The 70,984-nt window shown below is 47.2% G+C and overlaps 1 protein-coding gene and 1 non-coding gene across 2 annotated transcripts; both read right to left on the bottom strand.

Annotated features, from left to right (window-relative positions):
- Positions 1 to 26,273: 26,273 nt before the first annotated feature.
- On the bottom strand, positions 26,274 to 26,345 carry TRNAR-GCG. Its single transcript has one exon. It is a non-coding gene; the product is annotated as a tRNA-Arg (tRNA).
- An 18,284-nt stretch (positions 26,346 to 44,629) lies between these two features.
- On the bottom strand, positions 44,630 to 65,869 carry SLC47A1 (solute carrier family 47 member 1). Its single transcript, XM_040245861.1, has 16 exons — positions 65,520 to 65,869; positions 63,901 to 63,969; positions 62,263 to 62,411; positions 61,009 to 61,051; positions 59,360 to 59,404; positions 56,390 to 56,487; positions 56,088 to 56,185; positions 55,868 to 55,981; positions 55,718 to 55,785; positions 54,794 to 54,902; positions 54,625 to 54,700; positions 50,928 to 50,997; positions 50,568 to 50,700; positions 47,219 to 47,313; positions 46,146 to 46,224; positions 44,630 to 45,204 (listed from the first exon to the last, which is right to left on the bottom strand). The coding sequence occupies exons 1-16, from the start codon at positions 65,664 to 65,666 to the stop codon at positions 44,978 to 44,980; spliced, it is 1,620 nt and encodes a 539-aa protein (XP_040101795.1). The 5' UTR covers positions 65,667 to 65,869; the 3' UTR covers positions 44,630 to 44,977.
- Between the last annotated feature and the right edge of the window lie 5,115 nt (positions 65,870 to 70,984).

The raw sequence follows: 70,984 nt of genomic DNA, 5'->3' as shown, positions 1-70,984 counted from the left end.
GAAATACCATCTCACCAACCCCCAGAGCCTCTGCCTGTACTCAGCTTTACTTTAAAAAAGCAAAAAACATAAAACCTCTCCTCTGTTAGACTCCGAGCTGCTTTAGAGTAAGAGCATGTCAGATTTTCCTCTTTGCATCATAAAAGTGCTTCTTGCTATTGTCCTTATTTAGCAGCTACTCAGATTTGCTAAATATGTTACAACCATTAAAGCTATAATTAACAATATGGATATTTTGTGAAAATACATAAAAATATAACAATGAAAATTAAAATTATCTATAGATCACTCCTTAAATGTAAAGCCTGAGGCATTTCAATATATTTTATCCCAGCATTTAAAGATTATTTTTATCCCAGTATTTTTTCACTATTTACAAATGTGTTGTTGTTCAGTCACTCAGTTGAAGTACTGATTATGTAATTTCCCCTGACCACGTGTTAAACACATGGTTTTTAGTAATTCTCTATTATTTCTTGGTATCATTTATTTCAGTTCAGTTCAGTCACTCAGTCGTATCCAACTCTTTGCCACCCCATGGATCGTTTATTTAATGCTTCCCTAATAATGGACATTTAAATTGCTCTTTTTTGAAATTTTTAAAGTAAACTATAGTTGATTTAGTGTTATGTTAATTTTGCTGTACAGTTATGCACATATATATTGAGTTGACCAGAAAGTTCATTCAGGTTTTTCCACAACATCTTACAGGAAAACCCGAACTAACTTTTGAGCCAACCCAATACATTCTTTTTAGCGTTCTTTTCCATGATGGTTTCTCCCAGGATATTGAATACAGATCCCCATGCTATGCAGTAGGACCTCGTTGTTTATCCATCCTGTACGTAATAGTTTACCTCTGCTAATCCCAAGCTCCCAGTCTGTCCCTCCCTCACCTGCCTTGTCAACCACTGATGTATTCGCTACATCTGTGCTGCTTATTCACAGATAAGTTCATGTCATATTTTAGATTCCACACACAAGTGATATCATTTGCTCTTTGCCTTTCTCTTTCTGGCTTACTTCACTTAGCGTGTTCATCTTTAGCTGCATCCATGTTGCTGCAAATGGCATTGTTTCGTTCTTTTTAAAGGCTGAGTCATATTCCATTGTATATGTGTACCACACCTTCTTTATCCGTTCCTCTGCTGATGGGCCTTTAGGTTGCTTCAGTAGCGTGGCTGTTTTGAATAGTGCTGCTATGGACATGGGGTGCATGTGTCTTTTTGAATTAGAATTTTGCCCAGGAATGGGATTGCTGGATCATATGGCAACTCTAGTTTTTTGAAGAATCTCCTTAGATTCTTCTGCAGTGACTGCACTCATTTACATGCCCACCCACAGTGTTGGAGGGTTCCCTTCTCTCCACACCCTCTCCAGCATTTGTTATTTGTAGACTTTTTAATGATGGCCATCCTGATCGGTGTGAGGTGGTACCTCAGTGTCATTTTGATTTGCTTTTCTCTAATAATTAGTGATGTTGTAAGTTGCCCCTTTCTTAAATAGCATTGTGATGAGCATCCAAGGTATATGAATTACTAATGACATTTCTGAATCTCTCCTTAGGATGTACTCCTAGGAATAGACTTAGTCCATCGAAGGATATAAACTGTCCATCTGCTTCTGAACTCAAGAGGTTATTCCAGTGAAATGGCCAGGGGTCCAGGGATGCCTGGCCTTGGGGGACTCCTGGCTAGTGTGGGGCCTGGACATGTAGTGAATGAGCTAGCAGGCTAATCCCCAGTTTATACCACGTTTCAGCTCAGATCTCAGCAGCTGGCTTTGTAGTGTGGTTACTAATACAAATTTTATTAATATATCCTCTTTGATATATAGCAATATTTAAGTGGCTTAGTTTCTCCTCACAAGGAGATAGGCATTGTTTGTATTGTTTCTCAGCAACCTCTTGCACACACAGAAGTTAGACAGTTTTCATCCTGGGTTTTAGAAGCATCAGGTCTCTCACATGTACATGCACACACCTGTCTAAAGCCTTCCATTGGGTCCTGCTCAACTTGGAATCAAACCTGGACCTTTGGGGCCTGGAACGCTTGGCTTCCCTGACGTTCTCGTCTCCTCCCCACCCTTGCCACCCTGGCCTCTCTGAACCTGGGATGTGTAGGCTGGGTCCCTCTGGGCCTGGACCTGCTCTCCCCTCTGCCTGGAGCCAGTACAGCTGGCCCCACCCCCTGGTCTCCCCTCAGAGCCCCCCAACCATCTTCTCGACTCTGGGCTTCAGGTCACTGTTCCGTTCTCTGCCCAGGTCCTTGCAGGCTCTTCTCACTCATAATATTGTCCTGTTCCCTTGTTTACTGCTTGTCTGCCCTCCACATGGGTATGGGTCTTCAAACGCCACCTGACATAAACAAAGCCAGGAAATACTTGTTAAATCCACACGTAAAGCAGCCAACAGTTTTGGGGGTGTTTATTGATGGATTGATTGCCAATGATGGTGGTAAGCTTGAGTCAGATCCTGGTCCATAATTATCTAAAACTTTACGGAAGTTATATTAACTGTCGTTTCCATCGTGGATACAGTGGTTATAGAAGGATGTCGATGGTGGTAGGAGCAGAAGTGCAGAACACCTAAATGGGCTGCTTGCTGCCCACCCGCAGGTCTCTGGTCCGGGCTGATGGTCTTCCAAACCCTCTTCTACCTGGTGTACGTCTGGAGGATCGACTGGAACCGTGCATCAGAGCAGGTACCAGCGCGGGGGCCCCTGGAGGAGGGGAGTGTGCGTGTGCGTGCATGCTGTGATTCCAGGGCAGGTGAGGACTCTTCCAGGGTGAGGATGGTAAGAAGCCCACGGGCAGCAGGACGCACTGTGACTCGTGAAGAGGCATCGGACGTGAGAGTGAGGGCCAAAGGAAACCTGTGTCCTCAATACGGAGTTAATTTCTCCTCTGCTAAGCAGGCACAGCCAGAGAGTTAGCTTAGAAACTAATGTGTGAGGTCGTCTTGGGAGAACAGTAGTGCTTCCCCGTTTTCCTGATCTGTTGTCTAGTTCTAGCATCTCAAGGATCTTTGGTCCATGGTTTCCTGAGAAGCAGATGCCAAGTGTCTGTAGTCAGGGAGGTCCATAGGGGCAGAGCCTGTCCTGTGGGTGGAGGACCGGGATCCTGACACTCGGGGCGTCTCTGGGTTGAAGGGTGAGCCCTGCCAACTGTGTCAGGCTCAGGGTGAGATGGTGGGAGGTCGGCTGAGGGGAGATGTCATGCATACAGGGACATAAGGAGTAGCCGAAGGGCGCAGACCACCTCTGTCCACGCCCTGACCACCTCGAGGCTCCAGGGCCCTCATGACTGCTCATGGGGACAGGTCACGTGCTCCCTCCCTTCAGTGTGGTCCATAGAGACAGGATGTTAAATTGGACCATAACTACCCCTTAGGTGACTGTACCATTTATCTTCAGACTTTAATCCTTTTATCTGGACTTAGGAACAGTAAAGGGTGCAGTGCAAAAAATACATTAAGTTTGCAAATATGACAGGTAATTTTCCATTATGGAATCACTTTAAGCTGTTGATGTACTTTTAACATAAATTTTAGTAAGAGTTTTCAAAGACTGTAACTAAAATAGAAGACTTGTGACCAGGCTATAAACTGGAAATGATAATCTTATACCATTTTATGAAGCATGTTAACTAACCTTGTCATGATTTTCTGTCAACTGCAGGTGGATAAATATTAGTAATGTTTTCTAAGTTATTTGAAAGGTCTATAGTATCCTATTGGTGATCAAGAAAGGAGCTACAGTTTTAAGTAAAAATTTCTCCAGGATGATACTCCATCATGGGTTGTAAATGTATAAATCTGATCATCCCTTTCATGGGTGCTCTTACCTTCTTATATTGAATATTCCTTCTTCCATGGCAGTAGGTCATTTTCCTATGAAATATTTATTGCTGATCTAGTTTGGTTTATATGGGCTATTTCCCTGTCAGTAATCTTACCATTGAGTGTATTTGAAGGGCCTTTTCAAGCTCTAATGCCATACCAGCTTTTCTGTTTCTCAATTTCTATGGTGGGAAAACATGCACAACTTGAGAACACCGCTCATCGCCATTCTCACGTGCAGTTCAGTGGATTAAGTATGTTCATAATGTGCCACACCCCACCGTCTACCCCCACCACACTGTCTACACTTGTGTCTGAAGCTCTGTCCCCAGCAAACATTCTCTCATTCCCCTTCCTTCCAGCCCCTGGAAGTCTGCTTTCCCTGCTTATGGTTTTTACTGCTCTAAGCACCTCATACAAGTGGAGTCATACAGTATCTGTGTTTTTGTGACCAGATTATTTTACTTAGTGTAATATCCTCAAGGTTTATCCACGTAGCATGTGTCAGGGTGTCCTTCCTGTTTTAAGGCTGAATAATATTCCACTGTAAATATGTGCCACATCTTGCTTTTCTGTTCATCTGTTGGCGGAAACTTGGGCGGCTTTCAGATTTTAGCTGTTTTGACTAATGCTGCTGTGAACATGAGTTCTACAGATACAGAGTCCATGCTTTTAATTCTTTTCAGTACATGCCCAGAATTGGAACTGGTAGGTCATCTGGTAATCTGGTTTTAATTTTTTGAGGAACCACTATACTATTTCCCATAGTGGGTGTACCATTTTACATTCTAACCAGCCTTGCACAGGAGACCAATTTTTCTACATCCTCATCAGCACTTGTTATTGTCTGGGTTTTGTTTTGTTTAATTGTAGCCTACCTAATTAATGGGTGTGAGGTAATTTCTCAGTGTAGTTTTGATTTGCATTTTCTTAATGGTCAGTTGTGTTTAGTATCTTTTCATGTGCTTGACCGTTTGTGTGTATCCCTTGGAGATGTGTCTATTGAAGTCCTGTTTTCATTTTTTTAAACACTGGTCTTTGGTTCTGTTTTTAGTATTTATTTATTTGTCTGCACCGGGTCTTAGTTGCAGTGTGTGGTCTCTAGTTCCCTGACCAGGGATTGAACCCTGGCCCCCTGCACTGGGAGCTTTCATCTTAGCCACTGGACCACCAGGGAAGTCCCCCTTGTACATTTTTTAATCAGGTTGTTGTTGTTGTTAAGTTTTTGGAATTCTTTATATAGTCTGGGCATTAATCCCTTATCAGAAAAATGATTTAGAAATATTTTCTCTCATTCTGTGAGTTGCCTTTTTACTCTTGGATATTATCTTTTAATAAACAAAAGTTTTTAATTTTCTTGAAGTCTAATTTATCTATTTTTTTTCTTTTATTGCTTGTGCCTTTGGTGTCGCATCCAAAAAGTCATTCCCAAATCCAGTGTTATGGAGATTTTGCCTAATGTTTTCTTCTAAGAGATTTATAGTTTTATGTCTTACTTTTAGGCTTGATCTACTTGGAGTTAATTTTTGTATGTGGTGTTAGGTAAGGATCCAGCTTCATTCTTTGGCATGCAAATATCCATTTTTTTCCAGAACCATTTGTTTAAAAGATGGTCCTCTCCCCACTGAATAATCCTGGATCCTTATCAAAAATCATTTGGCCACATATGCAAGGGTTTATTTATTCAGGAGACTTCTGTTATATTCCATTTGTCTATATTTCTGTCTTTACATCTGTTATGATTAGCTCTGCAGTAAGTTTTAAAATCATAAAGTATGATTCTCTAGGTTTGTTTTTCTTTTCCACCGTTGTTTTGGCTGTACCAGGCCCGTTGAGATTCTGTGTGAATTGTAAGATGGATTTTTCTATCTCTGCAAATAATGTCATTGAGATTTTTATAAGGATTGGCATTGAGTCTGTGGGTTGTTTTAGGTAGTGTTGCCATCTTAACAGTAAAAAGGCATCCAGTCCTTGAACATGAGATGTAATTCCATTTATTTATGTCTTTAATTTTTCTCTGCAGTATTTTGAAGTTTCCACTGTACTAGTTTTTTACCTCCTTGGCTAAATAAGTTAATTTCTAAATATTTATTCCTTTAGATGCTATTGTAAATGGGATTGTTTCATAATTTCCTTTTCAGATTGTTCATTGTTACTGCATAGAATAGAAATACAGCTTTTTGATGTGTAGACATTCTATCCTGCTACAGTACTGAATTCCTTTATTAGCTCTAACAGTTTCTTTGTGGGATTGTTAGGGTCTACTATACATAAGATATATTGTCTTTGAACAGAGATAATTCTTCATGTCCAATTTTATACCTTTTATTTTTCTTTTTCTTCCCTAACTGCTCTGGCTAGAACTCCCAGTACTATGTTAAATAGAAGTAGTTAAACTGAGCATCCTTGCCTTGCTCCTGAACTTAGAGGAAAAGCTTTCAGTCCTTCACCATTGAGTATTATGTTAGCTGTAGGTTTCTCATATATGGGCTCTTATCACATGGTGTACTTTCTTTCTGTTTTTATTTTGTTAAGTGTTTTTGTCATGAAAGGGTGTTGCATTTTGTCAGATGCTTTTTTTGCATCAGTTGAGATGATCATGAGGTTTTTTTCCCCTTTATTTGTAATGTTGTCAATGTCAATTACATTGACCTGTTTTCCTATGTTGAACCATCCTTGCACTTCAGTAAATCCCACTTGGTCATAGTGTATAAACTTTTTGTATGCTGCTGAGTGGAGAAGGCAATGGCACACCACTCCAGTACTCTTGCCTGGAAAATCCCATGGACAGAGGAGCCTGGTGGGCTGCAGTCCGTGGGGTCACTAAGAATCGGACACGACTGAGCGACTTCACTTTCACTTTTCACTTTCATGCATTGGAGACGGAAATGGCAACCCACTCCAGTGTTCTTGCCTGGAGAATCCCAGGGACGGGGGAGCCTGGTGGGCTGCCTTCGATGGGGTTGCACAGAGTCGACACGACTGAGGCAACTTAGCAGCAGCAGCAGAGTACTTTTTTTAAGATTTCTTTATTTAACTTCTTGCTGCACTGGGTCCTTGTTGCTGTGCCTGGGCTTTTTCTGGTTGCAGCGAGCAGGGCCTGCTCCTGGTCGCAGTGCACAGGCTCTGGGGTGCGTGCTCTTCAGTTGTTGCAGCACGTGGGCTCAGTAGTGGTGGTGGATGAGCTCAGCTGTCCCGCAGCATGTGGCATCTTCCCAGACTGGGGATCAGAACTATGGTGCCTGCGTGGATGTCTAAGCACTGGACCACCAGGGATGTCCTGTGCTGGTGAGTTTGATTTGCTAGCATTTTGATGGAGATTTTATCATCAGTGTTCACTGGGGATATCAGTCTGTAGTTTTGTTTGCTCCCAGTGTCTTTGTCTAGCTTTGGTGTCAGGTTCGTACTGGTTCCATAGAATAAATTAGGAAGTCCTCCTTCCTCAATTTTTGGGAGAAGTTTATAAAGGTTTGTTCCTCTTTAAGTATGTGCTATATTGAGTTGCTGCACAAAAGGTTTTTGATGAAATCCACCTTATCTGTTTTTGTTACTGCTGGGCTTTTGATGTTATCTGAGAACCCATTCTCAAACTGTGAAAAAAAAAAGTGGTATTCGAATATAAAAGTGCTATGGAAGGACTAATAATAAAAAACTAAATAGAGGACTTGAGTTTTCAATCTGAAAACTGTAAGCAGCCCAGGAGTTATCATACCTGTAGGGGGAGGCAGAATTTTACCTTTCCCCTCTTAGGGTTTTTCAGCTGGACCTAATACAGGTTCACAGGTGAAAGCATACAAACTTAATGTAAGGTCTGTGTGACATCAGAGCCCTCATAAGGAAATGAAGATGCAAAAATGTGGCAAAATCTACATGCTTTTCTACTAGTTTGAACAAAGAGACAGTTGTAGAAAAGTAACTAAGCTCTGTGGAGAGACTGAAGGAAGATGAGAGTTATTTTAACCAGGTCTGTGTAGATTCACTTAGCTTTGACTCCTTTCCTGGAACAGGGATGGCGTCTTTCACATGTAAATTTTTATGTCCTCTTTTCAAAAAGAGGAGCAGAGATTAAACTGCTCTTCAGTGCCTTTCTGACAAAAACATCTGCTGTTTTTTCAAGTACCTTTAGTTCAGAATGATTCCTATGCCAAAGTCACATATCCAGGGGTGGCATGTTCCACCACTCTTCATTGCCCTTCAGCCCACTTGGAAACTCCCCCAGCAGGTTTCACAGTCCTGAGCTGAGTTGGTGGGTTGTTTCACAGCTCGCTGAACTAGTCTCCTAGTCTTGAGTCAGTGCAGTTAAACTCTTGTGTCTGTTTTAGGAGGCAGTGGTGCGGGTGGGAATCCCTGTCCTAAGTTAGGTCTGTGTGTGGTGTGAGCAATCAGGCATTTATGAAAGGAGTGTCTGTGGAAACAAAAGAAAAAGATTCAGAGTTGGAAACCTAGTTCTGAGTTCAGAGGGGATCCAGTCAAGATTTCTGGATTTGAACTTGGAAGCAGCTTCAGATGGTGGAGTGAGGATGGCAGTTGTCATTTGGCTAATTTCCTGGTTTGCAGTTTGACTAGCTCTGCTTGTGAAACTGAATATCCCATGAATTTCCTTAGCAGGCTGGAGAAGAGCAGGTGAGAAGGTTGTCCACACATGATCTGATGTGGCAGTTCCTCTGAGATTGACAGCATGTCATGCAGCTTAGCTTATGGTACTTCAGGGAGAGGATAGTTCTCATTCGCAGTGATTCCAAGCTAAAATGGTGGGACAGAAATTGCTGTTGTTAGTTTTAGCAGCTGTAGCTAGATATTGGAGGAAACTAAAATAATCAGGATCCAGTCTAGTTTACAGATAGGTAGCCTTGTTCATTTTCTTTGCAGTTTTGTTTTCTTACAATAACCGGGGCGGCGGGGGGCGGGGGTGGGGTGGGTAGGCGGGCGGTGTGTGGTCGTTTGCCACTGAAATCTAATTTTCTCTCTGTATTTACCCTGTTTTTCTCAAATGTCATTATTAGTAAGACTAATTTGTTTATAAAATAAGGTTAGTCTTATCCTCATCTGATTGTTTATATAAATGCAGCAAGAATAGTGATTTTTCATTGGAATTATGACTGATTTATATGGAGTAAAAGTCGCTCAGTCATGTCTGACTGTTTGTGACCCCATGGACTATACAGTCCACAGAATTCTCCAGGCCAGAGTACTGGAGTGGGTAGCCTTTCCCTTCTCCTGGGGATCTTCCCAATCCAGAGATCGAACCCAAGTCTCTCGCATTGCAGGTGGATTCTTTACCAACTGAGCCACAAGGGAAGCCCAAGGACATTGCCAAATTGATAACTGAACTTCATTAAAAATTAAAAACTTCTGCTCTGCAATAAAAACACTGTTAATAGAATGAAAAGATAGAATAGGGACTGGAGGGGCTTCCCTGGCTGTCCAGTGGCTAAGACTCAGAGCTGGCAATGGAGGGAGTGTGGGTTTGATCCCTGGCCAGGGAACTAAGATCCCACATGCTTCACGAAGTGTGGCCAAAAAAAAATGAATAAGGACTAGGAAAAAAAATCTTTGTAAAAACATATCTGAAAGAGGACTGGTCTCCAAAGTGTACAGTAGAAAGAACAGTTTAAATTCAATAATAGGAAAATAACCCAGCTTAAAAACTGGGCAAAAGATCTAAGTAGACCTTATCAAAGTATATCCAGATGGCAAAGAAGCATATGAAGAGATGCTCAACACCATGAGTCATCAGGGAATTGTGAATTAAAACAACGAGTTCCCACTACACACCTATTAGAATGGCCAAAATCTGGAATGCTAACAACACCCAGTGTTAGCAAAGATGTGGAACAACAGGAATGTTCATACATTGTTGTTAGGAACCCCAAGTAGTAGAGCCACTTGGGGGAGTTTGACAGTTTCTTACAAAGCTAAGCATAGGCTTGCTTCCTTGGTGGCTCAGACAGTAAAGAATCCACCTGTAGCGAAGGAGACCTGGGTTTGATCCCTGGGTTGGGAAGATCCCCTGGAGGAGGACATAGCAACGCACTCCAGTATTCTTGCCTGGAGAATCCCATGGACAGAGGAGCCTGGTGGGCCACAGTCCATGGGGTCGCAACGAGTCAGACATGACTGAGTGACTAAGCACACACCCGCAAGGATAGGCTTACCATATTGTGCAGTGTTCATGGTGCAGTTATTTACCCAAATGAGTTGAAGACTTACACCTACACAGAAAACTGGAACACATGTGTTAATGGCAGCTCTGTTCTTTTTCTTTCGGCTATTGCTTTTGGCCGCGTCGGGTCTTCATTGTGGAGTACAGGCTACACAGTGTCGGCCCAGTGCTCGTGGCACACAGGCTTCCCACAGCATGTGGGATCTTCCCAGACCAGGGATCAAACCAGCGTCCCCTGTGTTGGAAGACAGTTTCTTAACCACTGGACCAGCAGGGAAGTCCAGCAGCTTTAACTGCCCAAACTTGGAAGTAGCCAAGAAAGATGTCCTTTTCAGTGAGTAGATAAACAATCCCTTCCACATCCATACAGTGGAATTTTACTAGGTGGTAAAAAGAAGACATAGAAGAGCCTTAGTGCATATGGCTAAGAGAGAGCAGCCCTTCTGAAGAGACTGCGTAGTGTACGATTCCAACTTTATGACAGGCTGGAGTTGGCTAAACTGTGGAAGGTTTATACAGATCAATGGCTGCCAGGATCTTGGGGGTGGGGAGAGCTTAGTTCCTGAAGCAGAAGGCGTTTTTTGGCAGTGAAGCCAACTCTGTGTGGTACTGTCATGATAGGTTCATGAGATACGTTTGTCAGAGGAACCCATGGCTGACTGGGTGACAGCAAGAGTCAACCCCAGTGTGAACTATGGACTTTGGTTAATAATAATGTAGCAGTGTTTATTCATCAGTTGTAACAAATTTATTAGTGCACAGTGTTAATAACCAGAGAAATTGTGTGGGTGTGTAAGGAGAAGCATTTATGAGAACTCTATACTTTCTGTGAAATTTTTCTCGAAACCCAAAACTGCTCTAAAACTTAAGTCAATTGTTTTAAATGGACAAAGAGTCTATTATACAGTGGCGTGCCTCTAAAAATATCATAAAAATGGACAGTAAGCACTTAAGCTCATATATTGCCCCTTAGACTCATACACGTGAAAACACAGGCGATGCCCCATGCACTTGGCGGCAGTGATAAAAAGCAGACGACAGCTGTTGGCACGGGTTTGGAGAGGCATGCAGCCACCGTGGAAAACACTGTCACAGTTCCTCAGTGAGACCGAGTTACCACATGACACAGCGGTTGTACTTTGAGAATGTACCCAAGAGAACTGAAAACACACGTCCACACAGAAATGTAGACGCGAATACTCCTAAAAGCACTATTCAGAGTAGCCGAAAACTGCTTATTTCTGTCAGATCACTAGGTGACCACTCAATGTCCATACACAATAAAGAGTACTGTTTTAACAACAATTAAAAAAAAAAGTCTTAAAAAGTAAACAAACAACAGCAAAAACCCAGTAATCTTTATCAAGCAGAGGGAGTAGAACGTATCTGACTCCAGAATTGCTGGACTGTAATAGTCAAAATTCCCAATTTTCAATACAACATTAATAGGCATGTAAGAATCAAAAATGTATGGCCCCCTCACAAGAAGAAAAGACAGTGAGCTTCCCTGAGAAACACTTTATTACATTTTAGAATGTCTGTGTATGTATTTATTTGATTGCACCAGGACTTAGTGTGGCAGGATCTTCTAACTTCAGTGAACATGTGGGTCCTAGTTCCCTAATCAAGTCTTGAACCCAGGGGCCCCAGTGTTGGGAGCGTGGAGTCTTAGCCACTGGATCACCAAGGAAGTCCCCTCTGAGAAGTACTTTACATTAACAGATTCAAATATGCACAGAGAGCTAAAGGAAACCAAGAGCCTGATGTCTCAACAAGTAAAGAATTCTAGCAAAGAAATGGGAAGAATAGGAACCAAGTAGAACTCCTAGGGGAGCTGACACTAGCTGGGTGTCCACAATTCAGTTCTCCAGTTCTAATACCAGCTAACAGGAATCAGCATCAGATGCCACCTGCTGGAGAGCAGTGTCCTCCACAGGCTGTACTTCCTTCAGATGCCAGCCCACGTAGGGGTCCCCAGGACACCCACACTTCCCTGCCCAGGAGACTAGAAATTCATTTCCTGCAGTCTCCTCCCTTCTGTACTTGGCTGGAATGCATCACAGGATGCACTGAAAATGCTACATTTATGACTGTAAATTTATAAAAGACACAACCCAGGAACTGCCAGATAGAGGACATACTTAAGGCAGGGTCTGGGGGCCAGAGAGGATACAGAATTTCCTGGCCATCTCCTCTCAGAATCTGGGCCCATCACCCTCCCAGCATATCAAGTGCTCACCAACCAGGAAGCTCCCTTGGGTTTTATAGTCGAGTTTTACATGGAGTTTTACATAGATATTATGATTGATTACACCATGAGCCACACAATTGACTGTGGTCTCTAGCCTCTCCCAGGGGGATCAGAGAGGTAAGGTTGAAATTTCCAACCCTTTCCGTATGTGGTAGGTTTTTATAGTGATGGGCTCTTGTGCTGTAGCTGTCTACAGGCCCCTCCATGTGTCACCTCAGGGTAAAAACACGCTTATCACTCAGGCAAGTCCAAGGGTTTTTAAAGTTCTGTGCCAGAAACTGGGGGCCAAAGTCCAGGTTTACTCTCTTTATTCTGTCAGAACAGGTCAGTTGAGATTATCCAGCATGAGGAGCAGAAAGGAAAAAAGGATTGAGGATAAATAAGCAGAGACTAGAAGACCTGTAAGACAGAATCAAGCAGAGCAACATATTCATAGTGGGAGATATGGAGAGAGTAAAATGGAAACCTACTACCATATGTATAATACATAGCCAATGGGAATTTGCTGTATGACTCACGGAACTCAAATCAGGGGCTTGGTAACAACCTAGAGGGGTGAGATGGGGAGGGAGGTAGAAGGGACGTTCAAGTGGGAAGGGACGGAGGTAAACCTATGGCTGATTCATGTTGGTATTTGGTAGAAACCAACACAATACTGTAAAGCAATTATCCATCAATTAAAAATAATTTTAAAAAATCAATTAAAAAGAACTTGGAAAGCTTAGGAAATGCCTGGAAACCCATCCTTGAAATGACCTTTCCAAGGTTGTCGTTTAGAGATTAAGAACCACTAAGTAGAGGGAGAGGGTCTCTGAAAATATGTATATATATAAATTATATAACAAATATACACATACACCCCCCCATTAGTAGAATGAAGAGGTAAAAAGCCACACAAGCATCTCCACTGATGCAGAAAAGGAATTTGACAAAGTTCAATATCTTTTAATGATAAAAACATTCAAGAAGGGCTTCCTTGGTGGCTCAGTGGTAAAGAATCCGCTGGGTTTGATCTCTGGTACAGAGGATCCCACATGCTGTGGGGCAACTAAGGTCGTGTGCCACAGCTGCTACGCCTGTGCTCTAGAGCCCATGGGTGCAGCAGCTGAAGCGCACGTGTCCTAGAGCCTGTGCTCCCAACGAAAGAAGCTACCCTGCCGGGGTCCTGCCCCGGTGGGTCCAGGGTGATTCGAAGGGGAGACGCATAGGCAAGGAAAATTTTATTTAATTAGAAATATAAGATTAGATTAGGAAAAAATAGTGTAGTAGGAAAATGAGTGGAGAAAAGAGGCTGATTAACTTGGTTTACGTGGAAAACCAATAAAGTTCCAGACAAGGAACTTGCACCGTCTACATTGGGCCACAGGCGCCCACTTGAATAGCGGAGGGTGCCCCGCCTTGGGCTCCCTCTCGCATGGGTCTCAGAAGCTCGGGCAAGTAAGTAGACTCAGTGAGCCTCCACGTTCCAAGGGATCAGCCTGAAAAGGAGAGCGAGGGAGAGGGAGCAAGAGGGAACAAGAGAAGGAATCAACACGGGGGAGGCCAGGCTTGTGCAAAAACCCCTCTCATAACTTTATTTTTAAAAGGTGTTTATATACCCTAAATTTTACATAATGGAAGATATACAGAGTTACGCAGGGGCAGCAGTCCTGACCCTTTCTGTATATCTTTTTGTATGCAAAAGGTCTCAGGTGATTTAGAGGCTTGCTAACATTTTTTGGCTCGCTTCCTTAATGAATGTTAATCTCGTTCCCCTGAAGTGTTTTTCTTTAGTCTGCATCTCCTTAAAGCACTAAAGTTACATCTCTATAGAACAAAGGTGCAGTGGGTTATAGCAAAGAAGGTACTTGACTCAAAGATCTAATGTAGCTACTTGTTTTTTCTATATACCAACTATATCAACAAATAAAAGATATGAAAATTTGGCAACAAGTATTGGCTCAACAATGAAACGCTTAATCAGTTTTATTCTAATGATCTTGACACCTCGGAAGCCCCCTGCATTCCTAGGATGTTTTAAGCTTCTTGTGCCTCTTGCAGTTGAGGTCTCAACTGCAATTCACAAGCTGTAAAAAGTCCGGGGGAACCTGTTAGGCAAGCTAGAGAGTTATCAGAGGGGGTTTGAACTGAAACATCCCTTTCAAATGCAGAAGACTAAAGCCCTGAGTTGACTTTTTCCAGAGTGTGTCAGAAGAGTGGAAAAGCACAGTACAGTAAGGCAGGCAGATTCTGGTTTTTGCGGTACATGCTCAGGAAATTCCAGGGGGAAACCCTGAGGCCTGATTCGCCTTGCCCATCAGACCTCTCCGCATGACCTTGTCATGGGTGGGATTCCTCACGCTGGCTCCCGGCACCACCCCAATGAGAAACCTGCACACCGCAACTAGAGTAGCCCCCACTTGCCACTATTGGAGGAGACCCGTGCACAACCATAGATAAGTAAATAAATCTTAAAAGCAACAGCAAACAAGGAGCAGAAGGAAACGTCTGGATACGTTTCCCACCCTTGGGAATTCCCCCTGCTTTGTTGTTGTTCAGTCTCTGTGACTCCGTGGACTGCAGCCCGCCAGGCTCCTCTGTCCTTGGGATTTCCCAGGCAAGAATCCTGGAGTGGGTTGCCATTTCCTTCTACATGGAGCTTCCTGACCCAGGGATCGAACCCGCATCTCCTGCATTGGCAGGTGGAGTCTTTACTGCTGAGCCACCAGGGAATGCATTTTGTATATTCAGTCTTTGAAATCTTAGAGCACACGTCTTGAGTTAACCAAATTTGCTGACATATTGAAGGCAGCACTTTAACAGCTTCATCTTTTAGGATTTTAAATAGCTCAGCTGGAATTCCATCACCTCCACCAGTTTTGTTTGTAGGAATGCTTTCTAAGGCCCACTTGACTTCCCACTCCTGGGTATCTGGCTCTTTGCTCTCCTATAGGACTAGTGATCACAGACAGCTGCCCAAGCTCTGGGGGTGTGGGTGTGCATTTTGCCCTTTCTGCCCCAGGGACACCAGACTTCAAACATTTCTCCATTTAAAAAAAAAAAAACATTTAATAAAGAATGACCAAAATAATCATTGCTAACATTGATTTCTGCTTTGTGGTAAATAAGCCTTTTGCTAAAGAGCTTTCTATGACCGTCTCATGTAATAGAGGCAGGGAATATGTTGTCCATATGTCACAGTTGGGCAAACTGAGGGCAGTGATGACCTTGTTTAAAGACGCAGAGTTAGATGGAGTCAGTATTCTGAACCTTACTCTGTGCAAGTTCCTAGTTCTGGATAAATCTTACTGTTTACTAAGTGACTATACTAGCTGAGATAAAATAGAATGGTGGGTGAGAGGAAGCTAACACTTCAGGTAATTCTGCACAGGCTATGAAAATAGAATATCAATATTTCTAATTCTGGAACAGCTGCTAAGACTAAGGGAGACAAAAATTTTCAGTAATTTTTCAAAAATCTATTTCTGGCTCTTATCAGGATCAGCTGTTTTCCCCAAGAGCTTGCTTCAGCCCCAGTGGTGGGATTCAGTGTCTTCTGTGACATTTGCATCAGTCAGGGTTCAGGCAGAGCAAAACAGCAGCAGATCATTTACCCTGGGGGGCTGGCTGGCACAGCTTGGCCACACAGCCCATGAGATGTGACTGCACCTGCCGGGGAGCCCAGGTGTGCAGGGCAGCTGTCAGAGAAGGAGAGAGAAGGCAGGCTGGGGAGGAACCGGAACACGTTTCACCCTGGGACAGAGAGCTGAGCACACAGGCCTGGCTGTGGAGTCAAGGCCCCAGAGGAGGAGCCAAGGAAAGGTGGGCAGCCGCCCCCTCCCGGGAGAGGAGGGCACAGCATCCACAAACATGTCTTCTCGTGGATTTTACCTGCTTCTCGCCAGGCCTTATTGGAGTGTAGATTTTCTGTGGGTGTGTTTGTCTTCGCTGTTTTGAATGGGATCTTTAACCAGTTTCTACTTGGTAATTGATGACATACAGGAAAGCTAATGGTTTTTGAAAGCTGACCTTGTCTCTTAGGAGTTTTCTGAAACCTCTGATCTGCTCTAGTAATTTCTCAGCTTTTCTGTATTTTCTGGGTTGGTGATATTGCCACCTGTAAACCATGGGGCTCTTGTCTCTTTTAACACGTGCACCTCACATTTCTTGCTTGTCTGACTGCACTGGGGAGGCTGGCAACTTTGGCTCCTGCTCCGTTCACGCTATTACTCACTTAAATACTTTTTTTTTCCATTTGTTTATTTTCTGAAGAACAACGGTATATATATTAGCGTTAATTTTTCTGCCTTTCATATTTTCTATGTACTACAATATATATAGCATAAAATGTCATTTTAGTGATTTTTAGTAGATTTCACTGGCATTAAGTATGTTCAAAATGTTGTCCAGTTATCACCACTACCCATTTCCACATCTTTTTCATCCCAAACAGAAACCCTGTACCCATTAAATAACAACTCACATTTCTCCCTCCCCCAGCCCTGATAGCTTTTATTCTATATCCTGTCTATGAATTTTCCTATTCCAGGAACCTCTTGAAAGTATAACCCTACAAATTTTGTCCTCTTGTATCTGGGTTGTTTCACTTAGCATAATGTTCTGAAGATCCATCCATGTTGTAGCAGGTGTCAGAATTTCATTCCTTTTTATAGCTAAATAATATTCCTTTGTATGACTATAAATCCATTTTTCTCTGATGGACACTTGGGTTATTTCAGTCACCAACGGTGAGTAATGCTGTGATGAACACGGATGTACAAGCATTTGTTTTTTAAGTTTCTGCTTTTAATTCTTCAGGGTATATTCTAGTGGAATTGCTAAATAATGTGGTATTTCTACATTTCAGTTTTTGAGGAACTGCCAAACTTTTCCACTGTAGCTGCACCACTTTACCTTCTTGGCAGCAGTGCGCTGGAGTTGCAGATATCTCCGCGTCCTCACCAACACTTACTTTGAAAACATTTATTTCTGATTACAGCCATGGTGACAGGTGTGAGGTGGTATCTCATTGCGGTGTGTGTGTGCATTTCCTAAATGTCTGCTCACATTGGGCATCTGAAGGGTCTTCTTGGAGACGTGGTTCTCACCTGTGGGGTGAGATGTTGACTCCCGTCAGCGTCAGACAGCTGCACTGAGCTGTGAATACCCAGGTGGCTTCAGGTCCGCTGGCTTCCTCCTGCTGCTCCAGTCTGCTGCAGTGACGCTTCCATTTCAGGTATCGTGCTGTTCGGCACCAGGCTTCCTGCTTGGTTCCTGTACTTTGTTGACATTTTCTCTCTTTGTTGAGACATCATGCCCCTCAGTCCCTTTACTTCTCTGGCCCTTCTCTGGGCACATTCGGGGGTAATTTCTGTTATCTTTTCTTCCTGGTATACGGCCATACAGTCTCAGGTCTTTGCATGGATAATTTTGTATTGAAAACTGGAGCATTTTGAATATTATAGTTCGCTCCTACAGTTTTTGGCTATTCTGAACGTTCACGTAGAAGCTTCTGTGTGGACATGTGTGTCCAGTTCTCTGGGCACACACCAAGGAGTGCAGTTGCTGAGTCATGTGGTAACTGTCTCACCTTCAGTGGTGGCTGCCCTGTTGAGGTTCCTCCCGCTAATGTCAGAGGGTCCAGTTTCTCCCTGTCTGCAGCAGTGCTCGTGTCTGTGTTTATTACAGCCGCCAAGCACATGCATACTCGTATCTCTAGGGTTTTCTTCTCCATTTGTCTAATGGCTGAAACAAGTGGAGAAGTAGACTGTACTTTAAAGCAGTTTGGGTAGGGTTTATGCTAATACAGCGACTCTTGGGGGTAGCTACCCTAGGTGGCTTTAGGAGGGTGGTTGGTCATCAGAAAGACCACCAGAGCACCATCACCTCTGTACCTTCCCTATGCACTGCTTCCATGGGGCATATGGAAGCCCCTGTAAGCTGTTCCAGCCAACTGAGGGCGGGGGTCATGAGGGAGTGGTCACAGAAACCCCCTATTTATAGATGGTCTGTCAAAAGTACGGGTGGCCTGGACCTGCAGTGGCTTCTAAGTGGAGGCAGTCTTGTGGGCCTGAGCCCTTAACCTGTGGGGCCTGAGACAAACCCCATATAGTGTCAGAGTCGAGTGGAGTGACTGGACGCCCCACTGGTGCAGGAAGGTCTGGAGCATCAGTTGCGGTGTGTGTGAGCCCCGCACATTTGGCGCCAGAGGAGACATGAATCCTGCTGCTCTTGTTTGAGGACAAGGTGATGACTGCCAAGCTCCTTAAATGTCAAACTAGAAACACATAGTCTCTTACTTACTTTTAAATTTCTTCTATAATATTCTATATTCCAACAGCACTTAAATCTTTTTCTGACAACATGGCAATGGATTTTTAGATATGACAGCAAAAGTGGAAGCAAGAAAAAAATGGGCTTCATCAAAATTAAAAACTTTTGTGCAAAGAGTGGACACTGTCAAGAAAGTGCATAGACAGCTGGCAGAATTGGGAGGTGAGGAGAATACTGCAAACCGTAGGTCTGATGGGGGCCCAGCACCCAGAGGGTATGTCCCACAGCAGAAAGACAAGCCCATAGATGAATGGGCACGTGTCTCCAAACCATCACAGAGCTGGGCAGTAACCCTACGAGAAGCTGAGGGATGTCGTTAGTGACGTGCACTGAAACTGTAATAAAGTGTCAGTGAGACACTGCATGCTATACAGGGCGGCATAATGATAAAGACCCCTGATGCACTGGCTAATGTCGCTGAATTACACACTTGGAGGTTACTTTCCTGTTTATGTGAATTTTACCTCAGAACTTTGTCTGTCCTGCTGGATCGTAGTCTCCAGCCTGCAGGTGACAGTATTGGGGTTCTCCTGCCTGCTCTCCTCTGGTCGGGTGAGCGGGGCAGGTGTGTGGCCCTGGGGAGGACTGCCCTCCAGGTCATCGGTGGGCTTCATGCTGGGGAAGCGCCAGTGTCCGTCGTTTTTAGGATTTTGTTTGGTTGGTTATATTCCCTATTAAAGGCTCTAAAAACCTCCAGCAGGCGCTGGGGCCATACCTGCCAGCACCTGGGAGCTGAGCAGCAGGACAGAACACAAGAGTCATCTTTTAATTAATACAAAAGTTTAACAAATTTCTTAAAAGGCAGTAAGCTACAAGTTACCACTTAGTCTGAGCATGTATTTTTAAATGTTTATTTTTTAAAAGCTTGCTTGGCACTGCCCGAGACAGGACTTCATGCACACTCACACATGAGACTGGACACACAAGAGTGCCACACACACACCGTGGCCAGCAGTTACTGCTGGAGGACCTGCTCTCCTGGAAGACAGAAGGTATTAAAATGTAAGGTGCGATAAAGAACACAGCCAGCCAGGGACACCAAACATGCAGACTTAAAAACCACGATAAGAGTTAACGTTTGGGAGAAAAGTTCACTTAAAATTGTAACGCTTTTCCTGATGTCTAGGACGATAATGTGAATCTTCAGAATAAGAACATGAAGCTGGCATCCCTTTCCTGCTTGGCTGGGACCAAAGCCACGGTCCAGGTGAGGAGCTCACCTCCCATGCTGCACGTGTGGCATATCGTTCTCACGGATAGTTTGGGGCTGGGATGATTCCATTTCAGCCACGGTCAGTGAAGAGTCTTATTAAAATTCCCACTGCGAGGACAGCAACAGCCAAACTGCAGCCGCCCCACCCTAACACAATCAGCTGAGTCCCCGTCAGGACATCATGGCAGGGGCCGCCCTGATCAGCTGCGCAGTCTGGCTTGGGTCAGATGAGGTCCAGCAGGATGGCCCCAGCCGGTGCTTCTTTCTCCAGGATGGACAGATCTGTTTGTACAGAACAGGGAGATGATATTTACTTACGTGGGAGTCTGAGTGAAGGCGTTCCTGGGTGTGACATGAGCCCACGTGGTCTTCAGTCACTGGCTGTTAACACACGGGCCACAGTAGCCACACCCCAACGGGGGCCTGGAGCCCATCTCCTGGCCGGAGGGCAGGACTAGCCACATGGGCAGGCAGCAGGGGCTCCTGCACCAGCGACTCTGAGCTCCAGGTAGGAAAGACAGAAGTGAGAATACTAGAGGACACCCCCTCATCTATGGAGCTGGATATGGCCTCTTTGTCCCCTCCCATACTGGCTCAAACCTGTGTCAGAGGTACACAAAGTACAGCCATGCTGGCCAGTTCCGTGGTCAGACTGGTTATGCTTCTGCGGGAGCTATGCTAGAAGTTTCCACTCCGAGCACAGTCTTGCTCAGTCCTGACGGTGACAGTGAACACAACACTGGAGACCACTGTCGCCCCCCCAGCCTCAGCTCGTGAAAATAACAACGCCCTGTACACGCTTTGCCTCCGTGGACCACTCTGAAGGGGGGGAGCACGTGACCTGTCCCCACGAGCAGTCATGAGGGCCCGGGAGCCTTGAGGCAGTCAGGGCGTGGACAGTGGTGGTCTCTCGGCTACTCCTCATGTCCCCGTATGCGTGACATCTCCCCTTGGCTGACTCCCACCATCTCACCCTGAGCCTGACACAGTTGGCAGGGCTCACCCTTCAACCCAGAGACGCCCCGAGTGTCAGGATCCCGGTCCTCCACCCACAGGACAGGCTCTGCCCCTATGGACCTCCCTGACTACAGACACTTGGCATCTGCTTCTCAGGAAACCATGGACCAAAGATCCTTGAGACTCTAGAACTAGACAACAGATCAGGAAAAACAGGGAAGCACTACTGTTCTCCCAAGACGACCTCACACGTTAGTTTCTAAGCTAACTCTCTGGCTGTGCCTGCTTAGCAGAGGAGAAATTAGCTCCGTACTGAGGACACAGGTTTCCTTTGGCCCTCACTCTCAGGTCCGATGCCTCTTCACGAGTCACAGTGCGTCCTGCTGCCCGTGGGCTTCTTACCATCCTCACCCTGGAAGAGTCCTCGCCTGCCCTGGAATCGCAGCACGCACGCACACGCACGCACACTCCCCTCCTCCAGGGGCCCCCGCACTGGTACCTGCTCTACCGCACGGTTCCAGTCGATTCTCCAGACATACAGCAGGTAGAAGAGGGTTTGGAAGACCGTCAGCCCGGACCAGAGACCTGAGGGTGGGCAGCAAGCAGCCCATTTAGGTGTTCTGCACTTCTGCTCCTACCACCATCGACATCCTTCTGTATCCACGATGGAAACTGCAGTTAATATAACTTCCCTAAAGTGAAAGTCACTCAGTTGTGTCCGACTCTGTGACCCCATGGACTATACAGTCCATGGAATTCTCCAGGCCAGAATACTGGAGTGGGTAGCCTATCCCTTCTCCAGCAGATCTTCCCGACCCAGGAATCAAACCGGGGTCTCCTGCATTGCTGGTGGAATTCTTTACCAACTGAGCTACCAGGGAAGCCCTTATAACTTCCCTAAACTTTTAGATAATTATGGACCAGGATCAGACTCAGGCTTCCCACTGACCTCTCAATGGAATTCAGTCCATCAATAAATACCCCCAAAACTGTGGGCTGCTTTATTTTGGAATTTAACCAGTATTTCCTGGCTTTGTTTGCATCAGGTAGTGTATGAAGTGCTAGAAACAAGGAACTGAACACTGACATAAAGCTTAGCAATTTTTTTGGTCCATCTCCTAAAACAAAAGAAAAGCAAAAATAAACAAATAGGGCCTAATGAAACTTAAGAGCTTTCACACAGCCAAGGAAATTATCAACAAAATGTAAAGGAAAACCCTACTGAATGGGAGACAATATTTACAAATGATGTGACTGATACAGGGTTAACATCCAACATATAAATAGTTCATACAATTCAGCATCAAAAAATGGGCAGAACTGAATAGAAGTTTTTCCAGAGCCGATCTGCAGATGGCCCTCAGGCACAGAAAATAGGCACAACATCGTTAACCATCCGGGAAACGCAAATCAAAACCACAATGAGAGATCACCCATACCTATCAGAATGGCCATCATCAAAAAGAATTTAAGTGTTGGCGAGGACATGGAGAAAGGGAGCCCTCGGGCACTGTTGGGAATGTAAGTGAGTGCAGCTACTGTGGAAAGCAGTACAGAGGTTCCTCAGAAAAACTAAAAATAAGATTGCCAAGTGATCCAGCAATTCCACTGCTGGGTATGTATTTGAACAAAACAAAAACTTTATTTCAGTAGGATCCATGCACACCAGTGTTCACAGCAGCATTATTTACAACTGCCAAGATAAGGAAGCACCTAAGTATTTATCAAAAGATGAATAAAAGTGTGTGTGTGTGTATATACACATAGAATATTCCTCAGTGATAAGAAATGAAGAAATTCTGCCATTTGCAGCAAAATGGACAGACTTAGAGGGCATTATGCTAAGTGAATAAAGCATTCAAAGACATACATACTATGTGATATTACTTATATGTTGAATCTAGGAAATATAAGCAGTGAATATAACAAAAAAGAAACTGACTTACAGATAGAACAAACTAGTAGTTAACCCGTGGGGAGAGAGAAGCAGGGAGGGGCAAGATAGGAGTAGGGGATTAAGAGGTACAAACTATTACATATAAAATAAGCTACAAGGATATACTGTACAACACAGAGAATATAGTAAATACTTAGTATTCCATTTATAGCTATTATAATCTTTAAATAAAAGTTGTGAACTACTATATTATACACCTGTACATCATGTATATACATTATACATCATCTAACTTAAGTAAAAACTTTTAAATAAAAAAGTACTACTAGAGGAGAATATAGAAAAAAATGTTAAAATCCTATAGTAGACATTCTTGCCAGAGAAATAAGGCATAAAAATTAGGAAGAAGTAAAACTATTTCTATTTACATGACATGTAATACACTTTACAAAATGCTCAACGATTTTTGTTGGAAACTTTCAATAAAGCAGACTCCATAAATATTCTTGAGCATCATTAAGATGGCATGCATTCATGGATTTATTATGTGTCTAATAGTGTGTGTGTGTGTTGTTGTTTAGTTGCTAACTCGTGTCCAACTCTTTGCAACCCATGGACTGTAGCCTGCCAGGCTCCTCTGTCCATGGGAGTTCCCAGGCAAGAATACTGGAGTGGGTTGCCATTTCTCCTCCAGGGGATCTTCCCATGTATATGTGTGTGTCAGGCCAAAATCCAGCACGCTGCTTAGAACTAGGGCTTCTGATATTTCTCTACTAAAGTCCTGAACAAGACAAGCATTTCCACTAACACCACAACAATTTATTCTACTACAGGCATTAGGCAAGAAAAGAAATGTGTGGTATAACCTTTGATAAGGGGAATATAAAAGTATTATATGATTGTTTGCCTCAGTGGGGCTTCCCTGGCAGTTCAGTGGTAAGAATCCGCCTGTCAACACAGGAGACACAGGTTCTATCCCTGGGTCTTTGACCCCTGGAAAAGGAAATGGCAACCCACTCCAGTGGGAAATCCCATGGACAGAGGAGCCTGGCAGGCTGTAATCCATGGAGTCACAAAGAGTCAGACATGATTTAGCAACTAAACAATGCCTGTAATATCCAGGAGTCAACTAAAAACTACTTGAGGAATTCAGAGTTTTAACAAGCTACATTCACATACAGTAGTTAACAGGCCTCATACATACAAACAACCACCACTTAGATTATATAAGGGAAGGGAAGGCCTCCATCTGCAATGACAACAAAAGGATATGTCTGGGTGTAAACTTAACAAGAAAAAGGAAAATGATGAAAAGTACACTGAGCAGAGCCTAACATTTCCAAAATGCTCGTAAATATTTGTAAGAGCTGAGGTGGTCAGAGGGGCGCCCACTTTGTAAGAACACAGGTGTCTTCCAGGCCAAGGATCGCTGTGCAGCTGGACTTAGAGATCTTCTGGTGCTATCCTGAGATGAAACCCAGGAGGGGAGAATTTCCCTAAGGAAGAAATGAAGTGTCTGGAAAACAGAATCTGCCTCAAGCACCTCCTCTCTGCAGTCCCCCCAACAGGAAACTGGGTACTGAGCGAGATGCCCTTAATGAGTGTAATGAATAGCACCTGAGTGGGTGCAGTGGTTACTGCAGATGACAAACACTAAGATAAATGCCACGGCCCTTACAAACTTTCACCTCCTAACCTCTGAAAGTGCGATAAGCCTGAGATCTCACAGTCGGAGCTGGCTAAGACTTGGCAGCCTGACCCGGGCAGAGTTCTCGCCTGGGGGCCTGAACCAAGACGTCAGTGAGACAGCCTGCCAATGTCTGGGCAGCCAGGAGCTTAGGTACCAAGTTGGGTCCAGAGGTGAGAGCCTTGGGCACCAGGCTGAACCCCACACCTTCCAAGGAGGCGAGTAGGAACAGGACAACAAGAGGATCATCTCTCAGCCCTCAGGGAATGCCTGCATCCTAAGAGCAAAAGGTAGGGAAAGTGCCAAAGAACAGAGAGGAGTAAACACCAAGAGCCTGGGGTGAGCTCAGAGCAGACAGGGATCCTACCTGCTTATCTTTATGTTCCCTGGCTTCCAGCACTGCCCAGGCTGCCGTACACCGGTGTCGGTGAGTCTGTGGGGTGAATGAGGGACTCAAACCTCGGGGAAACCATGCACATCACAGTAACTAGAGTGGCTCTAGGGGCAACTGTCTGGGCTCAAACCTTGTCTCCTTACCTGCTGTCTGTGAGAAACTGCTTCACCTGTTTGGGCACCAGCTTTTCCAGGTGTCAGATGGAGCAAACGGGAGATGGTATCTGATGTCTTCATAAATTTCATAAACAACATAATGTACATAAGGTATTTCTGCAAAGGCCCTTCAGGAAAAATTATCTCGCATCCTGTAAATTATAGCTGTACTTTTTTTGACTGCACCACATGGCATATGGGAATCTTAGTTCCCTGACTAGGGATCAAACTGGCACCCCCTGCATTGGAAAAGCAGGGTCTCACACTAGACCACCAGGGAAGTCCTATGTTATTTTTTAATTAAAAATAAAAGTATTACTCTGTAATGACCTATTGTAAACAAGAATATGTATATGTGTAACTGATTCACTTTGCTGTACAGCAGAAATCAACACAACATTGTAAATCAACTGTACTCCAATAAAAACTTTTAAAAAGTAAAGGAAACTGAAAATTAAAAATGTTAAAATCCTATTTTAGAACGATAAGGCTAGAAAAAATAAAGGGCATTGAAATTGGTAAAGAAGGAGTAAAACTGTTTGTATATGACATGACTGTATATATAGAAAATCCTGAAGAATTCATACACACAAAAATACTAGGACTAATTAATGAATTCAGCAAACTTACAAGATCAACAATAAAAATCACCTGTGTTTTAATACATCAGCAAAGAACAATTTGAAAATGAAATTAAGAAAATTTCAGGAGCATCCAAAAGAATAAAATATCTAGGAATAAATTTAACCAGGGAAGTCAAAGACACATACATTGAAAACTACAAAACACTGATGTAGGAAAGGCCTAAATAAATGGAAAGACAGTCTCTGTTCATGGGTTGGAAGACTTAACATGGCAGTCTTTTCTCCAAAGCAAACCAACAGATTCAATGCAATCCTAATAAAAACTTCAAAATTCTCCACAAAGCCATCTGAAGATTCAGTGCAACCCTGATAAAAATTCTAGAATTACCTGGCGGTCCAATGGGTGAGGACTTGGCACTTTGACTGCTAAGGGTCCAGGTTCAATCCCTGTTTGGGGAACTAAGATCCCACAAGCTGTATGGCACAACGACCCACCTCCCCCCCAAAAAAAAAACTTCCAGTGGCCTTTTAGGAAAAATGGAAAAGCTGATCTCATATGGAACTGCAAGGGGCCCTGAAAAAAAAAAAAAAAACTGGCCACAGCAAAAAACTGAGAACAAACTTGGAAGATTGGAAGACTTCACCTTCTGATTTCAAAACTTACAGCCTAGGAATCTTAAATATGACAAAAGTGAAAGTGAAGTTGCTCGGTCGTGTCCGACTCTGTGACCCCATGGAATGTAGCCTATCAGGCTCCTCTGTCCATGGGATTTTCCAGCCAAGAGTACTGGCGTGGGGTGCCTTTTCCTTCTCCCGGGGATCTTCCCAACCCAGGGATCGAACCTGGGTCTCCTGCACCGCAAGCAGATGCTTTACCGTCTGAGCCACCAGGGAAGCCCCATGACACAGAAGAACTTTCCTACAAAACAGAAACACTTATAGACATAGAGAAGAGATTTGGGGTTCCTAGGGGTGGGGGCCTCGGGAGTTTGGGATTAGCAGATGCAAACTATCACATACAGGATGGATAAACAACAAGGACCTACTGTATAGCACAGGTGACTATATCCAATATCCTGGGATAAATCATCATGGAAAAGAAAATGAAAAAGAATGAATATGTTTGTATAACTGAGTCACTCTGCTGTAGAGCAGAAATCACAGCATTGTAAATCAACTCTACTTCAATAAAAATTTCCATAGAAGCAACTTGCACAGCTACAGTAATCCAGTGTTGTACTGGCATGAGCCAGACAGAGACAAATAGAGCACAACAGAGGCCAGAAATAAACCCTCACATCTCTGGCCCACTGATTTTTGGCAAGGGTGCCAAGACCATTCAACAGAAAAAGAACCTTTTCCAACAAACGGGGCTCACCTTGTCTAGTGATTCTAGACATGTCCCAGATCTGAGCTACTGTGTCATGACTCAGGGAGTTGTTCCCAGCCAGCTCCCTCCAGCCCATCGCAGGTGCTTACAGCATCCACATCACTTAACCCAAATGGAGTAAGTGTGTGATTACTTACTAGATCCTGGTCTCGTCCTGAGGGCAGGGTAGTGTTTATTTTCCTCAAGTGGACATTTCCAGTGTTTTTGTGTGCTTAATACACAAACTGTTCTGGTATGCCAAAGATACAAAGTGTAAATTCTATACGCAAAATAACTATTCAGGGAGGAAATAATTTTTCCTATTCGACAAGGGTCACTTTGCAGATAACTGCTTTGTATCTCAGTTTACGTTAACATGACAAGCAGGATCCAAGGCAAGTCACCTCGGACTCAGACGCATACCTGTCATCCCACGATGAGCAGCAGACATCAGAGGTGTTCCAGGGAGGAACCACACACATAGTAACCAGTGGCACTCGGGAAAGCACCCTGCCCCTCTCAGGACTCCACCAGAGGTGCCCCAAAGGGCAGGAAAACAGCTGATGCTGCGGCCATTCGTGTGTCACCAGGTCAGGTCAGAGCACCACCTGGCATTTCACGCTCTGAGTACAGTCACACATCCTATCTCAAAACAGGGCCCCGCCTTAGAGACAAAGGAGAACGTACGCTTCTAAAGTTACGTTAACAACAACTACAGCAGCTTTCATCAGAAGTCCGCCAGATAACAGCATTTAAATCTCTATTTAAATATAGTTCCTAAAGGGAACTCCCTGACAGTCTAGTGGTTAGGACTCTGCACTTTAACGAACAACGGCCCAGGTTCAGTTCCTGGTCAGAGAACTAAGATCCCATGAACCTCATGGTTTGGCCAAAGAATAACCTATCAATTGACCAATTTAAAAAAATAAAACATAAGAATAGTTCATAAGTATTTAAAAAATGTAGAAGTTTCATGGATGGAACTCTCAACAAAAACTAGTCCGATATCATAGCTGGAAAATATTAATGCAGTTGGGCTTCTAGAATACCCACAGCCAGTGGGATGATGACTATCTCACTGTCACATTCTTGCCATAGCCAGTGTCCGGTCACAGGCACCAGGTCTCCAGAGTGACTGAGACACAGCAGAAAGATGGCAAGTGGACCCAGAAATCGTGTCATGAGGACCCATTGCTAAACCAGGAATAAGCTTCACAGGATGACTAGGGTTCAGCAGAAGGGTCTTCAAATACCCCTAAGCCTACAGAAGATCAGGCGGGAGAAGGATCTTCTCATGGTCAGGACTGACTCCAAGGTAGCATGGCCTGCCTTGGAGGTGTCACCACATGGCCAGAGTTACACAGAGTGTCCGGGCCCAGACACAGTAGGGGAGGCCGGCTAGCCCGGGGCTCTCCTACCCCAGATGCCACACATCATGTCACCCACCTGTCCCTCCAATGGCTCCAACCACATGAAGGTAGAGCTCCCTCTTTTTGAAAATTAAACCATAGGCATTTAATTAAAAACCAGAAACACAAAGTGTGCCAGTGTGGCAGACAGTAAAACCACCAGTACTCAGAGCAAGTGCATCAAACATGAAAAGCAGCAAAGATCAGCATTACCTGGCTCACTAGGGAAATAATGTCCCTGTTGGAGGAAAAGAAAGTAGTCATGACCGGAAACCCATGGCTCTGTGCAGTTGTGGTTACCTGGCAGAGTGGCCAGTCCACCCAGGCCAAACACTTCTTTCCTATCTGAGAAAATGAGGGCATCATAAAACCTCACTGGGCTTCCCTGCCAGTCAAGTGGTTAAGAATCCGCCTCGCGATGCAGGGGACACAGGTTCAGTCCCTGGTCCAGGGTGATCGCACGTGCCTTGGGACAGCTCAGGCCATGTGCCGCTACTGCTGAAGCGTGAGTGCCCCGGGGGCTGCTCTCCAAGGGAAGCACCGCAGTGAGAAGCCGGCCCACACCACACAACTAGAGCAAGCCCCGGCACACATCAACAAAGACCCAGCACAGTCAAAACAAGCAAGGCAGTAGTTCAGCCAGAGTCCGCCAGGTAGAACGAGGCACAGCGGATGCACTCCCGCTCTGAGTGGAGCTGCGAGCACTGCCTTCAGGTCTGTATGAACTCAAGATGGGAGGCCCAAAATCACACAGCTCCCCCGACTCCCAGCTCCACTTCCTTAGCCCAAGGAGATGCCCCCGTCTGCACTTTGTCCTGGAAACTGCTCCCCTGTGGTAAGCCAGGCAGTCACGGGCTCCCCTCCATGCTGCCCCTTGAATCCACGTGTGCCGCCTGTGGTCCAGAGTCTGAAAGCCATTTTTCACAAAATAGATTTTGTCTAGATTTTTCACTGCTTAAGACAGGAGGGTAAATCTAGTTTCTGTTCCTCCAGCTGACCGCCTCGTTAGTCCTGAGATTCTACATTTTAAGCTCTGGTCTAAAATCAGTGACACAAGATGAGCACACTTTACAGCAGTAAAGCCAAATTTCTTCAACAGCATAATCTGGGGCAACTGTGAAAATTATTGAGGTGTTTTCATCAAGATTTGGTTTATTTAGGACACTAATAGTAACAGTCTAAATAACTATGCAAACATATCATCACAGAAAATGTGAAATTCAACCTAAGATTGAGTCAGTGGTCTGTGCAAACACCGCCCAGGTGATTCAGGAGGGCTTGCTGTCACAGCGTGCCCTGGACAGGAAACTGCCTGTCTGGGGGTGAGGTTTTTCCACACTCTGAGCACAAACACACTGAGCATAAGAGAAACCCCACTTTGGTTTGATAAATGATTGATTGGAGGGATGGAGGGGGTCTCCTCAGGCTTCCTTCATTCAAACCTGTTCAAGTTCAGCTCTGGTTCTCAGTCCTGGCTGCACTACAGATTTTCCTGTAGAGTGAAATGCCACTCACCTCTCAGAGTGAGAAAAGTACTGTGAAGAAAGCAGGCATAAAATCTACAGTGTCCTTCCAGAAGATGTACATACTTGTCACTTGTAAATGCAGAGGCAACCACATCCTTTAAAGCAGCAAGTAAGATCCCATTACAAGGGCACAGACACCTGGAAGATACTGAAGACCCAACAGGAAGTAGAAGTAATCCTAGTACCGACTTCTCATGGGACACCTGTGTCAGTGACTTAAGAAATCTAAGTGTTTCTTCTGTCCAGGAAAAGATGGCTAAAGTCACCTTTAAATCACCTAAAATCACCACCCTTATGGCAGAAAGTGAAGAGGAACTAAAAAGCCTCTTGATGAAAGTGAAAGAGGAAAGTGAAAAAGTTGGCTTAAAGCTCAACATTCAGAAAACGAAGATCATGGCATCTGGTCCCATCACTTCATGGCAAATAGATGGGGAAACAATGTCAGACTTTATTTTGGGGGGCTCCAAAATCACTGCAGATGGTGACTGCAGCCATGAAATTAAAAGACGCTTACTCCTTGGAAGGAAAGTTATGACCAACCTAGATAGCATATTGAAAAGCAGAGACGTTACTTTGCCAACAAAGGTCCATCTAGTCAAGGCTATGGTTTTTCCTGTGGTCATGTATGGATGTGAGAGTTGGACTGTGAAGAAAGCTGAGCACCGAAGAATTGATGCTTTTGAACTGTGGTGTTGGAGAAGACTCTTGAGAGTCCCTTGGACTGCAAGGAGATCCAACCAGTCCATTCTAAAGGAGATCAGCCCTGGGTGTTCTTTGGAAGAAATGATGCTAAAGCTGAAACTCCAGTACTTTGGCCACCTCATGCGAAGAGTTGACTCATTGGAAAAGACCCTGATGCTGGGAGGGATTGAGGGCAGGAGGAGAAGGGGACGACAGAGGATGAGATGGCTGGATGGCATCACCGACTCGATGGATGAGTGAACTCAAGAGTTTGAGTGAACTCCAGGAGGTGGTGATGGACAGGGAGGCCTGGTGTGCTGCGATTCACGGGGTCATAAAGAGTCTGACATGACTGAGCGACTGAACTGAACTGAAAATCACTGAAGTGATTCTAACTCCTTTTTCTCATAGAAAAGATGCTCAGTAAGATGACATCTTCTCTAACTGCTCAGACTCCAGAACATTCAGACTGCCCAGGGGTCAGGGTGCAGAGACCTGGAGGGCCGGGTACACAGATGCTCATCAGAAAGGAGCCTGCACATGGTCACAACTGTGCTTGCAATGATTCCCTTTAGGGCCCAGGAGAACAGTATTTAGTTGGCACCTGATAACAGAAAATCATAATCAAGAGTTTTATTTAACTGAGTAAACTGGAGACAACATCAAGAATAAAATTTCAGTTGAGTTTACATATGTAAGCCAGTTCCTGGAGAACTCATGATACACAAATTTAACTTGGATAAAAATCAGGAAGGCAGCCTGGAGCCGCATCACACCATGCACAGGAGGCTGGTGACGCAGGAGTGCCTCTCCTGTCCTTTGTTTCCCGCCCCCAGGGCATTGACCACCTGGACACTGGCCACCACGCTGAGGCCAGGGGGCACCTGGGAACGAACAACCACAAGTCACAAGAAGTCGGGTCTGAAAGTCAGAATACCAGGGCACTGGGGTCCACCTGCATGGAAATCTGAGATGGAGTCACAGGTCCAGGATCCATACCCAGTCCAGTGTGTCCTTGCTGTGTGATGTAAACAAGCGGATCACCTCACTGGCTGTTACAGGCAGGTAACAGCTGCCCAGACCGCTCCCCTGTCAAAGGCAGCCAAGTAGGGGCTTCCCTAGTGGTCCAGTGGTAGAATCCACCTTGCAGTGCAACGGACACTGGTTTGATCTCTGGTCCGGGAAGATGGGCTCCAAAATCACTGCAGATGGTGACTGCAGCCATGAAATTAAAAGACGCTTACTCCTTGGAAGAAAAGTTATGACCAATCTAGATAGTATATTCAAAAGCAGAGACATTACTTTGCCGACTAAGGTCCGTCTAGTCAAGGCTATGGTTTTTCCTGTGGTCACATATGGATGTGAGAGTTGGACTGGGAAGAAGGCTGAGCACCGAAGAATTGATGCTTTTGAACTGTGGTGTTGGAGAAGACTCTTGAGAGTCCCTTGGACTGCCGGGAGATCCAACCAGTCCATTCTGAAGGAGATCAACCCTGGGATTTCTTTGGAAGGAATGATGCTAAAGCTGAAACTCCAGTACTTTGGCCACCTCATGCGAAGAGTTGACTCATTGGAAAAGACCTTGATGCTGGGAGGGATTGGGGGCAGGAGGAGAAGGGGACAACTGAGGATGAGATGGCTGGATGGCATCATGGACTCGATGGACGTGAGTCTGAGTGAACTCCGGGAGATGGTGATGAACAGGGAGGCCTGGCGTGCTGCAATTCATGGGGTTTCAAAGAGTCGGACACGACTGAGAGACTGAACTCGACTCAACTCAACTCAACTCATGGAAATCTGAAGCTCTAAGCTTGCCTGCTTTTTAAACAGATCACTACTCAACCTGCAGGATTATCTCTTGTCACCCTGTGATACGGTTGCTGCCCTTGGGGGCTGTTAGTGAAACATGGATGGTAGAATAAACTGGCTTTGGTGCACTAAGCGCGGGCAGCTGCGACCCAGCGCACTAAGTGCAGCCAAGAGGAGTTACCCCACGTCCGAGGTCAGGAGCAGTGGCCGAGAGTGCCAGGCTGCGACAGCGCAGGAACGGCCGAGAGGAGCTGCCCCGCGTCCGAGGTCAGGGGCGGCCAGGAGGAGACACCCCGCGTCCAAGGTCAGGGGCAGCGGCCAAGAGGAGCAACCCGAGGAGCGGTGGCTGCTCGGGCACAGGAGGGCCTAGAGGAGCTATCCCACATTGAAGGTCAGGAATGGCGGCAGTGAGGAGATACCCCTCGTCCAAGGTAAGGAACAGCAGCTGTGCTTTGCTGGAACAGCCGTGAAGAGATACCCCACGCCCAAGGTAAGAGAAACCCAAGTAAGATGGTAGGTGTTGCAAGAGGGCATCAGAGGGCAGACACACTGAAACCATACTCACAAAAAACTAGTCAATCTAATCACACTAGGACCACAGCCTTGTCTAACTCAATGAAACCAAGCCATGCCTGTGGGGCAACCCAAGAGGGGCGGGTCATGGTGGAGAGGTCTGACAGAATGTGGTCCACTGGAGAAGGGAATGGCAAACCACTTCAGTATTCTTGCCTTGAGAGTCCCATGAACAGTATGAAAAGGCAAAATGATAGGATACTGAAAGAGGAACTCCCCAGGTCAGTAGGTGCCCAATATGCTACTGGAAATCAGTGGAGAAATAACTCCAGAAAGAATGAAGGGATGAAGCCAAAGCAAAAACAATACCCAACTGTGGATATGACTGGTGAGAGAAGCAAGATCCGATGCTGTAAAGAGCAATATTGCATAGGAACCTGGAATGTCAGGTCCATGAATCAAGGCAAATTGGAAATGGTCAAACAAGAGATGGCAAGAGTGAACATCAACATTCTAGGAATTAGTGAACTAAAATGGACTGGAATTGGTGAATTTAACTCAGATGACCATTATATCTACTACTGTGGGCAGGAATCCCTCAGAAGAAATGGAGTAGCCATCATGGTCAACAAAACAGTCCGAAATGCAGTACTTGGATGCAGTCTCAAAAACGACAGGATGATCTCTGTTCGTCTCCAAGGCAAACCATTCAATATCACAGTTATCCAAGTCTATGCCCCAACCAGTAACGCTGAAGAAGCTGAAGTTGAATGGTTTTATGAAGACATACAAGACCTTTTAGAACTAACACTCCCAAAAGATGTCCTTTTCATTATAGGGGACTGGAATGCAAAAGTAGGAAGTCAAGAAACACCTGGAGTAACAGGCAAATTTGGCCTTGGAATGTGGAATGAAGCAGGGCAAAGACTAATAGAATTTTGCCAAGAAAATGCACTGGTCATAGGAAACACCCTCTTCCAACAACACAAGAGAAGACTCTACACATGGACATCACCAGATGGTCAACACCGAAATCAGATTGATTATATTCTTTGCAGCCAAAGATGGAGAAGCTCTATACAGTCAACAAAAACAAGACCAGGAGCTGACTGTGGCTCAGATCATGAACCCCTTATTACCAAATTCAGACTCAAATTGAAGAAAGTAGGGAAAACCGCTAGACCATTCAGGTATGACCTAAATCAAATCCCTTATGATTATACAGTGGAAGTGAGAAATAGATTTAAGGGCCTAGATCTGATAGATAGAGTGCCTGATGAACTATGGAATGAGGTTTGTGACACTGTACAGGAGACAGGGATCAAGACCATCCCCATGGAAAAGAAATACAAAAAAGCAAAATGGCTGTCTGGGGAGGCCTTACAAATAGCTATGAAAAGAAGAGAAGTGAAAAGCAAAGGAGAAAAGAAAAGCTATAAGCATCTGAATGCAGAGTTCCAGAGAATAGCAAGAAGAGATAAGAAAGCCTTCTTCAGTGATCAATGCAAAGAAATAGAGGAAAACAACAGAATGGGAAAGACTAGAGATCTCTTCAAGAAAATTAGAGATACCAATTTCATGCAAAGATGGGCTTGACAAAGGACAGAAATGGTATGGACCTAACAGAAGCAGAAGATATTAAGAAGAGGTGGCAAGAATACACAGAAGAACTGTACAAAAAAGATCTTCACGACCCAGATAATCATGATGGTGTGATCACTCATCTAGAGCCAGACATCCTGGAATGTGAAGTCAAGTGGGCCTTAGGAAGCATCACTATGAGCAAAGCTAGTGGAGGTGATGGAATTCCAGTTGAGCTGTTTCAAATCCTGAAAGATGATGCTGTGAAAGTGCTGCACTCAATATGCCAGCAAATTTGGAAAACTCAGCAGTGGCCACAGGACTGGAAAAGGTCAGTTTTCATTCCAAATCCAAAGAAAGGCAATGCCAAAGAATGCTCAAACTACTGCACAATTGCACTCATTTCACATGCTAGCAAAGTAATGCTCAAAATTCTCCAAGCCAGGCTTCAGCAATACGTGAACCGTGAACTCCCTGATGTTCAAGCTGCTTTTAGAACAGGCAGAGGAACCAGAGATCAAATTGCAAACATCCACTGGATCATGGAAAAAGCAAGAGAGTTCCAGAAAAACATCTATTTCTGCTTTATTGACTATGCCAAAGCCTTTGACTGTGTGGATCACAATAAACTGTGAAAAATTCTGAAAGAGATGGAATACTCTTGAGAAATCTGTATGCAGGTCAGGAAGCAACAGTTAGAACTGGACATAGAACAACAGACTGGTTCCAAATAGAAAAAGGAGTATGTCAAGGCTGTACATTGTCACCCTGCCTATTTAACTTCTATGCAGAGTACATCATGAGAAACGCTGGACTGGAAGAAACACAAGCTGGAATCAAGATTGCCGGGAGAGATATCAATAACCTCAGATATGCAGATGACACCACTGTTATGGCAGAAAGTGAAGAGGAGCTAAAAAGCCTCTTGATGAAAGTGAAAGAGGAGAGTGAAAAAGTAGGCTTAAAGCTCAACATTCAGAAAACGAAGATCATGACATCCGGTCCCATCACTTCATGGCAAATAGATGGGGAAACAGTGGAAACAGTGTCAGACTTTATATTTTTGGGCTCCAAAATCACTGCAGATGGTGATTGCAGCCATGAAATTAAAAGACGTTTACTCCTTGGAAGAAAAGTTATGACCAATCTAGATAGTATATTCAAAAGCAGAGACATTACTTTGCCGACTAAGGTCCGTCTAGTCAAGGCTATGGTTTTTCCTGTGGTCATGTATGGATGTGAGAGTTGGACTGTGAAGAAGGCAGAGCACCAAAGAATTGATGCTTTTGAACTGTGGTGTTGGAGAAGACTCTTGAGAGTCCCTTGGACTGCCAGGAGATCCAACCTGTCCATTCTGAAGGAGATTAGCCCTGGGATTTCTTTGGAAGGAATGATGCTAAAGCTGAAACTCCAGTACTTTGGCCACCTCATGCGAAGAGTTCACTCATTGGAAAAGACTCTGATGCTGGGAGGGATTGGGCACAGGAGGAGAAGGGGACGGCAGAGAATGAGATGGCTGGATGGCATCACGGACTCGATGGACGTGAGTCTGAGTGAACTCCTGGAGTTGGTGATGGACAGGGAGGCCTGGCATGCTGCGATTCATGGGGTCGCAAGGAGTCAGACACGACTGAGCAACTGAACTGAACTGAATCTCACAATCAGAGTTTTGCGAAGAGAACACACTGGTCATAACAAACACCCTCTTCCAACAACACAAGAGAAGACTACACATGGACGCCACCAGATGGTCAATATCGAAATCAGATTGCTTATATTCTTTGCAGCCAAAGATGGAGAAGCTCTATACAGTCAGGAAAAACAAGACCAGGAGCTGACTGTGGCTCAGATCATGAACTCCTTATTGCCAAATTCAGACTGAAATTGAAGAAAGTAGGGGAAGCCACTGGACCATTCAGGTATGACCTAAATCAAATCCCTTATGACTATACAGTGAAAGTCACAAATACATTCAAGGGATTAGATCTGATAGAAAGTCACAAATACATTCAAGGGATTAGATCTGATAGAGTGCCTGAAGAACTATGGATGGAGGTTTGTGACATTGTACAGGAGGCAGTGATCAAGACATTCCCCAAGAAAAACAAAGGCAAAAAGGCAAAATGGTCATCTGAGGAGACCTTACAAACAGCTATGAAAAGAAGAGAAGTGAAAGGCAAAAGAGAAAAGGAAAGATACACCCATTTGAATGCAGAGTTCCAAAGAAGAGCAAGGAGAGAGAAGAAAGCCTTCCTCAGTGATCAATGCAAAGAAATAAGAGGAAAACAATAGAATGGGAAAGACTAGAGATCTCTTCAAGAAAATTAGAGATACCAAGGGAACTTTTTCATGCAAAGATGGGCACAATAAAGGACAAAAATGGTATGGACCTAACAGAAGCAGAAAATATTAAGAGGTAGCAAGAATACACAGAAAAACTATACGAAAAAAGATCCTCATGACCCAGATAATCACGAGGGTATGATCACTCACTTAGAGCCAGACATCCTGGAATGCAAAGTCAAGTGGGCCTTAGGAAGCATCACTGAGAACAAAGCTAATGGCGGTGATGGAATTCCAGTTGAGCTGTTTCAAACCCTAAAAGATGATGCTGTGAAAGTGCTGCACTCAATATGCCAGCAAATTTGGAAAACTCAGCAGTGGCCACAGGACTGGAAAAGGTCAGTTTTCATTCCAATCCCAAAGAAAGGCAATGCCAAAGAATGTTCAAACTACTGCACAATTGCACTCTTCTCACATGCTAGCAAAGTAATGCTCAAAATTCTCCAGGCCAGGCTTCAATAGTACATGAACCATGAACTTCCAGATGTTCAAGCTGGATTGAGAAAAGCCAGAGGAGCCAGAGATCAAATTGCCAACATATGTTGGATCATTGGAAAAGCAAGAGAGTTCCAGAAAAACATCTGCTTTATTGACTATGCCAAAGCCTTTGACTGAATCACAACAAACTGGAAAATTCTTCAAGAGATGGGAATACCAGACTACTTGACTTGCCTCCTAAGAAACCTGTATGAAGGTCAAAAAGCAACAGTGAGAACTGGACATGAAACAATAGACTAGTTCCAAATTGGGAAAGGAGTACATCAAGGCTGTATATTGTCACCCTGTTTATTTAACTTATATGCAGAGTACATCATGAGAAATGCTGGACTGGATGAAGTACAGGCTGGATCTAGATTGTTGGGAGAAATATCAATAACCTCAGATATGTAGATGGTACCACCCTATGGCAGAAAGTGAAGAACTAAAGAGCATTTTGATAAAAGTGAAAGAGGAAAGTGAAAAGTTGGCTTAAAACTCAACATTCAGAAAACTAAGATCATGGCATCCAGTCCCATCACTTCATGGCAAATAGATGGGGAAACAGTGGCAGACTTTATTTTGGGGGGCTCCAAAATCCCTGCAGATGGTGACTGCAGCCATGAAATTAAAAGATGCTTTCTCCTTGGAAGAAAAGCTATGACCAACCTAGACAGCTTATTAAAAAGCAGAGACGTTACTTTGCCAACAAAGGTCCATCTAGTCAAAGCCATGGTTTTTCAAGTAGCCATGCATGGATTTGAGAGTTGGACTATAAAGAAAGCTGAGCGCCAAAGAATTGATGCTTGTGAACTGTGATGTTGGAGAAGACTTTTGCGATTCCCTTGGACAGCAAGGAGATCCAACCAGTCAATCCTAAAGGAAATCAGTCCTGAATATTCATTGGAAGGACTGATGCTGAAGCTAAACTCCAATACTTTGGCCATCTGATGCAAAGAACTGACTCATTGGAAAAGACCCTGATGCTGGGAAAGATTGAAGGCAGGAGGAGAAGGGGACGAGAGAGGGTGAAATGGTTGAATGGCATCACTGACTCAATGGACATGAGTCTGAATAAGCTCTGGGAGTTGGTGATGGACAGAGAGGGCTGGTGTGTTTCAGTCCATGGGGTTGCAAAGAGTCAGACATGACTGAGCGACTGAACTGAATTGAATCTCATGTCTGCTTGTAATAATTTGCACGTCAGCTTTAACTTCTTGTTCCTACTAGAAGCAGCATCCTCCAAAGAACCGTCTAATTTATTGCTATTGGAGAGCCAACTTAAGTGAAGTTGATAAAAACATATGTACTAAAAATCGTTAAGAATCTGAGAAACAGTGGACGTGACTATATAAAAATTTACAAGACTTGTGGGTCCAAAATATATGTATTGGCTTCAGCTCATGATGAACGGCCAGCTCACGTGCTTATCCCCCTTCCTTCCCAAAATGCTGCAAAAATGTCAGTAAAGGTGCTATCAGAAATGAAATCCATTAACAACACTGAACATAAATGAGCAGCCAAGCTTCAGGAAGAGGGAAGGACCACAGTAAAGAAGGCTAGGTCTCACCAGTTCTTTCCAGGGGAGCCCCGGAGGCAGTGGTAAGCGGTGCTGGGGACTCATTTCTGGGTCACAGGCAGCTCAGCCAGACCTCACTGCTGACCACCCCTCCCTTGAGGTCACTGCACAGAGGCTGGGCAAACAGAAAAGCAAAGTGCCAGAGCTCCCTGGTGCTGTGAGCACCTCAGAGCTAAGCCCTTCCCATCCTGGGGGATTGGAGGTGGGGTGAGCTGGTGGGGGAGGGCAGGGCTGCTGCTCTCTGCCCCCTGCCCACAAACCCTAAAGTAAAGATGTCATGGGACCAAGCCCACCTCTGTACTGAGCTGCCCACTGAGCCTTCCTATGTAGTGGAGAGGTCCACTGGAGAAAAATCCACAAACAGCAGGACAGGAAAGCCATGTCAGCCTTTCAGTTTCTAAATCAATGCATTTTCCTTTTCTTGCCTAACTGCACAGGTTAGAATCTCTAATATAATGTTATTATTGCTGAATATAATATCATTATTATCACTTCAGTCCTCTTCTGCTCTCTCTCATCAATGCCTGAATTCTGCATCCCCACCAGTAGAGCCTCTCCCTGTGGAATTCCTAGATTATGTAAAACAGGTCTCCATCTTTCACATATTCCAGTTCTACTATTTCTCATTTGTATTTATTGTGGTTAGCCATTTCTCCGCTTCTTACTCCAGTAAGCCATGTTAGTCATTTCTCCGCTTCTTACTCCAGTCATGACTATATGGTGTATTGTTTTAACATCATAACCATTTTAAAGTTCACACTTCAAGACTTCCCTGGTGGTCCAGTGGCTAAGACTGCACACTCCCAATGTGGGGGCAGGGTGGGGTGGGGGGCCCAGGTTCACAGCATCAGGGCAAAAGCTCCGAGACACCTCTGCCTTCCAGGAAGAGAGAAAGATGAAGCATGTCAATCTCTCAAAGAGTTTTATATTGAATACAAAGTCACATGTGAGCCTTTTTTGGAAGTATTTTTATAAACCAACTCAAATGCTTTGTGGAACAAGGTGGGTATATAGAAATGTTCTCTTATCTTAAAACCACTCTTGTAAATCCTGTCATAATATATTCAGAATTTTCTCACAAGGTAAAAAAAGAAAAAATGTTAACTGTGTCTGGCTTTCAGAAATAGTTTTCTCAAAATGAGCCTACTCTCTCCCTAGCAATTCGCTATCTTGCCACTCACTGCCCAAGGGAAGACGGGCACAGAAACCCCTTATCTGAGGCCGTGTCCACAGAAACGTCTGCCTTTGCAACATACCCGCTTCCCACATGCTCTTTTCAGACCTATCTGTATAATTTTAGGTTTGTATTTACTGCGTTACTGAGATGTAGTATAGACTCTCTGGCAAGGGATGTAAGTGGACAGAGGCCAGAGGGGAGTGGACAGGAGACAAGTTTATATAGAAAATGAGACCTGGAGACCTTTATCATAATTCAGCAGGACTAGTTAAAGGGAAGGGGATGGAGGAGAGAGGACGGTTCTGTGCCCAGGTCTCAAAAGAGGAGACCGATGGTCCAGGTGGCAGTTCTGAAGGAAGAGGAAGGAGGGGTGGTCAGGCACTGACTGGCCCTGGGTTCTGGGAGGGGACCAAGCGGGGGGCTGCAGAGGAAGGAAGGGTGAAGGGATCAGGCCACAGAAGACCCTGTGAGGGCAGAGGCCATGAGACACAGGGGTGAGGACCAGACAGGGCTCCAGGGATAAAAGGAGGTGAGTGGAGGTGTAAAGTTCAAAGCTTCTACTGTGGGTGCAAGCGGAGGACTGGGAATGTGCAGGGTGGGGAACTCAACCTGGATTCGGGGGTTCTGGAAGCCGGTGAGATGGAGAGAGGTGGACCAACACAGCCAAGGAGACAGGCACTCTGGTCCTGAGGGTGTCTGAGCATGGAAGAGGCCACCCAGAGATCATCAATGAGGAAAAATATAGGATGGTGTACTGGATGGACTGTCCAAAAATGGACGCCGGGAAAGGGGAGTCCACGTGCAAAAGAATGAAACTGGACCCCTGTGTAACACCACACACACAATCAACTTACAGTGGGTGAAAGAGCTGAAACCATAAAACGAAGAAAACTTGGGCAGTAAGATTTTTGGGATCTGACACCAAAATCAAAGACACCAAGTAAAAATAACAGAGACTCCATAAAACTAAAAGCTTCTGCACAGCAAAGGAAACCATCAACAAAATGAAAAGGCAACCTACCAAGTGGGTTCACAGTAACAGACCTGAAAATAAAACGTCTGATTCCATGTACCAAGGTTGTCACGATTTAGGGCTGTACACCCATCTAGACGGGGGCAGAAGGGGCATTTTCTGAGACTGGGAAAGGCCACCTGCCATCACCAGCAGGAGTTTCTCACCTTTGAAGGCCTTGATGAAATGCAGGAGACAGGCAGCTGTCCACGACTTCACCAGCAAAAAAGCAGGGATGTCATGGTGGTTTCTTGGTTTTGGCCATGCCACTTAGCTTGTGAGATTTTAGTTCCCCAACCAAGGTTTGAACCCATGCCCTCTGTAGTGAAAGGGCAGAGTCCTCATCACTGGACCACCAGGGAACTCTCCAAAATGCAGGTCTTCTGAGAAGGTGTAATTTCAATCCATGGGAGACACTTTACTATGAGGCTGAAATAGTGTGGCCTTAGTGAACTGGCAGGAGGAGAAGGGGACGACAGAGGATGAGATGGTTGGATGGCATCACCAACTCAATGCACATGAGTTTGGGTAAATTCTGGGAGTTGGAGATGGACAGGGAGGCCTGGCATACTGTGGTTCATGGGGTCTCAAAGAGTCTCACATGACTGAGCAACTGAACTGAGCTGAACTGAGTGAACTAATTCTAACTAATGGCAGCCAGCCTAGATGTAGATAAGTTATCTAGTTTAACTTCATAATAAAGGGGGAAATGTGGTTCTTCATGTTCTACCTGCAGAGTTGTCTCATGGCTACAAATTTCTTGCGTAATTAGAGGTGGGTCCCTTGGCAACGCACTCCAGGACTCTTGCCTGGAAAATTCCATGGACTGAGGAGCCTGGTGGGCTACAGGCCATGGGGTCGCAAAGAGTCAGACAGGACTGAGCAACTTCACTTCCACTTTCCCCTGTGGCTGGTTTGAGAGTAAGGAAAACACCTTTCCTAAGTAGTCCATAGGATCTCTTTCTAAATCTGATGATGAGGTAATGGAACCCTCCGGGCAAGCACTGACTCCATAAAAGTGCAAGTGCCAGACAAGACCATTTAAATTCCAGGTTTTTCCTCCTCCTCAGTCCTAATGAAAGTGTAGCCTATCGGGCTCCTCCGTCCATGGGATTTTCCAGGCAGTCCTAATGAAAGGAATGTAAAAACCTACCGAGACAGCTCCACCTTGCCCAGGTGTCCGCGCAACACCGCGCTCACTGTGCTGATGAGAAACAGGAGCAGCCGCGCGGGGAACTGGTGGGCGAGGGCGGAGGCAGCGCGTTACACCGGCCCCCGGGCCCAGAGGGAGCCGGACCCTGTCCATGGGCCGGACAACGGGGGCGGGAGGACATGGGGGGCCGCAGGGGACAAGGGGTGTCCGCGGGGAGGGACCAGGGGATGAAGGACCACGTGTGACCGCGGAATGAGGGACAGCGGAGGACACGGAGGAACCGCGAAGACGGGAACCGCAGGGGTCGGGGTGGGCTGCTCACTCACCACGGGGCGCACGAGCGCCGCCAGTCTCGGCCCCACGTCCCCACGTCGGGCGGCAGAGGTCCTCTCAGGGCCTGCAGGCATTCGTGCCAGCAGGGGTCTGGATGGCAGAGGGGGCAGGGGTGACCATGCTGGCACCAGCGGGGCCTGAGCTCAGGCTCGTTTGTTCGCCCAGAGAGCGCGTGGGAGGCGAGGCGGGGCAGGGGGGTCGGGTGAGGAGGGGGCTCCACCTCCCGCTACCCCCCATCCCCCGCCGCGGCCGACCGGGGTAGGGGAACCCTCGCAGTTCCGTGACCCCCGGGGCTCGGTGGAGAGGTGGCCTTCGTGGGGGCGCGTGGGAAAAGTACTGAAGAGAGAAGGCCTGGAGTCAGCATTCCCCCGGCCCCCCACCGAGTCGAAGCATTTTCTCCTGGGCTTGCTCTCCCCAGGTGCCAGCAGTTTGCAGCTCGTTGGACTTGGCGGCTGGTGAGAAATCTAGGGCGCGAGGTGGGGAGGGCACAGCGAACCGGGACGGGGACATCGCTGGGGCCCCATCGCGAGGGCCCCCTTGGGTGCAGCCTTCATCTAGAAGATGGCCTTCCACTTACTGACCCAAAAGGAATGAGGGCCTTAAGAGAACTCCCCCACCCCGCACCAACCAACACACACCGAAAAGCTGCCCCGCGGTGTCTTCACTCAAGAGGCGCTCACTTTTCTCCTTTCCTGGTTACCTGGTCTTTCCCAGCAAAGGCCAGGTCTGGCTGTTGGTCCCCATCCCGCAGGCAGCGAACTTAGTAGGTCCTGAGGCTCACTTGGCTGGCAGCGCATCTTCCCCCACCCCCAACCCCAGGCTGCATCCAAGCTTCACCCCTTAATCCAAGGCCTCTGTGGACTGTTCTCCTGCCAGTTAAGAGTTAGGAGTGATGGGGTTTTCATGACTCCAAGACTTTCCCAACGATCCCCAAAGTCAAGGAGAAGGGCATGTTCATTAGAATCTCATCTTTTTGAGATGGGTCCACCCAGAATCTTCTGGATATACGCAAGTAAGTGTTAGTCTCCCAGTCATGCCTGACTTTGCTACCCCATGGACTGCAGCCCACCAGACTCTTCTGTCCATGAGATTTTCCAGGCAAGAGTACTGGAGTGGGTTGCCATTTCCTTCTCCAGACGATCTTCCCGACCCAGGGATCAAACCCAGGTTTCCTGCACTGCAGGCAGATTCTTTACCGACTGAGCTACAAGGGAAGCCAGCCAATAAAAGCCTGTGCCTTTTCTAAGATGAGAACCACCCGAACAAGATGAATAGGGCCTGTCCAGGGTGTAGTGTAGTCACTTAGTCCTGCCCAACTCTTTGAGACCCCATGGGCTGTAGCCTGCCAAGCTCCTCTGTCCATGGAATTCTTTAGGCAAGAACACTGGAGTGGATTGCCATTTCCCTCTCCAAGGAATCCCACCTTGGGATCCCACCCAGGGATCGAACCCAGGTCTCCTGCGTTTCAGGCAGAGTCTTTACTGTCTGAGCCACAAAGGAAGCCCTTCTGGGATGTAACCTTCCCCTCTCCTAGAACACTCTTCATTTTTGCTGCTTTTCAGCTTTTTCAGCCCTTCCTTCTGTCAACATAGGAAAGGGTCTGATTTCTCCCTCCAGTTTGCCTGAATTAGTTCTTTGAACCCTGTACTGTCGGTTGTCCACCACTTTAGAAAAACCAAGTGCTGGGACGACCCTGGTGGTCCAGTGGTTAAGAATCTACCTGCCAATGCAGGGGACACGGGTTCAATCCCTGGTCTGAGAGGATCCCACATGCCTTGGGCCAACTAACCCCAAGTACCTCAACTACTGAAGTCTGTGTGCCCTAGAGCCCGTGCTCCACAACAAGAGAAACTGCCGCAATGAGAGTAGCCCCACAACTAGAGTAGACCCCACTCACCGCAGCTAAGCCCAAGCAGCAATGAAGACCCAGCACAGCTAATAAAGAAGTTAAAAAACAAAGTGCAGGTCCCTCATTTCCCTCCCCACTGCCTCCCCCAACCCCCGCCACAACATATTGGTCCAAACCAATGATCAGACAGGCCCTGAATAGGAGGCAAGCTAACTGATGCCACCTGACTCCTTTCTTCTTGGTAATGTCTTCTTCCCTATTAGTTTCTTAAGCACATCCACCGCCCTTGGTACCTGAGATCTGAAGTCCAAAGGAATATTAACAAATATCGTTTCCCACTGAATAATAATCTAAGGCATGAGGAAGATATATTGTAAAATATATTTTAAATAATTCAAATAGTAAGAATCTTTAAGTGCTCAGTATATAGGTTTGTAGCTTAAGAAAAAGTAAGCAGAAGAAACATCAAAGCCCTACACGATGCAGCCAGTACACAGTGGTCCTTGGTGGAAAGGATGGTGGGTGTAATCTCCCAAATGTTGTCTTGGATTTGCACATACTTTTTACCTTCGTTCGTTTTCTTCATCAGAAATGTATCTTGGAACTCTCAGTTCTTGACATCCATGAGCACAGCTTAGTAACATTTGGGCCAATAAATTTGTTTGTTTAAGCTCAGAAGCATCCCTTGGCCTGACTTTCTTTCTCTCTTGCCATATCACAGAACTCGGACATAGACTTTCACTAAAATCCCCACCAGTAAGATGACAAGGACCGCCAGGAGCAGGAGCCCCCGCCGCAGCACCAGCTGTCTCCGGGACAACCTCCACACGGCCCTGGGATGAACTTCGAGATACTCTTCTTGGCGCATCTGCTGATCCGACTGAGTCTCCTCTTTCTGTCCAACATCTCTTATCAACATTCCTCCACGGTTTTCAGGGCCCACTGGAGGGGAAAATGAACTCAGCACCTTAAAAGGATATTTTTCATCTGTATAAAAGGAAAAGCACGGATGCAGTACCAGCTGGGAGAATGATAATTCAGGAAGCAGTTGCTTCCTGACCATGGAGAATAAAAAAAAATCCTGACTCAGGTGTTGTCCACGAACCCACAGACACTGACTAGATCCTGCTGGGGTCAGCAGGGGCTCTGCCCCATTGTGTACAAAGCCAAGTAAGGTAGCTCTTTAGGTTAAGAGTTTTTGTTGTTGTTTAGCTGCTAAGTCGTGTCTGGCTCTTTGCAACCCCATGGAATATAGCCTGCCAGGCTCCTCTGTCTATGGGATTTTCCAGGCAAGAATACTGGAGTGGGTTGCCATTTCCGCCTCCAGGGGATCTTCCCAACCCAGGGATCAAACCTCCTGCACTGGCAGATGGATTCTTTACCACTGGGCCACCAGGGAAGCCCTAGTTTAACAGGCTTTAGGGGAAATGTTCAGGGGCCAGCACCCATCAAACTAGCATCTCAGAAAGAAAATAAGGTCATTGAAGGAAAGGATGACCTAAGAGCTGATTCAAGAGTGTTCACAGCACGTTGGCGGGGGAGATGCAAGCCTTCCCATTAGAGGACCCTCAAAGAACCAGGCAGGATAGTGACCCAGACCTAGACTTAGTCTCATGATACTTCAGAAGAAGAACAGTAAGGAAAATACCCTAAATGCTTGCACCAGTACTGAATTGATCACCTGCAACTCTTAATCATCTATGGCAGCATGTCTGAGTCCGCAATTAAAGCAAACAAACGTCAACTGTTGACCTGAAACTGGATGTTCCCTATCGTTTGTTTCTGAGGTATTATTTCCCTATTTAAGTGGGAGCTCAGCACAGCAAATCTAGTTGTGAACACCTAGAGGGCCCTTTCCAAGAGCAGAGGCAGATGTATCATACCTGGGCAAAGTGGGTCCTGAGGGAGTGTGGCCGTCCCGTTCCCGGCCATTCTTCGCTTCAGATTGGCGTGTTCCTGAGCCTAGGAGAGGAGACCCATCAGTCCACAGGCTCCATCACAGTGCGGCCACACGCCTGGCCTGACCCTCGCTGAGGAAAAACCCAGCCATTTTCTCTCACTGACAGGTAACACAGGAGCCTCTCCAGTTAACAAGCATGGACTCCTCTTTTCTAATGATTGACGTGGGGCCAGTGCATGGGGAAGGCTGGCTGGAAAAAAGACGAGGAAAGTCGGGGGCCAACTGTAGGATTCTCCCTTTCCCTTCCTTCATTCGTTTTCTCTATCACCTGCTTAACATGCTGCCCTGACCCTAGAAAGTTCATGGAGAAAGATGCCCACGGGTATCTTAATGAAACTTTGTTGTTCAGTGGGTGTCATGTCTGACTTTGCAACCCCGTTGTCCCGTTGCAGCCAGGCAAACAGGATATAGTTGCTGGCACCCCACCTTTCTCTCCACTTCTAAATCTTGTCCTGAAATGGGCTGTTCAGGAGCAAGGCAAAAGTCTAACATAGGACCCAGGGAGGAAAAGACCCTCTGTTCTTCTACTGAATGAATAAACAAAGGGGAACAGATGTCCTTCACACCTGAGTTAATAAGCCCAGTTAAAACAGCAATGATATATACTCAATATTTTGTATTAGGGAAAAGAATCTGAAAAAGAAAAGGGGCTTCCTTGGCGGTCATGGTTAGGATGTTGCACTTCTACTGCACAGGGTATGGGTTCAATCCCTGGTCAGGGAACTAAGATCCCACATGCCACGTGGTATGGCCAAAAAATAAAAATACTTTTAAGATTGAAAGAGTATATATATATATCTGTCTGTGTGTGTATAAATGTGTCACTGTGCTGTACACCTGAAACACGACATTGTAAATCTACACTTCAATAAAATAAAACAATGATAAAAAGGTAGCATTTATAATAATAATAATAAAACCTTCCAAAATAAGGCAAAGAAAGGCAAAGCTGGTTCTGTCTGTTTTCCAGGGCAGGACAGCAGTGTCTATAGTTACCTGCTGGTAGGCTTTTTTCCAGTTTAGCCGGGCAATGAAGCCGAGAAAACATGCAGCCTGAGAGATGGTACAGATGGTGATTCCTGACCACAGACCTGGAGGTGGGGATAATTAACAGACGTTAACTCCGTTAACTCGGTGGAAAGCCAGCTGCCCTGGGGCGCGTGTTTCTCTTAAATCGCTTCTGAGAATCTGTTCTTATGGCAGAGGAGGGGCCCACAGTGAGCCAGAAACCTCCACCCTGCTCACTCTTGGTTTCCAGGAGGTTCCAGGAAGCCCAGAACCCTGAGGCCACTCCTGGGTTTGTGGATCTCAGAACAAATATCTGGAGGCTGGTTTTGGCCTTTGTCACCATAATGCTTGGCTATTAGGAAAAGTGACTATTTCAGGACAAAGTGCTTTCTAACAGCACCTCCAGACTCCCAATACCTTGTACCATCTTCCTCAACCAAGCGGACTCTACAAACTCTGCCACTCTACAAATGCAGACGTCAGGAATTCCCTGGCAGTTCAGGTGCTAAGACTCCGTGCTTTCACCCAAAAACCCTGCCCCAGACACTCACACAGAACCCAGAGGGGAACCTGAGTGACGAGGGTTCTGGCCAAGAGTGAACCCACAGCAGAGTCAGAAACTCCAAGCTGTGAGAGACTGAATATCCAAGCTGACAGTGGTCTCAGGTGTCAGATCTTATACAAAAATAGATCTCTGACCCACAATCTAAAGCAACCTGTCTAGGAAGCCAACCCCTTACCCATAACTGACAGCAGAGAAGCCAGTCTGCTTCACGTCAGACTCCTGAGAGGCCAGATCATTCTTTCGGGATAAGCTAAATAGTTTATGCAATAACTAATGCAGAATATCCAAGCTTTGACCTGTAACTAAGCCTCCCTAATTTCTGTCCTGGTTTCCCACTTAAGACCACCCAGAGAAAAGCAAACATGCCCCCTGACCAGGCACATAGGATGCCCCACTTCTGGGCCTCCCCTTTGCCCCACCGTGGCTCCCTCCCCTTCCCATGCCACCTGCCATGGAGTCTCCATCAAATTGTGCCACAGCCGGGCATGAAGAATCTTTGCTGGTCCCTGGTGGGTGGTCTGCATTTATGTCTGTAGCCGGCTAGATCTGGGTAAGGTGAAGGGGGCTGGATGGGACTCATGCTTTAAGGCTTGGATGGCCAGATCTTGTGCACGTTTTTCAACTCTGCTTCATGGTATCCATCACCCCACACTGCACTTTACAGGTGTGATCATCCTGATCTTTAGAACAGTCAACCTGTCACTCCTACAGTGGACCCAGTGAAAGCAAAGCCTTCCTCTTCTGAAAATTCCCACTCCACAGAAACCACAAGCTCCTCTGACCATCTTAGACATTAGATAACCACCTACATGTGTGTGTGCATGCTAAGTCGCTTCTGACTGTGCGACTCCATGGACTCTAGCCCACCAGGCTCCTCTGTCCATGAGATTCTTCAGGCAAGAATACTGGAGTGGGTTGCCATGCCCTCCTAAAGGGGATCTTCCTGACCCAGGGATTGAACTTGTCTCTCTTGTATCTCCTGCATTGGCAGGTGGGTTCTTTACCACTAACACTACCTGGGAAGCCCATAACCAGCTACCTCCAGCTGTATTTTGAAAGCTAGGAGTTAAATTTCCAAGGATTTCACTATACTATTGAAAAGATTCCTGTTTGACTCAAGGAGGAATGCTGAAACAGGATGGTTATCAGGATTCTCTGGGCAGGACCCGGGAAAGCGACGTTGGAAAAGCCTCAGGGACTTAGGATGGCCATTGTGGTTTTCTGGCCTTGCCCGTGAGAACCTGTAGCTCCTGACGCTTCTCAGGGCTCCTGGTGTAGGTGGACAGCACGTCCTGCCAGAGGGGACACGAGTTTCAACACCAGTTGGTACAGGGAGTGTCCACTGTCTTCTCACAGAGCCCTTACTTCCTCAGAGTCCCCAGCTTTTTAAAAAAAATTATTAATTTTTATTTATTTGGCTACACTGGGTCTTAATTGCAGCACGTGGGATCTAGTTCCCCAACCAGAAATCAAACCCAGGCCCCCTGCATTGGGAGCAAGGAGTCCTATCCACTGGACCCCCAAGGAAGTTCCCCCCATTTTTTATATATGGATCAATATATAACATTATATTATTTCCAGTGTATAACATCATGATTCAATATTTGTATGTATTGTGAAATGACCACCTCCATAAATTCAGTTAACATCCATCACCTTACATAGCTACATAATTTTTTTTGCTTATGATGAGAACTTTTAAGATCTGCTCTCAGCAGTTTTCAAATATACAATATGGTATTGTTAACTACAGGCTTCCCAGGTGGCACAGTGGTAAAGAATCCACCAGCAAAGCAGGAGATGCAGGTTTAATCCCTGGGTTGGGAAGATCCCCTGGAGGAGGAAATAGCAACCCACCCCAGTATTCTTGCCTGGGAAATCCCATGGACAGAGGAGCCTGGAGGGCTGCAGTTCATGGGGTGCAGAGAACTGGACAAGACAGAGTGATGGAGCGACTGTCAGCATGCTGTAGATCACACCCCCACACCCCCAGGACTTATTTTCCAACTGCAAGTTTGCACCCTAACATTTTTTTAAGGTGATTCTTACCTCTCTCTATGCTGTATACTCTATAGGTGAGCTTTTGTTAAATGGCAGAGTGGGCCTAGTACAGCTCTTGGGACATAGATCTATACTTCAAAGTGAATTCCTATAATATTAACATTTTCCTTAGCTATGTCACTGGCAAACCCCAAAATATGAATAATGCCAGGAATTCTCTGGAGGTCCAGTGATTAGCACTTGGCACTTTCACTGCCAACAGCCCAGGTTCAATCCCTGGTCGGGAAACTAAGATCTCACAGACTGCCAGAAAATAAGATTTAAAATGACTTTCAAAAATATGAATAAGGCCAGAAACTCAGAATAAATAATTTTCTACACCAATGAAGTTTGCCTTGGCAACTCCATTCTTTGAACATCTCCCATACTTTTCATTAAAATATTATTGAACAAGAAAAATGTGCAACATAGGAGACACATTGATCTGAAAGCTGAGTCTCTGTATCAGATGACGCCTCCGCCTCTGAGCCGGCCAAGAGCTGAGGGATACAGATGAGCATTGTCTCCACTGCACCCAGCTAGTGTGCTCAGGTTTTAATGTAATCACGTATTAACGCTGATGTACATCCAAGTATTATCTTAGAAATCAAAGCTGGGCAGTCACCCGTTTCTCTGTTCTTTTAAAGCCGCATCTCAAAATCTGTCTCCGAGCTCTGACAGCCACCTCCCAGGCCATGATCCCGGCTCTTCCTGCTCTGGGGGGAGGCTTACCCAGCAGTCCAAGCCCAGCAGCAAACATGAGGGAGATCCCGATGGGAAGACCGAGCACGTAGTACCCGACGGCGTTGATGATGGCGCCCGCCTTCTGGTTCCCAGTGCCTCGCAAGATGCCTCCACAGGTGCACTGCGGGCGGACGCCAGTCATTGTGTGAACACAGCTCATGCTGCCCCACGACGCCCACCCTGGCACCCCCCACCTCAGAGGACTCTGCCTCAAGTCCAGGACCTCGTGAAGTGGACGTGAGAGGAATATCCCACCTCCCCGGCCGCTGTTCTCCATTAAAATCTACCATCATCAGCAGAAACTCGTGGATCGTAAAGGTGGCTGAGGAGGTACCGCACAGTACTCACAGCCAGCCCTTCGAAGAGATGTGAAACCGCATAAATCGGGACCACCTGGGCCACCAGCGAGATGATCTCTCTGTTAGGAGAACAAAGCAGAGCATGACTGGGAGGCAGACGAGGGCAGAGAGGAGGGCAGTGTGGTTCCTGGTGACCGTGATTCTGACCGCAAGGCAGGGCTCCGGGTCTGTGTGTAGCTAACAGGCTCAGGTGTCCCGCCAACATCCTTTTCAGGGACAGTCTTACCTTGTTTTGTCTGCAGTGGAAACTACTGCATGCAGTGTCTCAAGACTTTTAGAAAACACATAGTCCCTGTGGTCAACATAAACAGTTCAACCAAATGATTTCATTAAAAAAGAATGCATATATGTACACATGTAGCTGATTCATTTAGCTGTACACCTGAAATTTAACACAACACTATAAATCAGCTAGACTCCCAATAAAATTAAAATGAAAGTCAATCTATCAAATGATTCTGTACTCCTCTCCTGCACCCCCCAAAATAAAATGGGGGTTATACAGCCATCCTCCTTTTCACACAATTCCACGCATGTCCCCTCCAAGTGTCTGAGTGACGCACAACAGGATAAGGGTCAGGCTCCCTTCAGGGAACAAAGCTGGCAAGTTCTAAAGGCCACAGATAGAGTTTACAGACCTGGCCTTGACCCTCACCTCTACAGCTAGTGACAGAAAGACACTGCCAGGGGCCGGAACGGCCGAGTATCCCCAATTCCTTCAGGTGGTTAACGAAGAAACATACAGTGTTGTCTGGCAGTAAATGTTGGTTGAATGAATAAATAATTAAGAAATCCAGCACAGAACAGGATGGCCACCCCTCCCTGCCAAACAAGGACAGAAGTACAGTTCTTTTATTCAAATGTTATTTTGCTTTTTGACTAGGTAACATATGCCAATGGTTAAAAGAAATTAAACAACATGAAAAGCATATGGAGGAAAATCTTATTTCCATTCCTTGCCCAGTCCTCCCGTGACCTGCCCCCAAACCAGGGAACAGTTCTGGGCACTGTATTTGTCCAGTGCTCATGAAAGTAAAAGCAAGCACAAATATATATTCTTCTTTCCCCTTCTGGACTTGATGTATGATTCCATGTTCTGACATTCTCTCCGTGGTGTTCTGTGCCTTGATTTTTCTGCCTCGTGTGTTACATTCACTTTTTAAAATCTATATATTTATTTTGGCGGTGCTGGGTCTTTGTTGCTGTGCGGGCTTTGCTCTAGTTGTGGCGAGCAGGGGCCACCCTTCCTTACGATGGCGGAGCTTCTCACTGCAGTGGCTTCTGTTGCAGAGCACGGGCTCTAGGTCTCGTGGGCTTGGTGGTCGTGGCTCCAGAGCACAGGCTCAGTAATCACGGTGCATGGGCTTACTTGCTCCACGGCAAGTGGGATCTTCCCGGACCAGGGATCAAACTTGTGTCTCCTGACGTGGCAGATGGACTTTCCACCACAGAGCCACTAGGGAAGCCCCTATATTCATATTCCATCAGCATATATTATTTTTAATATGCTGCTGAATCCTATCTACTCATAGTTTATTTTGGATTTTAAAATTGACATTAATTAGGAAGATTGGCCTGTGGATTGCTTTCTTTTTTCATGTGAAAACTTCGTCAGCTTCGGTACCGACATACTCGCTTCCTAAACAGAATGAAGAAATTTTCCTTTTTCTGGAACAGTTAAGGCAGCATTGGGATTATCTACATCTTAAAGATTTCATAGAATTCTCCTTTGAAACCCTCCGGAGATGGTGCTTTTATTTTCATTTTTAAGATTTTTGGCCATACTGCGAGGCATGTGGGATCTAGTTCCCCAACCAGGGACTGAACCCAGGACCCTTTCAGTGGAAGCACAGTCTTAACCACTGGACCACCAGGGAAGTCCCTGGAGTTGGTGCTTTTTTAATATATATGTATATATTTTATTTATTTATTTGGCTCCACTGGGTCTTAGTTGTGGCATTCAGGATCTCTTAGTCACAGCATGTGAGATCTAGTTCCCTGACCAGGGATAGAACCCAGGCCCCCTGCATTCGGAGCTTGGAGTCTTAGCCACTGGACTACCAGGGAAGTCCCCTGGTACTTTAAAAATAACTATTTCTTATTTCTAAACAAATTGATCTATTTAGACCTATGTTTTCTAGAATAATTTTTTAATTAAGATTTTTTTGTAATTTGTATTGAAGCACAGTTGATTTGCAATGTTGTGTTAGTTTCAAGTGTTAGCACAGGATTCAGTTATACAGATACATATGTATATACTTTTTCAGATTATTTTCCCTTATAAGTTATTACAAAATATTGAGTATAATTCTGTGCTATACAGTAGGTCCTTGTTGGTAGCATAAGTTTTGAGAAATTATTTCCCCAGATTTTAAATGTACTTGCAAAAGTTGTGCAAACTAGTTTCTTCCGCTTTAAGAAAACTATGTTTTTTCAGTAATTTCCCCGTTTCTGAGTGCATAGAGGTGCACACTGCCTTTCTGCCCTTTGTTTGGGTCAGGCATCTGTGTCATCATCAGAATGTGTCATTAGTTCTGCCAGTTTCAGCTGAGTTTGGCCATATCACAAATAATTTGATTTTGTGATTTTTCTATGTCTCCTAATTCCATCAAAAATCCCATTGGTGGGCCTCTTGTTTTTCACTCTATTCCCTGCTCTATTTGATCTTCCAAAAGTGCACAGACTGAGAATCAAACTTCCTACCAGGTCCGGCTGAAGCCATCCTGCAAGACAGACTTCTGATCAAGTGAATAAGCTGAGCATGATCTCTGGCTACATCTGACTCACTCTGATGTGAGGGATATTCAAACATTTCAGAGCAAAACGGCAAAGGCTGAAAGGTGACAACCTAGCACCAGAAGTCAAAAGACAGATTCCTGAGGAATAGTCTGAGGGTCAGTTCCGTCCACACCACCTGGTTTGTGAATCTAGGAGGGACAAGTCAATTCTGCATTTTGTAACTGCTGACAAAAGAATCCCAGGTTATGGACTTCCCTGGTGGTCTCGTGGTTAAGACTCTGTACTCCCAATGCAGGGAGTGTGGGTTCGATCCCAGGTTGGGGAACTAAGATCCCACATGTCACATGGTTCAGCAAAAATAAATAAAAAGAAGCCCAAGGAAGGGGTAACAGCACAATATAGCTACCGAGTCAGCATGCACTGTGGCCTCGTGGACGAAAGCTATCAAACCAACCTAACGGGATCTTCAGAGCATGGGGGACTTTGCTGGTGCAAGAATTCTTCAGTGATTGATAATGTGATGTGTGGAGACAGCTCAGGGGTGAGAGTTCCACTTCAGTTCAGATGGACAAACACATTACAAGACTATTGCCAGCCAAACACTTGGGCAGCTTCTGGGCCACCAAGATGACTCATGTTGTTGGGAAGGAAGTATTTCAGTGAAGAAGGAGGTAGTGGTACCCAAAAGGAGTTACCATCTTTAAAAGATGTGAGTACTCCACTAGCAGAAATGTACACTGCCACCCATGCCCACTGACTCGGCTTCTAGCTTATTAATTAGTTCCTACATCCTATCCGTTCTTGCCAGGTAACAACTGCGTGTCTGATCTTGGAGGTGACTCAGGCTGCCCGCCAAGATGCAACCACCCAGGAGGCCCAATGTGAAAGCAGCTCCCACTGACCATCTCTACTGCAGATTTACATCCCAGGAAAACCTCCACACTCACCGGTCCTTGGTGAAAACATAACCCACGACATCCTTGCAGCCTAACAACAGGACACAAAAGATGACAGCAAAGAGCCCTGGAGGTCAGATGGCAGGAGAAGCACATGGTGAGAAAGGGAGTCTGCAGGGAAGGGCGTGGGGGCTGTGGGCGCGTCCCCGAGTCTAGGCACCTGTGACCAGCAGGGCGACGGCGGAGGACGTCTTGGCCTGCTCGATGTCCCCAGCCCCCAGTGCATTCCCCACCCGGACGCTGGCGGCCACGCTGAAGCCTGTGGGGACCTGAAATGAGGAGGGGACCTGACGGTGATGCTGAGAATCAGTCCTCCAGTTAGTCCTACACGCACACCTGTGCACACCTTGGTCCTTCCCACACCACGGGCCCTCTGTTCCCACCTCCCAGGTGCATTTCTAAGGTGACACTTGGGGAGGACAAAGCCCTTCAGAATGTCCAGCTGATGCTTTCAGTAAAAGAGAGTCAAAGGGAAGCCTTTGACGACCAGGGTTCTCCAGAGTATCAGCACCCTCTTCCTTCTTCTGGCTGAACAACATCCTGCCCACACATGGGGTCCACTCAGCCATCCCCGGGCACATGCCTGGGCACGTGGGACACTGCCATCTCTTGGCAATCATGAACTGCTAGGAACTTCAATACAAACATCTGTTTTCATTCCTTGGGGGTCTAACCTACAAGTGTCACCAAGTATCCAGAGGCCACAGAGGCAGGCGGGAGTGGAGCTCAGCCCTTCCTTCCTGCAGCACCGTCACCTTTATCCCCCACCTGTCCCCACCACATCTGTGTTATGAAACAGGAAAAGAGTCGGCATGTTTCACAAGCGTGCCATCAAACCGAGTCCTTCAGATTGGGACCGCGTTAGGAGTCGAAGGACTGGCGGCGACCCAGTCCTCTGGACCGTCTCCCCAAGGCCCTCCAGCTCACAGGGAACACTCCCTGCCACACCAGGACCCTCCCAGGCTTCAGGGTGAAATGTGCCCTTCAGGAATCATTTCACAACCTGTATGCGCTGAACGCCTGTGCTCGGCACTCTTTGGAGGGAAGCACACAGCCCCGCCCCAGGACGGGCTCATATGCTCACCATGTACACGATGACAGCCAGCTCATATGCAATGGACTGGGCTCCCAGCTCCACCATACCGAGGACACCTGCGGGAGAGGGACGGGTGACCGCGTGCTTCCTACGGGCCCTGGCTGTCCCCCAGCCACCACCAGCTGGCCCCACGCTGACCGCTCAGGAAGCTCCCGATCTCGTAGGCCCACCACTCGATGCACAGCATCAGCATGCTGGGGATGGCCAGGCGGAAGAAGGGGCCCCAGTCCTGCAGGCACTCCCAGGACCAGCCTGCAGGCAGGACACAGATGCAGTCGGTTGCAACACAAACGGCCACCAGGCAGGGGCTTGAGCCGAGACAGGAGTCGTGTCCAGGCAGGAGACAGGCGGCCTTTACCTCCCCAGGTGTCCTGGTGCAGCCTCTTGGCGAGGATGTACAGGAAAAGGAGGAGAGCCAAGGTGAACTGGGAGACCGTGTTTGCCAGTGCGGAGCCCCTGGGCAGAAGAGAACACGCTGAGGGGTGCCCCTCCTGCCCTGCTGGTGATACAGCAGCCCCGGGTCACCTCCTCCCAGAGCAGCTTCCCCCCGGCAGGGTCCAGAGTGGCCCAAGGAGGAGGGTCGGCATGGACACCCCACCCCACCCTGGAAATCCACAGGAGGCTGCCCTGCTCCCTGACCCAGAACTCCCCAGGACTCACATAACTCCAAGATGCATCTGATAGAGGAACAGGTAGTTGGCGAGGGCGTTGACCAGGTTGGCAGCCATGCCGGTCACCATCTGGGGCAGGATGATTCCCTGAAACGAGGGGCCGTGCTGGAGACCCATGGGGACCACCGACTGCCACCCAAACAGGTGCCCTCATGGCCAGCAGGGCAGCTGTCACAGGTGTGCCCGCGCTGCTGCTCCCATCCACCGGGCATTCCCTCCTCTGGGTCGGCCGGAAGGGCATCTTTCTGGCCACAGACACGTGACAGGAGAGAGGGAAGTGGCAAAGAGGGAGAATGAGAGACGGCTCGTGCACAGGAGCAGCGTGAACACGTCACCTTCCCCAGGCACCTGGACCAACGCTGAAGGTCGGGAACTAAGGGGACACTATGACCCTGGGGTGGGGGATGGAGCCGAGCAGCTCCAGGCCTCCCACATCTCTGACCGACTGAAGGCATGAGAGTGAAGCGACACAGCTGATGTCTCTCCTCGCAGCATCAGGACAGAAAATGGACACAGAGAAAGTCAGCTGTGACGAAGGCAGGAAGCACTGCTTCCCGCGGCTGGAAGGGGCCTCCCACCGCAAGGGGTCACCTCACTGTACAACATCACCTTTCAGATAAGCAGAGAGAGAAGATGTGGCGTGTATATACAATGGATGATGACTTGGCCATGGAAAAGAATGACATTTTGCCATTTGCAACAACATGGGTGGACGTGGAAGGCATTATGCTCAGGGAATTAAGTCAGAGAAAGACAAATATTGTATGCTTTCGCTTATGTATGGAATTTAAAAAATGAAACAGACTAGTCAATCTAACAAAACAGAAACAGACTCAGAAGCACAGAGACCAAACCAGTGGTTACCAGTGGAAGAGGGAGGGGGAGGGGCAATATAGGAGGAGGGAATTAGGAGGTAGAACCCACTATTAATATGTATGAGTTAAATAATCTACAAGGACATACTGCACAACACAGGGAATGTAGCCAGTATTTTATAATAACAATACATGGGAATTAAAAATTGTGAATCACTATACTGTACATCTGTAACTTATAGAATATTGTACATCAACTATACTCCAATTTTTAAAAAGTGCTACCTCTTTGTAAAGCGTCATGCCCCAAATCATAGGCTGTTTGAAATTCTGCTCTTTGAAACCACAGTATAAATCAAACATCTCGGGATTCCCCTGGTGGTCCAGTGGTTAAGTATCCGCCTGCCAATGCAGGGCACACAGCTTCAATCCCTGGTCTTGGAAGATCCCACATACTGCAGGTTAACTGAGCCCCGGTACCATAGCTGCTGAGCCTGGGTGCTAGGGCCCCCTCCTCACAAATAGAGGAAGCCCTCGAGCAGCAGTGAAGACCCAGTGCAGCCGTCATTCATTAATTAACTTTAAAAAGCAGTCTGGATTTCCCACGGGAGCCACAGCTTCTCTGGACACAGCAATCGGGGAGGGAGGGCTTGGTTGCTCTGCAGGGCAGGCGGACACTGGCCGCTTATTTGCGGATCCTCTGCTCCGCCCTCCCTTCACACCGTCCTTCAGCTCTCCCACCCCACCTCCACCCCCGCTCTGTGCCCTGAGACCCACACTCCCCTGGCTGCTCTGCATCCTGCGGGCTCATGGCCGCGGGCTCAGAGGCCAGACCAGGACCTTGCCAAGCACTCTGTTTACCAGGAGCCCTGGTCTGTTTCAGCAGGAGAGGCAAGTGACCTGATGTGCATTTCAGGTAGAGGCTGTGGGACCACCTGGCAGAGGGGGCCTGGGTGGGAGCCCACCGAGGGAAAAGAGGAGAAATAGCAGAGGCACCGAGGAGGGCCTGAGGCTAAGGCCTCCGGGCCCTGGCCCGTTGCACAGCCCCCTCTGCGTCCCTACAAGCCTGCCCCTCATCTCTCCGCATCCTCTGTCCTTTAGTGACCCCTGTAACCTGTCCTTCACGTGTCCCATAGGCGGCGGCTCCATCCTCTCCTTCTCTGCTGCATCTAGTCAGCCTGGGCAGCCCCCTTCCATGTCCAGGCTCCCGCTGCACCCCCAGTCTGGGTTGCACCCCGCTCCCCTCCCCACCTCGGGAAACCCATGCGTTCTCCACCACTCGAGTCACCTTCCTGACCCCTCAGCTCAGGACTCCTCCTTCTAGGTCGTCTCTCCCGCCTCAGGGCCTTCAGGGAGGGGTCCTCACACCCACTCCTCACTCAACCACTCAGGAGCCCCACATTTGTTGGGGGGCTTACAGGGCAAAGGCCCTCAAACGGGGTAACGAACTATGAGGGGACAGCCCAGAGTCCAGGGCACACGCTGGTTTCTGCCTCTTTACAGGCATTTCAAGTATACAATTCTGATACTAATAAAAATGTGGAACTAGTGGAAACCTTGTTCCATTACGAGGATAACACCTTAACTTTAAGGATGTTAAATAGGTATAAAGCTTCCTTCTCCACCATCCTGTCCCCGTCACACAAGCCAAGGAGAGCCTGCCCTCATGGGCTGGTACCCTACCACCACCTGGCACCCTATCTATCTGGTCCTTCTGGAAGGAAGTAGACGGTCCCACACATGACTCCACACCCATGGAGCCGGGCTCTGGCCACTGCTGTTAGCCACCCACCAAGAGTCCTGGTGACATGAGGCACCTTCCATCGTGAGGAAGGGGGTGCTTTCACATCCCCAGATGGTCGGAGCTGAAAGGTCGACCCCCAACCCCTCTAGAGCCAGGCGATGGTGCAGGGCCAAGAATCTTCCCTGCCGGCCCACCAATAACAATATTTCCAAGTGGGAACTGGATCTGACTTTTCCAGTGCCAATAACAACCTGTCCTTTCCTTGATTCCTCAGCCCTGCGTGCACCCCTCAGGGAAACACCCCACAGGGGCTCCAGATAGGCGAGCCTCTCCACCGGGTCTCCCTGACCCCTGAAAGGAGAGATGCGCTCACTCCCACAGGACAGGAGAGTCGAGTTACCTGGTTGAGCAGGTACTTCACTTGTAATGTGTAGAGGAAGGTTGCCTGCAAGACAACAGGGGACAGAGGTCAGCATCCTGGCCAGCCTCACAGTGGAGAGCTGAGACCTCAGCCAGCCTGCCCTCCGCTCCCACAGGAGGCCCAGGTGGGAGCCCTCTCAGGAGGCTTGGGGGCAGGACGGGAACCCCAAGTCCGGACATCTCTCGTATGGGTGAACACGATCTAAGCACCCCCAGGGGAGCTGGGAGAGTGGTTTCCTCGGGTGCTTGGTTGGGATTCTCCTGGGGGCACTGGGCTGTGCAAGAGGCCCGTGCAAACTCTGGATGGGCGCCCCCTTCTATAGATTAGGCTGCAGTCCTATTTAGTGGAATAAACTCAAGAATATTCAGTTCAGGGACTTCCCTGGTAGTCCAGTGGTTAAGACTTCACCCTCCAACGTACAGGGTGCCAGCTTGGTCCCTGGTCGGAGTGCTACAATCCCACATGTCTCAGGGCCGCCCCCCCAAAAAAAAACCCAAAACATAAAACAGAAGCGATACTGTAACAAATTCAATAAAGATGTTAAATAAATGGTCCACATCCAAAAAAATATCTTAGAAAAGAATATTCAATTTAAAATGAAAAAGTAAAGACCACAATCTCAATTATGAGGGCAAATGACTGCTTCCGAGGTCTGAATTACATCCCCTCCCAGTTCGTATGCTGAAGCCCTCATGCCCAACGTGACCACATTCGATAGCCTTTAAAAGTGAAAATGTTAGTTGTTCTGACTAACTGACTCTTTGCAACCCCATGGACTGTAGCCTGCCAGGATCCTCTATCCATGGAATTCTCCAGGCAAGAATACTGGAGTGGGTTGCCATTTCCTTCTCCAGGAGATCGTCCCAACCCAGGGATCAAACCTGGATTTGATCCTCCAATCTGCATTGGAGGCAGATTCTTAACCATCTGAGCCACCAGGAAAGCCCAAAGTCAATTAAGTTTAAATGAGGTCACTGGGGAGGCCCTGATCCAGCAGGACTGGTGCCCTTCTGGGCAGACAAGCGACACTGGGGGTGGATCTCCATGCCAAGAAGAGAGGCCTCGGAGGAAACCAGCCCCGACACCTTGTCCTTGGACTGCCAATCCCCGAGACTGTGAGAAATAGGTTTCTGTTGTCTAAGCCTGTGATATTTTGTTACAGCAGCTCACGTGGCTCTAATCCGGCCACGTGTTTAACTAAATGAAATAGCTGTGCTTATTCACCAACCAGGTAGGGACCCCCTGAACACTAACACACGTGGGTTCTGTGCCTCAGGCTTAGCAAGCAAGAGCCTCAAAGTTCCGGGCGAGGCCCCTGGGGGTCCTTGGTGGCAAGGATTCACCATCTACAGAAGAAGTCTGAGCTCCTCCCCGCGGGTGAGCAGAGGCCCCTTCTGCTACAGGAACGGGGACCCCAGCCTCTGCAGCCCTCTTGACCCTGGTGTTTCTTGAGGGACAAAGGTTTGTGTCTTTTCAGAGTATGATGAAAACTACACTTCCTTGAAGGAGCCAACTCCTCATGTGAGCATCATCGCAGGGCTGAACCAGATCCCTGAGCTCAAGGCATCTCTGCTGCCTTTTTACCCATGAACCTCAAGGAGGGACCCCCTTACCCCATGGACACTTACAGGAAGAGCTGGAATGAAGATCATGACATAGGTCTGGGTAAGCCTGTACAAGGAAGAGGGAAAAAGTGACAGAGTGCTCCGTTTCCAGGGAAAGGTAGGCAGGACACAGCCACACTACCTTCCCATGCTTGGCTCTTCCTAAACGTACAGGCTGAAGCTGCTGGAGCACCGTCAGAATCTACACAGAACATGTCATCCTATGACCCGAGTGATCATTCTTGGTTCTCCCAAGTCTCTCCAGGTCCAGGACAGGGGGTTCAGACTGGGTGCCCTGGCTGGGAAATTCTCGCCGTGGAGGCAGTCCTGTGCATCCCAAGATGTTCTGGGGCATCTGGTTTCCACCAGCAGCGACACCCCCATATGAGTTCTGACGTCCAGAAACGCCCCCTAACATTCCAAATGTCCCCTGGGTTCAGAGCCACTGGTTGAGCAGAAAGGCACAAAAGGTCTTTATCAACTAAACCAGCGGCTCTCAAACCTTGTGTCACATTTTAGAATCATCTAAACGAGCTTTGGAAGACATGGACACCCAGGCTGCACCCCAGGCCAATTAAACCAGAATGCTAGGGACTTCCCTGGTGATCCAGTAGCTAAGACTCTATGCTCCCAACTCAGGGGGCCCAGGTTCGATCCCTGGTCAGGGAACTAGATCCTGCAAGTAAAGATCCCAAAGGTGGCAACCAAGATCGAAGATCTTGTATGTATGCAGCCAAACAAATAAATATTTTAACAAACAAATGAAAAGAACAAAATGCTGGAGGAGGGCACCAGGTGGTCGGGTTGTTGGGGGGGGGGGCGCTGTTTTTGTTTTTTTTTTCTGCCACACCATGCAGCTTTCAGGATCTTAGTTCCCCAACCAGGAATCGAACCTGGCCCTTGGCAGTAAAAGCACAGAGACCTAACTGCTGCACCACCAGGGAATTCCCCAGCAGTGGGCTTTAAAAGCATTCAGGTGATTTTAATACTGACCAGGGCCAAAAATCACAAAACCGGGAACCAGCACCATGAACCACCATTTCACGTGGAGGGTGTTTGCAGATCATAGTTCACCCAAAACTATTTATTGAAAGTTACCCAAATGAGGAGTGGGTATGTTATCCCACAGGCCAGGTATGAAGAATCAGCTGAGGACAGCTTAACCCGCTCCTGGTGTGTGGCCTGTCCCTGGCCTTGGGAACCCCCAGAGCCTGAACCTGGCCGGCACCATCTTTCTGCCAGGATGGACCTATCCTGCCGGGGAGTGGCCCATCTCACCTGGACACAGCTGGGTCCTGCCTGCAGAGCAGCAGGATGAGCTGGGTGTTGAGGAAGAGCGCCCAGCAGGGCAGACAGCAGAGCAGCAGCACCAGCACGCCCCGCTGCAGGATGACACCCACATGCTTCTTGTTCTGGCTCCCAAACGTCTGCATGCACAGTCAAAACCAACACATTAACACAGAAACAGCACCCTCACTGTCCCCTAGAGGCCTCCAATCACGCCCCATGAGAGACAGATGGCCGCAGAGACTGCTACATTTTAGGTATCAGTGGTTCTCAAATGCAGCTGCTCATCAGAATCACCTAAGGAACATTTCTTATATCTCTGATATTTCATTGTTAGGGTATAGAAACACAACAGGTTTCTGCATATTAATTTTGTGTCCTAGAACTTTACCAAATTCATTGATGAGCTCCAGGTGCTTTCTGGTGGCGTCTTTAGGATTTTCTATAGCATCATGTCATCTGTAAACAGTGAGTTTTACTTCTTCCTTTCCAATTGGGATTTCTTGTATTTCTTTTTCTTCTCCGATTGCTATGGCTGGGACTTCCAATACTATGTTGAATAAAAGTGGAGCAAGAGGGCATCCTTGTCTGACTCTGATCTTAGAGGAAAAGGTTTCAGCTTTTCACCATTGAGTATGTTAGCTGTGACCTTATCATTGTTGTTTGGTCACCCGGTCATGTCTGATTCTTTGCAACCCCATGGACTGCAGCACACCAGGCTTTCCTGTCCTTCACCATCTCCTGGAGTTTGTGCAAACTCATGCCATTGAGTCCATGATGTTATCTAACCATCTCATCCTCTGCTGCCCCCTTCTCTTGACTTCAATCTTTCCCAGCACCAGGGTCTTTTTCTGTATGGTCTTTATTACATTGAGGTATGTTCCTTCTGTGCCTATTTTCTGAAGAGTTTTTATCATCAATGGGTGTTTAATTTGGGGAACATTTTTAAATCATTGATGACAGGGGCTTGATAAATATAAGTCTGGACTTAACTGGTCCAGAGTAGGTCCCAGACACCAATAATTTGTAAAATCTCCCCATGTCCATGTAATCCTAATGTGCAGTCAGGGTGGCCTCACCTGGAAACCTATTAGAAATATGATGTCCTGGGCCTCCCCTTCCCCAGACCTACTGATGCAGAAACTTGGGGACTGGGGAGGCACTGGAGCCAGCTCCCATTGCTTACAAAACCCACCATGCACATCCCTCCCCAGCCAGCTCAGTGACATCTTGGGCAGCTTGAAATTAGCCACTGGGACCAGCATACACAACCAGTCAGGACATTCCCCACCGACCCACCCCTGAGACCTGGTTCTTCAGGCTTATGGCTGGTGGGGGGCCCCCAAGTGACTCTGACACACATGCATGTTTGAGGACCCCTGGACATACCAAGCTCCACAATGTTGGAAGTGATAAAAGGGACTTTTACAAAACATCCCCCTATCTGTCAAGACGTAGCAGTAGGGCTGTCATACAGATAAACACCACTTCCCAGACCAGAGAGACCTGCGGCCACTCTTTGGAGGCAGCAGGAGAGCTGAGAAATGTGGCAAGGGTTTGCCCTGGGGGTCTCTGCCCTCCAACTGGGGCGGGGCGGGGGGAGTGACCTGACCTGGGGCTGCCACTCACCTGGGAGATGAGCGTGTCACAAGCAGAAGACAAGCCGAACCCCACCGAGACACCAGTAACGTTGACCACCTGGGAACAAACCAGGGAGGAGGCTAGGGGCAGGTTCCCCGTCTGTCCGTCAGAGCCCCGAAGCCCTCAGCACTCCGCCCGGAGCCTGTGCGCAGACCTCCCCGTGCCCTGAATTAAAGGACAGACAGTGCTGGGAGGAAAGGACACTCAAGGCCGTGGTGACCACACTGCATTAGTCTTTCTTAGGCATTTGTTCCCCAGGTCTTGGACACCTTTTTCCCAGGTTCCGAGGACCATGAACCCTTTTAAGGGGCCTGCGGCATGGCACAGAGCAGTCCTGGGTGAGCCCAGTTGCTAGTGACCAAGGATGACCCACACAACGCCCTGAAGGACTCTGCGAGAGCAGGAGCAAGTCTCAGAGCCAAGACTCGGGCCTTCCAGCATCCACAACACCCCCAAACCAGGGAAGTCTGAGGCCCTGCCTGCCTCCACCTGCTACCCCCCGAGTCTACGGGAGGCACCAGGGACAGCAGTCCCCGCCAGGCCCAGCCCAGAAGCACCAGCTTTCCTGCACTTCCGTGGCCAAGAAGGATCTGCAGAAAGCTTGCTGAGCTCCCCAAATATCCAAACATCAGAGACCAAAAAGGATAATTAAACCAGGGTTGTCCATGCTGCTCCCTGAAAGCAAAGCAAGCCACGAGCCCCTGGGGATGGTTCAGAGCACCCTGCAGGCTCAGAGGTGGGAAGTTCAAATGCCCGAGGGACCAGGTGTGGGAGGCCGATGCATGCCTTTCAGAGGACACACCTGCGGCAAGAACTTCAGCGAAACATCTGCTGGCCCAAGTGAACAGGCCGGCAGGGCCCCCAGGCCAGCAACCACGGCTGAGGGCAATGGTGCCTCTCTGTGGCTATGGGGCTCACGTCCGGGGTACAGAGAGGACTGGTGCCTCCTGACTTTTTAAATTTTTATTATTTAATTTTTTAAAGTTTTATTATTATTTGGGGTGGTGGGCTAAGCTGGGTCTTTGTTGTGGAGCAACAAGGGATCCCCACCAGGGATCCAGCTCATGTCCCCTGCCCTGAAAGGCAGATTCTTAACCACTGGACTACCAGGGAAGTCCCTCCTCCCGGTTTCAGGTTTGGACCCGGGCACCCAGGGTTTCATATTCTGGCATCTCGGTATAAGAGACAAATCATGAGCTGGGGGAAGGGGGAGGGTTTCTATTGGTGAACAGTTCCCTTCTCCCAGATGTGGGGTCAGGGTGGGAGCCAGAGCTCCAGGGATGGCAGACTAGCTGGCGTGGCAGACAGAATTCTGGCCCTCCAGAGACACCCCATTCGGAGCCTGGCACCTGAGGAGATACATACCTGGGGCGGCTCCCTGGGGAAGGAGAGGCAGGCTGAGGATGGAAACACGGTCACAGCCCTGCCCACACCTGGAGATTAGTCCAGTGAAACCCCTTTCAGACCAGTGGCCTCCAACAGTGAGAGATTCAGACACGTATGTGTCTTCCCTGAAAACCCTAAACTCTGATCATCTGTAAGAGCCGCAGGAGCAAACGAACACACAGACGGCTTCCTAGCTCTGAGCTGGCCAGCCCCATACATACAGCAATTGCCAGTGTGACAGCATCCAGCTCCAGCTTCCCCAGGTGCCCGCAGAACACAGAGCTCACAAAACCAACGAGGAACACCATCAGCTGGGCCAGGAACTGGGAAGAGATGGAAAACACAAAGCTGCAGGCGAGGACCGCCATGGCAGTGGAAGGAAGGGGCGGGCCTCCCAGGTGACCCCACCCTCCCAGGGTGGGCTCCGACCAGAGATAAGGAGGTCTGGCTTGCACGGAGCCTCCACCAGCTCTCACAGGCAAACGAGCAGCCTCGGGTGGACTTCTTGAAAAATATGCAAGTTCATTTGCTACCACCAGTATCGTGTTTCCGAGAACTTCCGACTTTTAAAATTTATTTTTCACTGTAGATTCTCATACCGTAGACTGCATGCCTATTTTCCCTGAAATTTCTAGAGGCTGCCTCCTGGGATGACCCCGTTGTTATTCAGATTCCTCCTGAGGGCTGAAGAGAACAACTTTCAACTGCCAGCAGAACAGTCCACGGAGAGGAACTCCTGAGGCAGACCTGAGGCTACCTCAATGGAAGGCCAGTGGGGTCTGGAACGATGGGGCAAATCATTACCAGTCTGCTAAGCATCTCAGATTCCACAAAGCCTCCAATATGAGGGCAAATGCAGCTTAGGGAACACGGACTCATTCTCCCTCACCATTCCAGAACTTCCTGCCTCACCTCTGGACACTGACTTATCTCCTCAGGTTAATTTAAAACCACCTTCTGTGACCTGCCAGACCCTGGAGGTGCAGGACTTCCCGGGAAGCCCATCAGCCCCACACGCCCCTCTCAAAGTGCACACCCAGGGCTCAGGGAGCATGTGCAGGTCCAGCCAGCACTACTGCCGTTCAGTCCTTCGAGGGCGAAGGCTCCTCCGGTGAGCTCAGGCGAGGCTCCTAGTGACCTCGTCCTCACCTCTGTCAACCCACACTGCCATCGGCCAGCGCCGCAACCAACCAAGATTGCCACATGGGCATCGGACCTGGCCCTGCTGGTGATGGTACAGGTGACCACCTGCTTTCCCTCCCTGCACCTGGGGACAGACAGGTGCATCTCCGCAGATGGACCCAGATCGACAGACCATGAGAGGCCTGTGCTCAGCCGTGTGTGCACGTGTGCGTGCATGTGCGGGGGCGAGGGTGCAAACATCTCCAAATCGAATTCCAAACCTCAACCCAGTTCCTGCTTCCCCCACTGCAGAGACCAAAGTTGCACACTGCAACTAGAGAGAAGCCCCCGCCCAGCATGCTAGAGAAAGGCCCACACAGCAATGAAGACCCAGCACAGCCAAAAATAAATAGAAATTTGAAAAAGGTTGATATGAAAAACTCAATTCTGTAGACCCTAAAGTCAGAACCAGGGGCCCCCGTAGGCCTGTTCCCAGGAACTGGCCATGACTAAGTGCTGTCCCCACCCCACAGATATTCTGTGGTTTCATTCACAGAGTTGGTTTCTCTTTGATTGTGAATTTATATTAACTATAAAGGGCACAGGGCCCTTATCTGGGTAAATTCAGCATCACTATCAGTCTTTCCAGTTTTTTTTTTTTAAGCCTTTTTGTGCATTAACTATGTCTACTTCTGCTTTATTGACTATGCCAAAGCCTTTGACTGTGGGGTTCACCACAAACTGGAAAATTCTTCAAGAGATGGGAATACTGGACCACCTTACCTGCCTCCTGAGAAACCTGTATGCAAGTCAAGAAGCAACAATTAGAACCGGACATGGGAAAATGGACTGGTTCCAAATCAGGAAAGGAGTATGTCAAGGCTGTATACAGTCACCTGCTTATTTAACTTATATGCAGAGTACATCATGAGAAACGCTGGACTGGATAAGCACAAGCTGGAATCAAGATTGCCAGGAGAAATATCAATAACCTCAGATATGCAGATGACACCACCCTTATGGCAGAAAGTGAAGAGGAACTAAAAAGCCTCTTGATGAAAGTGAAAGAGGAAAGTGAAAAAGTAGGCTTAAAGCTCAACATTCAGAAAACTAAGATCATGACATCTGGTCCCATCACTTCATGGCAAATAGATGGGAAAACAATGGAAACAGTGAAAGACTTTATTTTGGGGGCTCCAAAATCACTGCAGATGGTGACTGCAGCCATGAAATTAAAAGACACTTGCTCCTTGGAAGAAAAGCTATGACCAACCTAGACAGCATATTCAAAAGCAGAGACATTACTTTGCCAACAAAGGTCCATCTAGTCAAAGCTATGGTTTTTCCAGTAGTCATGCATGGATGTGAGAGTTGGACCATAAAGAAAGCTGAGCACTGAAGAACTGATGCTTTTGAACTGTGGTGTTGGAGAAGACTCTTGAGAGTCCCTTGGACAGCAAGGTGATCAAACCAGTCCATCCTAAAGGAAATCAGTCCTGAATATTCATTGGAAGGACTGATGCTGAAGCTGACACTCCAATCCTTTGGCCACCTGATGCGAAGAACTGACTCATTGGAAAAGACCCTGATGCTGGGAAAGATTGAAGGCGAGAGGAGAAGGGGACAACAGAGAATGAGATGGTTGTTTGGCATCACTGACTCAACAATGGACAGGAGTTTGAGCAAGCTCTGGGAGTTGGTGATGGACAGGGAAGCCTGGCATGCTGCAGTTCATGGGGTAGCAAAGAGTTGGACACGACTGAGTGACTGAACTGAACTGTCATAAACTGTTGCAAACGATAGTCATAGGTCTGTTTTCCCCTTTTTCATCAGACTTCAATATTTCCAGAACAGTGTCCGGTCAACTCCGCAGGCCACATGTAAGCCGTTTCTGTGGCTTCACAGGAAAATGCACTTGTCTCCTCCATGGTCAGGTCTCTGGGCTGCTTCCCAGGTTTTGCTGATACAAAGTGCACTGCACAGAATGTCTTTCTTACTTGGGTGGGGCCAGACATTTTCTTAGGGTGAATGCCCAGTGCACGGGTGGGATCAGCTGACCCTCTCAGAGCAGAGGCTGGGAAATCTAGCTGAGCTAATCCATGAGTGCATGTGTGTGTGTGTGTGCGCGCATGAGTGTGTGTGTGTGCTCAGTCATGTCTGACTCTTTGTGACTATAGGCTGTAGCCCTCCAGGCTCCTCTGTCCATGGGATTTCCCAGGCAAGAATACTGGAATGAGTTGCCATTTCCTCCTCTAGGGGATCTTCCTGACCCAGGAATCAAACCCACATCTCGTGCAGAGCTAATCCACTCAGCTGTTGGGTTGAAGGTGGGTCATCCCAGTGGTGCAGTCCTTGGATGGCCAGACTTCCCACACCCCAGCCTCAGGGGCGGTGGGGGTCCTGGCTCCAGAGTTCACGTTTTCTAACCACACACCTGAGATCACCTGAGGGTGTTGGTCAGAAGACCCATGCCCAGTCCCACTTCAAGAGACAGAGTCCAGATGTCCATGGGGCTGAAGGATCTGTCTTTCAGCATACTCCACCCCCCACCCCACTATACTCATCCAATCAAGAGGGGACCATCAAGGACCAGACATACAGAACCTACAGGGCTTGCTGCTGGGCCCACAGGTTGTTCCCCCAGCACCTCAAGGACTCCTGCCTGGAGTTCAGACAGGGCTAAGTGGACAAGAGAGATGGCCGGGCTGTCTGTGCATGTCTCTGCCTCCTGTCATGGAGACCCTCGTTTTCTGGCCAGGAGGCTTTGGGAGAGTGCCCCCTGGGGCTGGATGCCAGAAGGACAGCGGGTATGAGTCTGCCTGGTGTGCCCAATCGAAAAATGGGCCAAAGAACTAAACAAACATTTCTCCAAAGAAGACATACAGATGGCTAACAAACACATGAAAAGATGCTCAACATCACTCATTATCGGAGAAATACAAATCAAAACTATAATGAGGTACCATCTCATGCCAGTCAGAATGGCTGCTATCCAAAAGTCTACAAGCAATAAATGCTGGAGAGGGAGTGGAGAAAAGGGAACCCTCTTACACTGTTGGAGGGAACGCAAACTAGTACAGCCACTATGGAGAACAGTGTGGAGATTCCTTAAAAATCTGGAAATAGAACTGCCATACGACCCAGCAATCCCACTGCTGGGCATACACACTGAGGAAACCAGAATTGAAAGAGACAAGTGTACCCCAATGTCCATCGCAGCACTGTTTATAATAGCCAGGACATGGAAGCAACCTAGATGTCCATCAGTACCTGAATGGATAAGAAAACTGTGGTACATATACACAATGGAGTATTACTCAGCCATTAAAAAGAATACATTTGAATCAGTTCCAATGAGGTGGATGAAACTGGAGCCTACTATACAGAGTGAAGTAAGCCAGAAAGAAAAACACCAATACAGTATAATACATATATATGGAATTTAGAAAGATGGTAATGATAACCCTGTATGTGAGACAGCAAAAGAGACACAGATGTACAGAACAGTCTTTTGGACTCTGTGGGAGAGGGAGAGGGTGGGATGATTTGGGAGAATGGCATTGAAACATGTATATTATCATATGTCAAACGAATTGCCAGTCCAGGTTCAATGCATGATACAGGGTGCTTGGGGCTGGTGCACTGGGATGACCCAGAGGGATGGGATGGGGAGGGAGGTGGGGGGGGTTCAGGATGGGGAACACATGTACACCCATGGTGGATTCATGTCAATGTATGGCAAAACCAATACAATATTGTAAAGTAATTAGCCTCCAATTAAAATAAATAAGTTTATATTAAATAAATTTGAAATTAAAAAAAAGAAGAAGGTCGATTCTCGTCCACTCCTTTGGAGCACAGAGTACAGGCCAAGCACGGGAGCATGGATCTGAGAAAGGTGAACACTATGGCTCCAACCCCACCCTGGGGAACCCAGGGCATCACTGGGAAAGATGTTCAACATGGAGCAACACAGTGGATCCCACAAGACGGGCACTGCAGACAACACAGGAGCCCAGCAGTCACAGAAGTTTCTGCCAAAACCTGGATGGTGAGCAGGCAAGTGAAGGGGGCTTGTCTGTCTGGGAGAACGTTCCAGGCAGGAGGGGCTGGGGTGTGAGGGATGGCTGGGGCTGGGAAAAGGTGAGGGCAGGGGGCAGTTGGATCTGTGGGATCTTAGTTCCCTGATCAGGGACTGAAACTGGGCCCTTGGCAGGGAAAGCTCCGAGTCCTAACCACTGGACTGCCAAGGAGCTCCCACCTTCGGCCAAGGTTATTTTCTGCCTCCAGCAAGTCTGCTCTTGCGACATCTTACCTAAGGTCACTGAACACCCCCAGCTCCTCATTCCCCACCGACAGGGTAACAGTCAGAGATCAGCCTGCAGGTTCGTGGGCAGGAAGCCAGTCTCTCAGATGCCCTTCTGCTTGGGGAGCATTGTCACTAGTCTTTGTCCTTCAGCCCTAGACCCCCTCAACTCTCTCCCAGGTGAGCCTGTTTCCATGGAGATGGAAACCAGGGCCCTCTGTCTGGGCGTGGCTACCCCAGATCTTTTCTATCCTCACC

Source organism: Oryx dammah, unplaced genomic scaffold, assembly GCF_014754425.2.
Source record: "Oryx dammah isolate SB20612 unplaced genomic scaffold, SCBI_Odam_1.1 HiC_scaffold_8, whole genome shotgun sequence".
Classification (NCBI taxonomy): Eukaryota; Metazoa; Chordata; class Mammalia; order Artiodactyla; family Bovidae; genus Oryx; species Oryx dammah.
The sequence above is the reverse complement of the archived record's forward strand: the minus strand, read 5'-3'. Positions and strand labels throughout refer to the sequence as shown.

Bases quoted from the DNA above. Each gene is read 5' to 3' on its own strand.
- SLC47A1 (XM_040245861.1), bottom strand. From the start codon at position 65,666: ATGGCGGTCCTCGCCTGCAGCTTTGTGTTTTCCATCTCTTCCCAGTTC. The intron at 61,052-62,262 runs GTGAGATGGGCC...TTCCTTGTACAG, and splicing joins CAGGACCCAGCTGTGTCCAG to GCTTACCCAGACCTATGTCA. The intron at 54,903-55,717 runs GTGAGCATATGA...TCCTCATTTCAG, and splicing joins TGGCTGTCATCGTGTACATG to GTCCCCACAGGCTTCAGCGT.